The sequence below is a fragment of the Oryzias latipes genome, chromosome 22, assembly GCF_002234675.1.
Source record: "Oryzias latipes chromosome 22, ASM223467v1".
In the NCBI taxonomy this organism is placed as follows: domain Eukaryota; kingdom Metazoa; phylum Chordata; class Actinopteri; order Beloniformes; family Adrianichthyidae; genus Oryzias; species Oryzias latipes.
The window spans coordinates 21897790-21969878 of record NC_019880.2 but is presented as its reverse complement, the minus strand read 5'-3'; the positions used below and the strand labels follow the sequence as shown (position 1 = coordinate 21969878).

The 72089-nt window shown below is 41.9% G+C and overlaps 1 long non-coding RNA gene across 1 annotated transcript; it reads left to right on the top strand.

Moving 5' to 3' along the window:
• Window positions 1-61287: 61287 nt before the first annotated feature.
• On the top strand, window positions 61288-67096 carry LOC111946882. The gene is made up of 5 exons (XR_002872695.1): window positions 61288-61578; window positions 62271-62307; window positions 62756-62840; window positions 63736-63908; window positions 66250-67096. It is a non-coding gene; the product is annotated as an uncharacterized LOC111946882 (long non-coding RNA).
• The last annotated feature ends 4993 nt before the right edge of the window (window positions 67097-72089 follow it).

The window sequence follows — 72089 nt, the reverse complement described above, 5'->3', positions numbered from 1 at the left end:
ACAAAGGAAACAGTGTATACACGGGGAGGTGTAATGATGTGGGAGAAGAGTCCACAGCGCCCCTTGGTTTCCTGCAAAACACATTCCCTGTCTCTGTTTGTCTCCGCCAAAGACAGACAGTAAATCATCTGAAGGGTCTTCAGGTCTTTAACTTGACCCTGACCCCAGAAGTCAGTCAAACATGAACAACCCAGCTGGACAGAACCAGAACAAAAACTCAGTCAAAGGGGAGTCAAACTCACTACTAATAACACTGACATCTTTGTTTAACTGCCTTTATAGAAATGCTATATTTTTTTACTCAGAATTTTCTGATTGGCTTGCATACAGGACATTACACACTTTAACCCTCAAGGACCCATGGTCACACCAGTGTGATAGAAAAATATCAGAAATGGATTCTGTGGTCCAATTGGTTTGTGGTAAAAATGCACATTTATTTAAAAAAAACGGGTCTGGGTGAGCGCGAACAGTACAATGAGCTCAAAAGTTTTACAATATAGGACTCAAAAGTAGCGACCAAGTCAAGTCAGCTTGAAACCTAGAAGCCGATTCGACTTTGACTTCAGTTATATCGGTATTGGACTAAAACATTTTGAGTAAATTAATCCTTGGTGTCAAAACCAATTACTAAAGAGATGTGATAACGTACGCCCATGAACGTTGTGACATGAACCCAGCCACATACTATACTGAATGGCTTTCTCAAAATGCATAGGCACATTGGTTTGTGCTCCTGCCTCAGAGCAAAAAAATAAATAAAAACCCGGGTCAAGACCTGCAACAGAACATCTTACTCTGGGACTCTGGCTTTCTCCCACCATCGGCCTGGCAGCCCTGTGACCCTAAGAGGATGGAGTATGAGTAAAAAGTCTAAATTAAGGTTAAGTCTCAACTCAAACATTCTAAGTTCTGATTAACTTGCGATTTTTAAGTAAGATAACTTAAAAAATATTATGTAGTCAGTTTCCTCATACATACTGACTTCATGAACCTATTCAGGTTTGCAGTGTGGGTTAAAGTTCACAGAGTCACTCTTTTTTTGACAGCTCTGAAAACTGCAGACTGACACTAAAAACCTGAATAAAAGTTTCTGTCTTTCAATTTGTAACATGGTAAAAAGGTCCACTTTCTCTCTTCTTTGTTCTTGTGTGGGTTTTTTTTATGACCATTTGATTCATTTTGTATTAACCCTTGTGCTATCCTAGGCACTTTAACAGTGGGAGTAGGGTCATCTAGACCCACTAGACAGTGCTCTGAACCTTTTTTCTTCAATGATTTGTGATCTTCACTGGTGTCCATGGATCACATGAAATCTTTCCACCTTTATCCACCTTTGTCATGGTAGGGAGAACACGTCAATGTAAGGGCGGGGTCATCTAAGATAGCACAAGGGTCAAACCCTTAAAAAAGAAGTAAACAAACAAAATGAAAAAATGTGAAGAGAAAAAGCGAAAAGTGTCCAGATTATTTGTCAACAGATATAAAGTGATCATGAACCATGAGTTGAACACCAAGAATCCTCCATCTACTCCTCCATGTTCTGAACCTGCTGCTTATGAAGCGTGTTTGTGAAGTGTGGGAGGAAACTCCAGTGGACTGAGCATACACACAGAAAAGGTTCTGGATTTGAACCAGAACATTCTCACTGTAAGGTAAGAACGCTGCACCATCATGTCTGAACTCAATAAAGGCTTCATGAGGTTTCTTCTTCTGAGCAAAACGCAGACATTTTACTGCTTAGCGCCATCTAACGGTTGCAAGTTGGCAGGTCCAAAAGAAGTCTGTACTTGTAATGTTAAATTAACTGAATTTAAAATCTCATATTAAGAAGTTTGGTTTCGTTTTAGACCTATTTGACTTCAAATTTTAATTTTAATTTTAATTTAAACATATGACCAAGAGCTTGTTCAGTTAAATTACAACATTAAAACAACAAAAATGTCAAAACAAATGTCACAGTGTTGCTTACAAATAAAGTTTAAGGCGGATGCAGATATTTTACAGAGGATGAGGTTAAACTTTAACCTCAAAAGTTAAGGGGTACTAGGCGCTCTGCAGCAGTGGCCGTGCCCCTTGTGTGCTGGCTCCCTGGGCCCGGGGGCCCTCTCTCACGCAGGGGGAGGGATCCCTGAGTTCACTGGCAAGGCCAAGTGCCGGGGATCACATCACATTTGAGCCTGGGGGTGTCCGTGTTCCTGTGGTGGGGGGTTTACAACACTTCATGTGGACCCCTCCACTCTTGGGCGTCTTCTTGTCTCGCTCTCTCCTGGACCAGCTGTGGACTGGGTGGGTGGCTACCTGGAACGTGGGGTGGGTCTCCCTTGGGGGACCTTGACTCGTAGATTGGGATGCTCAGTATTCCTGGGTGGTGGTGGGCTGCCCGTCTGGGGCCCCACATTGGGCTCTCCGGGCACGGTGGGGAGGCAATTCTTTTGGTTTGCTGGAGCTTGTCCCCCTGTGCCTCCCTGCTCTCTGGCTTTGGGGGCCCTGCGGCGGTCCTGCTAGGTCTGGCCCAGGGCCGCATTTACACTGCATGGCTCAAGTGACTCAATTCCGATTTTTTCCTCTCATGCATCACAGATCGCAGGACAAAAATGCATGGATTACGATTTTCTCAGATCGGATACAGGCCTCATTCATATGTGGAAATAAATCGGATACGAATCGGATACGTGCATTTGTGTGTGCCATGTAAGCAGACAAATCGGTGCTGTCTCACCTTGGAGTAAAGAGTTTGCGTGACAGAATGAGATGTCTCACATGTGTCGGTCTGAACGCATAAGTCTGTGCAAGTGAACGGTAGTTGTATTGTCTCAATTCATCTAGGGCCTTGTTGGCATGGTCTGGTGGAGAGGGGCACAGTGTAATAGCTGGGCTCATCTCCCACTGGTCCGCCCCCCAATTTTAACTTTCACACACTGCACCCCCACACCACATAAAAAGTTAAGGGAAACTGAAGGTTAAAAAATATATAAAGGACCCCTACTTCAGTCTTGTACAGGGTGGTCCAAGAAAATATTGTTTGACATCAAACTGATTTCTGAGGCCTGAAAATAGGTTGAATACCTCTAAAGTACAGGAGGAGCTTCCATACAAACCTTTTCTTGTGCCCCTCCTTCTTCTAAAGGGCCACATCTTAATTTCTTTCTGTACTTGGAAGGTCACAGTGGTGCCGGTGGTTAAAATAACCACCCTCCCGGGGCAGGAGGCGCGGCTGCAGCAGGGCCACGGAAAGACCTACAGAAGGTCCAGCATCAGATTCCTGTGGCTGTAATTACCGCTCTGTCACAGCCTGAAATAGGCCGTGTGGATGCAGCTTAAATGGCTTTTTAATAACAGGCAGGGGTACTTTGTGTTTTCCAACAATTTGTGGCAGCAGCGGGTGTTAATTTGGTTACTGAATCTGATCTCATTAGCAGGTCCCCGTCTGCAGCGGTGATTCATACTGATCGTCAGGACTCAAATGCTGAAAGTTAATTAAGCGATAAATGAGGAAACAAATGAGTGAGCTGCAAACGTGGGAGTTGTTAAAGAAGGGAACCCCTGTAACACAAAGTCTCACTTCCATCTAAAACCAACTCAGCTGAATTAAAGTCGACGCTTTTTGTTTCTGTCTGATTTGCTTCATAATAATAACAATAATACATTTTATTTGTTAGGCACCTTTCAAGGAACCCAATGTCCCTGTGAATAAAAGTGAAAATAAAATTTAAAGCAATAAAACAATAAAATAAACAATTAAGATAGGTAGGAATAACAAGTTATGGGGGGAAATAGGCAAGTTGGAAAAGGTGAGTTTTTAGTTTTTTGGTGAATTGCTAGAGTGAGCCAATGGTTCTGAGGTCAGGAGGAAGTGAGTTCCAGAGCCGGGGGGCAGAGCAGCTGAAAGCTCTGCTCCTCCCATAGTGACAAGGCGGGCAGTGGGGACATCCAGATGAAGGGAGGAGGAGGATCTGAGGGTACAGCTGGGTGTGGCGACATGAACAAGATCTGATAGATATGAGGGAGCAAGGTTGTGGATGGATTTAAAAGTCAGGAGAAGTATTTTGTCTGTAATCCGGTGTGTGATTGGTGGTCAATGGAGCTGCTGCAGAACAGGTGTGATGTGCTGGATGGAAGGTGTTTGAGAGACAATTCTGGCAGCTGAGTTCTGAACATACTGTAGTTTTTGTAGAGTTTTTTGTGGTAAACCAAAAAGAAGGGAGTTGCAGTAATCCAGGCGGGAAGTGAAAAGACTGTGCACCAGTACGGCAGTGGAATGAGGACTGAGGGAGGGGCGAAGACGACGGATGCTGCGAAGGTGGAAATAGGCAGACCGGGTGATGCTATTGATGTGTGAAGTGAAGGAGAGGTGACACCCAGACTCTTAACCTGAGGGGAGGGGGCAATGGAGGAGTTTTCAAAGGGAATGGAGAAGTTCTGGATGCTGTTTAAAATGGATTTAGTGCCGATCAGGAGAAGTTCGGTTTTATCATTGTATAGTTTTAGGAAATTAGCAGTAAACCAGGATTTTATTCCAAAAAGGCAGTCGGTGAGGGAAGTGGAAGGAAGAGAGGAATTTGGCTTAGTGGAGATGTAGAGCTGGGTGTTGTCTGCATAACAATGGAAGTGAATCTTGTATTTACAGAGGATTTGACCAAGAGGGAGAAGGTAAATGATAAATAACAGGGGTCCCAGGACAGAGCCCTGGGGCACACCTGTATTGACAGGAGCTGTGTGGGAAGTGAATGTTTTTAATTGAATAAATTGGGTGCGACCAGAGAGGTAAGAGTGGAACCAGTTGAGAGGTATGTTTGTGACACCTATGGCGGACAGTCTGTCTAGGATGATGGTGTGAGAGATGGTATTGAAGGCTGAGCTCAAATCAAGTAGGAGGAGGATGGAGAATAGGCCGGAGTCAGCAGCAAGGAGGATGTCATTGGAGATTTTGAAGAGAGCTGTTTCTGTGCTGTGAAGGGGACGGAAGCCAGTCTGGAATTGTTCATATAGAGGATTCTGAGAGAGATGCATTCAAAGTTGTTCTGCAACAGTTTTTTCAAGGATGTTGTAGATGAACGAAGATAAGAAATGGGGCAGAAATTGTTGAGGTTGGAGGGGTCTAATCCTGTTTCTTTGAGTATAGGAGTGACAGCAGCCTTTTTGAGAGTAGAGGGAGCAATTCCAGTGACGAGCGAGGACTGAATAAGGTTGGTGATGAGAGGGGAAAGGGAGGGAAGAGTAGCTTTGACCAGAACTGTAGGAAGTGGATCAAGTTGACTGGTAGAGGATTTAGAATGTTTAATTAGCTCACCAATTTTGTTGACTGATGGTAGAGAAAATGATGAAAATGAATGATGTGGGTCCAACAGGAATGAGCCAGGATTTACTAATAGTTCCTGATGGATGTTCTCTATTTTTGAGCTGAAGATGAAGCCAAGGTGTCACAGAAGTCAGAGGTGTACAGATGGGGTGGTAGTTGGTTCGTAGGCTGTGTGATTTTGGAAAAGAGAGAAAAGAGAACCCTAGAATTCCTTTCACGGGTGTTAAAGGGGAGTAGGATGCCGACTTGGCCTTAGAGATGGAGTCCTTATAGTGGGAGAGGTTTACATGATTTACATGGTCCTGCATGGAGAGACCAGTTTTTTGTACAGTCTTTCCAGTCAACGTCCTTTAGCTTTTAGTTGTCTGAGGGAGGGGGTGAGCAGGGAGCAGTGAGTGAAAAGGAGACCATTCTGATTTTAAGTGGAGCATGGATATCCAGGATGCTGCAGAGATATTCATTATAATGTGGGACAAGTTCATCAGGTGGGTGGAGGGTGTCAGTGCAGGGAAGGGCAGTGATATGGGATGAAAAATGATCCAAGTTAATATTATTGATTTTACGGTAGGTAATATTGTGTGGGGGGGTTGATCCAGTGGATGCAATATTGACATTGAAGGTTACTAGGGAGTGGTCAGAGAGAGGAAGGGGATCCACTTTTCAGGCATTTGGCAAGACACCAGAGCAGCAGACAAGGTCCAAGATATGTCCTTTGGATTGTGATGTGTTGATGAATACCAAAACTGTCCAAACAGGATATTAAATCTTTGGTAGTTAAATCCACTCATTTCTAAGTCTGGAGATTAAAAATGTTCATATTTGACAAAAGTTATTTCTAAGCACCCAATGTTTTTTCATGTTTTAATTGAAGAGGCTACAATTTTATATCGTAGAGTCAACAAAAACAACTGATTTTAAACGTGAAGAAAAAAACGAAGCCAAAGGCTGTTTGACATAAAAGTTTATGTTTTAGATTAAAAATGCTCATTATTTAAAAAGGAAATGTTCTTTACATAATTTTGTGTCTGTTCCTTTCAAGGAGAAGCTTAGAATCACACGGTACATTTATTTAATCACAGTGGCCTAGAAAGTACGCTAAGACACGTTTTAAACCTGTGACGAGACGGAAAATCCTCAGATGGGTATTAAAAAAGGAAAATAGGAAAAAACAAACCTGAGAAAACTGCAAGAGAAAATTATGACTGAATTGCAGTTTCTGAAGTGAAGGTATGCGGACAGAGAGAAAACCCTGTTCATTTTTCTGTTTACGCAGAATGGACCTGATTTTTCCCTTAACTTTCATTATCTATTAAGCCAGAATTAGAGCAATGCCTGCTCAGCTGCAGCGGTTCTGCTTACAGTCTTTTTAAACGGGATGAGAATCAGGACTGATGCATGGAGCCAGAAGAAATAATTGAATTTTTATCTGTTTTATACTATAATGAAGCCTTTAACTTTAATCTAAAGTGAGCTCAGAGGACGTTGCAGAGCACAGACAATTACAGCTGGGTGCTGACTGGGTTAAAAAAAATAAAAGCAAGAGAAAGCTTCATTATCGTCACAGTTTCTGGGGTTATTTGTATCTACGAACATCAAAAGTTGAATATAGCAAGTCTTAAAAACAAATTATTGATCAAGGATTTTTTAAAGAAACAGCTCTGTGTTTCTTTCAGCATGGAGTCTGTCTGGAAACACAGAGCTCCCAAGATTTTTTTAGAAACTCAAATTTTTAGAAATAGCAACAAATAAACGACCCTGGGAGTATTTCAGGCAGGCAACTCGAGCAGTGCGTTTACCTGGTTACTCCTCCCTGAGGGCGGTTCAGTCTCATCAACTCACCTGTTCAGAGTCCTACTTAAGTTCCAGGTGCGGTCCAATCCCTCTTCTTCCATTTCCGCAAGCTCTGTGTTCGTTGCCCCACCCTCCTCCCCAGCTTCCACCTGTGAGCTCTGTTAGGGGTAGTTTAATACCCAAAGTTTTTAATGGAGATCTTTGTTTTATGCATCTGAATGGAGCCTTATGCCAAACTAAAAGAAATATGGAAATAAATCTTGTTTACTGCATGAGTGGTCTGACTGAAATAGTTAAAACAATTTAGCTTGAGTTTGACTCCTAATGCACAACAAGGCAAACCTTTTCACATGAAACGTTGATGGAACCAGTATGGACGCATTTTTTTCGTTGTAAAATTTTTAAACATTTATATTGTTTCTAATTGGTTGAGTACCCGGTTGCTGTGTAAACTGACCTAGCTCCATTAACCCTTGTGCTATCGTAGATGACCCCACCCTTACATAGACGTGTTTTCCCTACCATGACAAAGGTGGATAAAGGTGGAAAGATTTCATGTAATCCATGGACACCAGTTAAGATCACAAATCATTGAAGAAAAAAGGTTCAGTGCACTGTCTAGTGGGTCTAGATGACCCCACTCCCAATGTTAAAGTGCCTAGGATAGCACAAGGGTTAAAAACTTAGTTTGAATCCAGAATTGAAAGAATTTCCTCTTCTGGTAGACTTTGTACCGACAAACCTGACCGGACCCAGTCCCCAACGCTGATCGAAGACAGATAAAACCTCAGAGCATTTGGAGTGTAATGGATGCTTAACACCAGATGATCCCAAAAGATGACATGTTAACCCTTGTGCTATCCTATGGGGTCCAAAAGAACCCACCCTTACATTGACGTGTTATTCCTACCATGGCAAAGGTGGATAAAGGTGGAAAGAAGACACGGCAGGACGCGTGGCGTGCCTCTCTGCGAATACAACTATCTTCATATTACTTAAAAGGTTGATTTTCAAAAAAGAGAGCTGACCATGCCCCCGAAGAAACCCCAGGAATATGATGACCTCAAGAAGACTCTTGACATTATTCAAGAAACGCTGAAAAGTTTTATGGAACAAGTGTCGGCTAAGCTAACGCCACTCTGTGTTATGATGGAAGAGTTCTGAAGATTTCGGGCTCAAAACGAGCAGCGAGAAAACCAGGTCGAGATTCTGGAGAAAAGACTGGACGATGTGGAACAGCAAGTAAGGATGAATAATGTCATTCTCACTGGAGTACCAATCAAGCCTCGAGCTAGCACTGCTAATGCTAGCGCTAGCGTAGCTAGCAGTGCCAATACGGAGATCGGTGTGTCTTTGGAACAGCAAATACATTCATTTCTCACATCTAAAGGGATTTCCCTGGATCTCAATACCATCGAGACCTGCCACCTGCTCCCCAGGAGAAAGGAGACGGATAAACCAGCGATCCTCATCAGGTTTGTGAATCACAAACACAAGCTAGCTTTGATGAATCAAAGGAAACACCTGAAAGGTTCGGCTGCTTATCTGAACGACCATCTGACTAGAAGGAATGCTGAAATCTCAAAACATGCACGGCTTCTCAGGAAGCGTAAGCAGATTGAGAACACTTGGGTTAAAGGCTGCAGGATTTATGTCAAACCACTCGGTCCAGAGGACCGGTCCAAGGTTGTGGTTGTGAACACCATGAAAGACTTTGAAAAGTGTTTGATCACGGTCGTCTGAAACAACGTGGAGTAATAAACCAAAGAGCCAAATAATTTCAAGAAATATGACACGTGGATTCATCACTTTAACGTAACCTGAATAACAGCAGAGTTCTGACCTGCAGACAACTTGACCTCAACTTTCACCGTCGCTGATATCAGCTGAAGAAGGATATGGACCTGAATCTAATGTCTGCAGACATAACATCGAAGAGAACTATAAACTCTGTTTTGAACCCAGGAGATCAGCTGTTATCAGTAAAAGAAGAAATACCAACCTTGGACAATCGACAGTTATGGACCCTTTTTACTCTTCCCCTACAGCGTTTCTTTATTATAAAAAAAAAAAAAAATACAAAAAAAATATTTTAAAAAAGTAAAACAAATGAATAATCACTTATTGAAAATTGTTAAATTGATTGACTTTTAATGATATTACTACACTTTCTCCAAAACTTGATAAATTGATTCAAAAATCTTTCCTAATGTAGCATAATTTTGCACATGTTTTTAACTTTTGATACTTGATGAAATTTTTGCTATGAAAAATCCTGAAGTAGTGTTGTCTGCTTTAATAATATAGTATTATGTTTTATTCATATGAATGGCTTTTATAAGTAACATAAGCTGCATATATTTCAGATGACTGATCTGCATTTGCCATGTTGATTTCTAAAATAGTTATTTTTGACGTAATACTTAAGTAATTCATCTTTGTCATGTGCTTTATCGATATCTTATGATTTTTAATTCTGTCTGATAAAAACTGGGAACCGGATAGTGATAAATCATGTAATAAAATGGTTACAGTATAATCGGGGTGGGATTATATAAGTTCGCTTCCTCCCACTCCCTTTCAAGCAATATTTATTAATATGTCTAATTATCCTAAGTTTGATTAGTTACTGTATGAATGTATAACTGATGATTATATTGCTGTTGTGTATTATTTCTACTTAATTTGCTTGAAATAAACCATTTCAAATCAAATCAAATCAAAAATGTAATCCATGGACACCAGGGAAGATCACAATTCATTGAAGAAAAAAGGTTCAGAGCACTGTCTAGTGGGTCTAGATGACCCCACTCCCAACGTTAAAGTGCCTAGGATAGGGCTAACCAAAATAAGATGGAAGCAGAAGTTGGGGGGGTTTGCTAAGAAACACAACAGGGAATATGGGTTAAGAGTTTTTTGACTCGGAGCTTTGAAACGCTAAAATTCTGATGACGTGTGCTGAAGCAGGACAGAAGAATCACTAGGGTAAAAAAAAAAATGGTGAAAGCAGGTTTTTAGTCTGATCATCAGCTCCATAAATAAACACTCAGGAACAGCAAACTGTCTTAACCTTTGCCTTAATATTGGCCTTTTATTCCCCTGATGGTTTTTGAAATGCAAATGGTGACACACGATAAAGTTTTGAAACACAGCTTGTCTTTGCCATGTCATGTCTGCATTATGACTTATTTTTTTAAGAGTCGAAAGTAATATGTTTAAAACGCTCAGATATTTTTTCTCTTTGTCTTTTTGCCTGATAATTCATGGATGCATTTTTTTTAAATAATAATATTTTACATATTTGTATGACCACTAAAGCTCCATGATGAGGGTGTTAACAATATGTCATTGTGTTTTTTTACAGCCTTGTGTTTAATACATGGTACTCAATGTATGTTTGTGTATGTGTGTGAGTGTGTGTGTGTGGTGGGGCGATGACCCCTTCAGTGAGACTTTTGGGTGTTTATTTAGTTTTATTTCTATAAACTCAAACACTTTACACTTTAAAACATTTGGGTTATTTCTCCGACCCAGTTCTTGGGTTTTTCATGTTGGGATGTATTTCTGGGTTACTTTTTGGAGCAGTAAAATCTTTTGAGTTACACGTGGTTTTATTTTAACCCAGTTGATAGCTTTAGCTTGATTCTTTTTATACCTGAGTTAAAATAATGACCCAGTAAAAGTTAGTTTTCTATGCTGGAAGTTGGGTTAAAACCAACCCAACTTGGAGTTTTTTAACTATAAAATTTTAGTGTGTAGGATTTTTTTTTTTTTGCAGGATTAATTATTTGAGCAAATAAAATTGTATTTATAACTTTTGAAAATAAAGGAAGCTGTTGTTGTAATTGTTTATTTTTTGCATTGGGGGCCACTGATGCTCAGTCAGCCATGACTTTAAATCATCTCTAAATCTGCATAGATGCACTATATTGTCAATAGACTCATCAGCCTTGCCCCCCGCCCCTCCTACTCCATTCTGCCCCACACAAAGGGGCTTCGTCCTCACCTTCTCCCCTCCTACAATCCAGAGGGGATTAAGACGAAGGTCCCAACAGAAGACCAGCTTCATGAAGGGTCTATTTCACACATGAGTGTGCCTCCATCTCATGCTGCTGCACACTCTCTGAATGAGCGGGAGGAGAAAGAGTGAGAAGGGGGGGGGGGGGGGGGGGTCCAACTGATCTCTTTAAGCCGTTGGGGCTTACTTAACTTATCCAGGGCCGATGCTCTGCTGAAGGTACCGCTGAGGCCTCACTTTGCATGAGAAAACCAGGATTAATACAAATATTTATCCATGCTGAGAGAGATGTTTTCCCAGTAACATCCTCAAAAGAAATCTGCAGATTTCTTGTTTTTTTCCTTAGAAACTTTAAAGTTAATAAACTCTTTGCTGCTTGAAGCGTCGTTCGCCCCGCGTAGTAAAACTGTGAAATGATTTGTGGGGGCTTGGCGTCGAGGCTTCACACAGAGAAACATCATCATCTCTGGCCTCAAGGAGAAGTCTCTGGCAGCGTGAAGCTGACTGAACTGAAAAGTGGGGGGGGATCGGTGCCCCGCGGTGGACTCTGCTGCCTGTTTACCTGCAGACACGAAGGCTGTCAGAGCTGTCGCCACGGTTAAGCCCAAGTTACAACATCATTTGACAATTCTCTCCAAAGACTCTGTTGGACATCATCGTCTCTGCTGGGAGGTTTCTGGCAACCACAAGCAAGCCCGGTGTTTTGTGTTGCAACTGATGTCTTTGTCTGTGTGTGCATCCACTCATCCCATTCAGCTTCTCTCATCTCTTTTCATTTCAGCCATTCATCCTCTCCTGCCCGGCCGGCACCCCTCAATCAGTTCCTCATTACACCCGTCCTCCTCTGTCTAATTGCCAGTCTCAAACTCAGCAGGATCCTGCTTTTCTCATCTTGACTCAGAATACCCATCTTGTTTACAGTGACCGTCTCACTTGTGTGCATGTTTTCGTCACGTATCACCTGAATAAAGAAAAGTCGGATCTTCACAGTTGGACTGCAGCTATGTAACTTCTGCACAGTTTGAAATGACTTAAATTCTGCTGCATCTTTAAACAACGTATTAATTCTGTTATCATTCAGTTTGGACTGTTTCCGGTGGAAAAGCACATTTAAATCTTAACCTGGTCTCTATTTTTTGCTCTTTGAACACAATAAACACATTGTTGCAAACTTTTTAACATGAAACTGATAATTTTGTTCTTCAGCTCTTATTTGGATGAAATAGAGTCTAAACCTGTTAAAATGTCTGAAATGCTTCTCCTTTTTTTATTATCTGATGTATCATTCTGTCTGTCTCACGACGAAGTTTTAGGGCCATCAAAAAAAAAAAGTAAAATTACAAGTTTTGAAATCGTAAATTTACAAGAAAAAAACTCGTACATTTACAACAACAAAAAAGCGTAAAATCATGACTTTATTGTGATAATTTAACAGTTGTGACTTTTTGTCTCGTAAATTTTCAACCTAAAAGTTGTCATTTAAAAATAAATTGTTTGCTGGCTTTCTGGCCACAGCGGTCCTCTCTCCACGCAGGGAAAGGGATCCCTGTTCTCTCTGGGAAGACCATGAGCCGGAGACCAAATCACATCTGAGCCTGGGCGTGTCCGTGTCCCTGTGGTGTGGGTTCTGGTCTCTCCAAAATTCCAACTATGAGTGAGCCTGGTCGGGCCATGCTAACACTCCTTGTGGACCCCCACCATACTTAAGGCCTGTTCACACCGGGACGAATTTCGCCGGCGATTTTCGCCGACGTTTAACGCCTCGTGACTAAACAAAGGGCACCAATGAGAGTGTGCACACCGACGCGAAAAAACGCCACGCGTTAAAGCGTCAAAAAAAACAAACGCCTCGGGTTCGTTTTTTTTTTTCGACGCGTCGTGTCGAAATCTACTCGACCAATGAGAATGGCGCTTTTGCTCACGTGTCTGGAGCTTCTGAAGTTACAGTAAAACACAACTTGGGGGCGCTCAAACACAAAACTGCCTTGCTGAGCACACATACCAGCGAAGAAGATAGACGCCAAGTAGCGTCTACACTGCCGCGAAGCAATAATGACGGACATTCTAAAATATCCCCGAACCAAGCACCAGTTGGAGCTACTGGTGCTTGAAATATTCACGTTTTCTTTGTTTGATTCTGACAACCGTGTAAATACTTGCTCTCTTCTTCTGAGTGAAAAGCGACTTTAAGAAGCGTAAAGTTGCGCAGCGCCACCTTGTGTACAGGAGTATTTCTGTTTTACATTAAGCGCCATCTAATGTCAGGGAATGAAATTGCATGTTCACTCCACTCATCGTCAGCGAAAATCGCCTGGGTGTGAACACAAAAAACGTGGCGAAAAACGCTGGCGAATAACGCCTGGCGAATATTCGTCCCGGTGTGTACGGGCCTTTAGGTGTCCTCCACCTGGGCAGGGGTGGCTCGCCCCTGCCTTGCTCTCTCCAGGACCAACCATGGACTGGGTGGGTGGCTGCCTGGAGCGTAGGGCGGGTCTCCCTTGGGGGGCCCGTGCCCAGGGTGAGTGTGGGGGTATGCCCAGAACTCCTGGGTGGTAGTGAGTTGCTCTTCTGGGGCTGGGGGTGCTCTCCTGGGGCGGGGCCCCACGTTGGGCCCCACGGTGGGCGGTTGCTCTCCTGGTTGGGCTGGTGCTTGCACTCTCTGTCCCCCTGTGCCTCCCTGCTCTCTGGCTTTGGGGGCCCCTGTGGCAATTCTGCTGGCCCTGGCCTGGGTGGCAGACGTGATTACCTGGGGGGGTGGCTATTCTCTATCTGCTGCCGTGTGGGTGTTGGGGGGCCTGGTTGCCACTGCTGCTGTGGCGGGGGTCTTGGTGTGGGGGTACTCACCTTCCTTCTTTTTAGATTCCATCATCCAGCTCAGAAGAACAGAAACACTCACTCGAGCACAGGTGCTGTCTCACCTTTGCACAGGTGGTTTGCATGACTGAATGAGATGTTTCGCATGTGTTAGTCTGAATGCACAAGTATGCGTGTGTGAACATTGGTTGTATGTTGTACATGTTGACATGTTTGTATGAGAACATTCTTAGAGGTATGTTTGTAACATTTGAGTGTGTGGACAGGCCCCGCCCCTTTTAGATTTGTATTTTGTATTATTGATTATAAACAACCAGCATCTTGTTGCTTTATGCTGCTTCAGTTTCTACCCGCCCACCCTTCTTTACTCACCCTCCTACCCGCCTCCTTCTCCACTCTTTTTCTTTTCCATCCATTCCAACAAGTAATTGCTACAAATATGTATAGATGAAAAAAGTTTAGCCTAAATTACAAAAGGGGTTTATTCAAATATACACCTAGTGCGTCAAAGATGCATAACCCCTGTTGGAACAGTAAAATATGTCCAACACGAGAGGCTTTCAGCTCTCATCTGTATGCTCTGCTGTTGCACTGGACAAGTTAAAAATAAATAAATAAAAATATAAAGAAATTGTTTGTAAACTGGCCCTAAAACTCCATCGTACTGTCTTCTCTTTTTGTGCAACATTTTGTCTTTGTTTTTAGAATTTCTGCCTTCTCCCCATATCTGCCCCCAACCAGCCTGCTGTTTCTTGTCATTTACCTTCTTTCCTATTTTCTATCTCACCGTCTTCTAGCCTGCCTTCCTTTCTTCCACGGCCTCCCCTCCAGCTCTGTCTCCTTGTGTGATGGCTTGTTCTCGGGAACCGCTATGTGTAAACCTTTTTCCTGGATCCAGAAGCACCTCAAGCTCAGCCATAAATTGGGCTGTCAGACAGCAAAAACAGGACTGGAACGGCCAGTTTTCTTTTTATTCTTTTTCTGTTTTTTTCCCTCCTTTGTCATCTCGCTCTTTAGCGGAGACCACAGTCTGACCCTTCCTCCCAGCCGCAGCAGGCGCCGGGCTTTGGCTGGCCTGGTGCGGCGTGGTGACTGCCAGGACTCTGCTGAAGTTCACCAGAGGAACCAAGCGGAGCTTTTGAGCGAGGAGAAAAGCTGGTCTTGGCCGAGGGAGGGGGGTGAGTCCGGCCCACGCAGCGTGAGACTTGGTGTCATGGGAAAGATAAGGATAGGAGAGCCATGAGCTGATTCAACTCCCTCCACAGAGCTGCTCTCACAAACTCTGTTTGTTCCCAGTCGTGTGGGAATTCAGCAAAAGCTGCAATAAAACGGTAATGTGTGGTTTCCAGAGGGGTTCTGTGAGGATCTGGACCCTCAGAGTCCTTTTCTTTATTATCTTTTGCCACGTTTAGATAAGGTTCATTTAGGGAATTTAGGGAACAGAAATCAAAAATGTGTATATGCAGTAGAACAAATATCTTTCCATTATCAATTTGCGTTGTATATTTTGGGAGCAGAAACCTGAAAGAAACACCTTTGAGTTCAAATCAACAATGTAAAAAGACTACTTTGTTGGCAGTTAATGTAGCTACTTTAGGAATTTGATCATTCATCTTATATTCACCATTCCAGGTTCATAATGCAATGATTTATCAGTAATAACACAAAAAGAACCGTGTTTTACTTGATTTGTAATAGTTTTGCCAAATTTATCTTTTAAGTCTGCCTGAGCATCCCGACCCGACACTTTGGGGCACCAGTGTAACTTAACGACCAGTAGAGGGCGCTTGAGCGCCACTTGCTCTGTGAGAAGCTCACAAACACTCCAGTTCAGAGCAGCGAGTGCTACACACTGCACAGAAGCACCCCACCCAAACCCACGCATGAACCAAGAGCGCTGAAAGACGCATGCACCAACACACACCAAAGAAATCCCACGTTCGAGATGCGCCTCTCTTAGAGACAGTGAGGGGGAAATCTTCTCATCCAATAAAAAATTCATAATCCTTTCATGAGCAGCAATCACATTTTGTGTCAAAACGCTGTCATGCTGTATATAAAAAATGGCTGATGGAAATGAACATGCAATTATTCATGCAAATGAGCGCAGACGCCCCTTTTCTATAAATATTTAACAATGTTTCCCTTTTAATTTATGAGAAACATACATTTCGCTGGTTGCTTGAATTACAATGCATGCATTTAGCTGCAGGAAAATTAAGTTTACTAGAAGTTGAAATGAAAGAAAAGAAGAAATATAATATAGTTTTGAAGGCAAATACGTCTGAGGTAAGCACTTATTACACCACAGGCCAAAAAAACAAAGTTAAAGCTAAAACATCCATTTAGGATTTCAAACAGTTGACTGAGGAACTTCATTTTTACAAGTCAAAGTGAGGTTAGGTCTCAAGGTCTTTGGCTGGAGTTTAAGTTAAGTATCTATTCTTGAAATGTAAAATCAAGCATAATTTACTCACACGTACCAAAACTCAAGTGAAATCGGAAAGACTCACTCTGATGAAAATGGTGTTTTTGCTATTTTTAACATGCTTTACTGATGATGCAGGACATATATAGGAAAAATTAAGATTAAAATTGCATTTCTGAGGATTTCTTTATTCAAATCATTGTAAATTGGGAGCAGATGAAAAGATGCTGTTTGAATACAAGTTTAGTTGTGATGTAGAAAATACACTGGGCGGAGCCGCAAGCCCCCCCTCCTCTCCATTCTGATGCCTCCACCTGCAGACAAATAAAAAAAAAACATGTACGTCTTTTTTTTTCCCTGTCCGAGATGGAATCTGGATCTAAACTAAGCTCAGATGCTGATAATGTTAGGTTGGTAGTGTGCGAGGCTGTAAGACACCAGGAGAGCGCATACACAGAGAGAGAAGTGGGGCGAGGGTGCTCCACGCCAACGGTCCCGCTCAAAACTCAGAGAGGGATTTCTGATGAACGCCAGCCGCTCTGCAGAAACTGTGTCCTGGAAAATGACACAGGTTTTTTGATTGCACAATAATAAAACTCAGTGGCGGAGTGTACCTTACACCTGGCCTGTCAGTAGAGCTACGTCTGAATCCCTCAACCCCTCATCAACCTTTTTAAGATGCAGAAACCAGCTTTGCATTGCAGATTGAAAATTCCTGTTGCCACAATAAATGTCTGTAAATAAACGGAATAAACCAAACAACCAACAAATCTCGTTTTGCAAATACATTCAGCAAAAAACATTGAAAATAACCACAGACATTTGGACTATTTTTTAATAATATTTATCATTTCACTCATCAAAAAAATTGGTTTATTTGAAGACAAAGTCCATCCTCTTCTCTTTCCTCAAAAACAGGTTCATCCCCCTGTCATGTAGATTATCGTCTTCAGTTCCATCCAGAAGTCCTTTTCTGTCCCATCAAGGCCAGTGCTGAGAGCCGAGTCTTTCCAGTTGTGTTTCTGCGTAGTTTTTAGTTCGCTCTAGAGCCGAAAATGTCCGCTGGACAGATGCAGTGGACACAGGGACGGTCATCACCAAACACACAAATCTGTACGACTGCTTCATGATTCACTCAGATTTTTCTGATGAAGGAAGTCGAGGAGATCAGTGGGAGACTCTCCTGCTAAATCCTCCACGGAGAACATTACAGTCAGCTCTGTTTTACACCGGGACAGATCAAAAACCACTCTGTGGCTCTGTGTCAAACTGGACAAGGCTGCATATGTCTTCTTGAAACATCTGTCCAATCAGAAGGTCTGAGTACTGTGACATTGCCTAATCCTGCTAGAAGGCCCTGCTGACACCAACTCAAAATCTGATTGATTGAAGGAAGTGAATGTTTCACATCACAGGACCTTCAGAACGGATAGTGAAAGCCTCTTTAGCTCTTACCCTGCCTGGCAACAAAAGAGAGCTGAAATGTGATTGGTTAAATGCTCCAATGTGAAGAAACATCTGTCTGGAAGCAGCATAACCATCAAAAACACAATAAAAGGAAATGGACAGACCATTTGCAATGAATTAATGAATATGCATGGACAAAATATAATCAACACATGTTTCAGATATGTTTTAGGCCTTCAGAGAAGGCCTTGAAGGGCCTAATGGCCCACCACTGATAAAACTGCATACTCATGTTTGAAAGACAAATTTTGGATCCCTGTTGGTTGTATGTTCATCGAAAAATGGAACGGACCGGCAAGGGCGGAGCAACTGTTGAAACCTGTTGATTGGTTAAAGGTCATTGCGACAAGAAAAAGCGCCAAACCAGCTTTAGCGTATTCCTCTTCTCCGCCTGCAATCTTCTTTCAAGCAACATTACCTGAATTGTAGCTACAAAGAACCAAAAGTCAAGCGGGACTCAAAGCACCATCTTTGAGTGGAAACACTCGCCTGAATTGCCTGGACCATTCCAGACAGGACTGGACCAGACCAGACCGGACCGTGCTGCTCAGTGGAAACAAGGCTTTGTTGCATTTCTAAACCTCATCTCTGCATTTTGAAAAAACATTTTCTATAGCGTATGCTTGTTTTTGAAGCAGACATGTTTTACTGAATGTCGTGTCACACAGCCACTACGTACATTTTGCGCGTATGATTTTTGGTGGGTTGAGGACTATGCAGTGTATGCGTATTTTTCGTTGCTTTTACACAATTATTGCATAAATTTCACGCAATTGTGTGTCATTTTTGTGACATGCATACGCATTTTGTGTCTTTAACTGTCTCAACCAATCATACTTGGAGGCTTAATCACACGTCATCAGTCTGACCAATCAGAAGTGGTTAAAGTCGGAGAAGGTGGTTGGTCAAGACGTTCCCTTCCAGAGTAGACTCTATGTTCTAGGGGACCCCTCAGTTCTCAGTCTTGTATCATCTCCTCTCTCACAGTGGATCCAAACAACGGTAATGCTGGGTCGGAAACTGTTAGTGAGAGAATGGAAGGGCCCATCGACTCCATCCTTTACTCGCTGGCAAACCTCTCTGGGTCAACTTGCAGCGCTAGAGAGGTTATCATATAGACTGCTAAACAGAATGGATGACTTCAACAGTAAATGGTCTCACTATTTTGAACACATAGGTCAACGACATCTCCAGCTCTAGAAACTAGAAATGACCTAAATTCTCCATTATGTAATGTTATATCCTTTTACCCATGCATAAGGGCTAACTGTCAGATGTGGCATCTATTTGTGTTTTTTTTTTTTTTTTACTTGGGAGTTTTGAGGTTATGGGGTTTTTGTTTTGGTTTTTTATTTATTTATTTATTTTTTTTTCCACATTGAACTGCATCTCAGTGCTGTATTCTGTTTTTGTGGAAATTGTACTTTTGTCTTTAAAAACAAATAAAGTTTAAGTCATAAAAAGAAGTGGTTAAAGTCTTCACTTCCTTGTTCCGACTCGACTCATAAAGTCACTCAGTTCCAACAAAAATACCAGCTAAAGCTCGTCTTTAGCGGTGTAGCTTTCCGTGGGATCCGGTGTCAGACCGTGGAACAAGTGAACAAAACAATGAAGCTCAGAGAAGTTGGTCTGTCTGGCATCAGCGTCTATTTCTGCACTACATCTCCCAAGATGCAAAGGGTTAAAGTGACAGCGTCTCAGCGCACAATGAGTCTTCCCAGTTAAACATCTTAAACCACAACAAACACACAACCAGTTTCTAAATCTTCTTGATGAAATCAGAGGTCAACAGTTTAGTTCCCCTTCAAGGTTTGTGTTTATTAACAGCCAAACATCCCAGAGTTTGGTCCAAGTCATCTTTCTAACTGAAATACTTTTCTAATAATGTCTGGATTATTTTATATGTTACACTTAATAAAATGTAATAACAACATTTAACAAAACAGGATTAAGGTGAAGAGGCCAACAGACACAATTAAACTAAACTGAAACAATTTAATAATCTAAAACGAAATAAAACATTTTTGTTAAACTTTTCAAAGACTTCATCTTTGATTAAGACAAAAGAAAAACTAATAAAACTTCAACATTTTTACTTTTTGTGTAGCTACAGAAAAAAGAAATATAATGTTAGTCTTTTTGTGTAAAATTTATCAAACATTTTTTGATCATACTTTTCAAAAATTACAGTTGCCTTTGCACCAACACTTAAAAAATAAATCACTATTCAGAAAGAATATATTTGTTTTTTTGTGAGGTTACATAAAATCGCATGTTAATAAACTGGAGGAAAAAACAACTACCAGGGTAAAATTTCAAATAATTTAGTTGAATATTATTACTGAAAATTAATTTAACTTTTATTACATCTTTTAGAAAAAACTGCTGCAACTTCCAGCTTTTTCTGCAACAATTATCACAAAAATGCACGTGAGTTCATGGAGGGACTGTCCATCAATACAGACTATAGAGTATATTTGTTTATTTATTTTTGGATGCTGTTGTGCCGCAGGATTTTTGTCAAGGATAAAGTGTGCCTTGGCTCTAAAAAGGTTGAAAAACACTGGTTTACATTGTACGTACTTCTTCCGTGATTTTAACGTGGTTCATTTGTGATCCATCTTTGAAAATTTCACGTAAAGACGACAGCTTTTTCTCATTTTTTTCCATGTGTATGCACGTATGACCAATATGTGCAACATGTATGTAGTGGTTGTTATCACATAGGTATCAAATATCATAAAAATGGCATTTTATATCCACCTCAACAAAGAATTGAAAAGCTGATCATGGACTTCCTGGAGCTGAGAAACACTCCGACATCCAGACAGGCCTTGACAGTGAGGAGGTGTGACCATCTTTAAAAGTTATATGTAGATGGTCTGTGGACACCAATCCGTCATCAAGAAAGCCCCAAAACGTCCCCACTTACAACTTTCTGCAAGTCTGCTGGGAAACTTCTCCTGCTTGGAAATCAAGTGTTCTGACTTTTGTCAGTACACTTTGGTACAGAAAAGAAGCAGAGAAGCTTCAGCGGATCACCATGATGGCTCAGTGGATCAATGGCTCACCGCTCCCACATCTCGCTGAGATCTACCAGAGACAGCTTCGATTAAAAAACTACCCCCCACTCTCAGGGCACTGACTGTTCAGCAGCTCAGATAGGACCAGAGCCTTAAAAGCCCAAAGAACCGCTCCTTCCCCACAGAGTGTGTATTTACATTTTTCCTAGGGGCACACATTGTTGTGATGGAACATTTGAGTTACCTGGATGTACCATGTGGTACATCCAGGTAACTCAAACGTTCCATCACAACAAACGGGGACATGAAGGTAAAAGTGTCCAGTTAAATTATACTTTATGTTAGCTCCTACGGTTTGTTGAGCCTTAAGTTCCCTCTAAACATTTTGTGAGATAAAACAGTTTCAATGTTTAAAATCAAACTTTCGTGGCTGGTATAACCCTTGTGCTATCTTAGATGACCCCACCCTTACATTGACGTGTTCTCCCTACCATGACAAAGGTGGTTAAGGATAGAAAGATTTCATGTAATCCATGGACACCAGTGAAGATCACAAATCATTGAAAAAAAAAGGTTCAGAGCACTGTCTAGTGGGTCTAGATGACCCAACTCCCAATGTTAAAGTGCCTAGGATAGCACAAGGGTTAAAGTCACATCCTATCTAAATTTTCGGCATCATTGCCTCTGAAACACCTCAACATAAAATGTAAAACAATGAATTTATAATCCACATTTCACCGGCTGCCATGGTCTCATTATCAACACTTTCAAGTCATAACTTTACTTTACTCACATGTGTAATCCCTCACTGAGGGATTACACATGTGAGGGACTACACATCCATCCATCCATCCATCCATCCATCCATCCATCCATCCATCCATCCATCCATCCATCCATCCATCCATCCATCCATCCAGCCATCCAACCATTTCCTTCACCCAGAGCCTGTCCCAGCCACTGTTGGGCAAAGGCGCAGGGAATGACATACATGTCTGTACATTTTTAGATAATTCCGTCTTTTGTTGTTTTTAAGTAACTTTTATTTTTCGTTATTAGTGGTGGGGGAGTTGTGGGGGGTAATAACAGGGGCGTACCAAAGATTTTTTCCACATCAATTCTACATCCAATCACAAATACACATTTGTGGATTAATACTAGTTTGTCCTTCTCCACAAGTTTCTCTATATAAAATTTAGAGGAGTGTTTTCAGTTTTGTCAACAAGTCTTTGTTTAGTCTTCAAGCTAACTGAAAAAGGGGGGAAGGACAGCTGTGAAGTTTTATTTTTATTAGGTTCTGTTCTTTAGGGCAATGGGACTTTGAAGGTCGATCAGGAAGACGCTTCACCGTTCATCCAGGCAACAGTTCTAATTTTCAGGTAATGGTACAGTAATGCAATGTAATGCTTAACTTTAAATATCCTTGTGTCAAAAATGTCCAAAAAAGTCTACAAATGCTTAAGATTAGAATATGTTAGCGGGGGGGGGGGGGGGGGGGGGATAAGGCACTGTACATGTTTTAGAGAAACCTCCAAGACTTTAACCCAACTGCTCCATTTCCAAAGATTGGCCTCTTTTGGAGGGGCATGTCAAAGAAAATCGTATTATTTTCCCTATAAATCATCTTGTGTGTCAACTTTCACATGAATGCATGTTTTCATGACCTCTGTGCCCCCTGCAAGGTCCCGCTCTGTTTGCTGAAGAAACCACAGGAAGAGCTGGACCACAACACCAAACCAAAGCGTTGCAACACAGCAGCAAAACAAATGTGGTCTCTGTAAAAGAGCTGCAGGGAACAGACAGGGAGACAACCCATGCTCAAATCTAGAAACCATGTATGTAGATCTACAGCTACCGCAGAGTGTGAAAACACACTCCAGCCTCTCAATTCTGCAGAAATGCGCAGCAAGAAAAACAAGATCCTGATGCTGTTGTCTTTAATAACAAAGTGGAGTTGTCGTACCATCAGCCTTGCTCAGCACAGTGTCCCTCAGTACGGTCCCTGTCTTGTCAGCAGACATGTAGGAAAACACCAGTGAAGCTTCACACAAGTGCTTTATCAGGAAAACTCTATCCAAACAGCTCTGGACTAATCTGCAAAGCTTGTTCCATCCATCAGGCTGCCGTGCGCCGAGGCTCAGCTCAAGTGTCTGATAACAATGCAGCATGAAGAGGAGCTGCCAGCTGCAGGCTCCCTTTGATGGGAACTAATGGACTTTGAAATTGTCGTTCAGTGAGGACTTTCACACAAACAGGTTTCAGTTTAGGATAGGATCCGTTTCAAATGAAACATGCATCTGTTACAACACATGAAGTCAAGCCCATTAGATTTTTGTATCTGTGATCAGTGTAGCATTTTTTTTACCCTTTATTACTCAACCAAGACCAAAATCGCACAAAAACATGTTTTTTCTGCAGCTTTTTGCATTGTAATACACACAATCATGGTTTTTCATATATTTACTATATGTGCTCTGCTGTTTGGCTGAGCTGGGAGCTAAAAGGTTAAGATAATTCTACTTACCTCCAATAACTACTGTGTTAAGATGCTAAAGTCCTTCTTTTTGGTCTTGAGTCAACTCTTGTTGACACCAGATCTGTGCTTGTATGCTTTTATGTATCACGTCTCGTTTATTTTCCTTTCATAATCCTTCTGATGCCTAATGTTCTTTAGTTGTATTTTGTTGTGAATTTGTGAACTAAATCTGCTTTGAGTTCTGACTTGCTCCTGTTTTTTGAAAGGGCACAACCACAGAAACAAATGACAGGATCTATGCAGGTTTTTCTCTGTTCAGAGACCGCTAAGGCTTTAGTCACATACAGGCAACCGTACAGGCTTGGTTCACACAGGTGCTGCAGGTTTTTAGGATGTCCACATCTAGTGCATGTTCCCTCTAGGCCCATGATGCCAACTTATTGTGACGTATTTGTATAATGTGAGTAACACTCACTTATGATGTGTGGGTGATGTACTTACATGACACTCTAGTTGTTAGAAAGGTGTGCAACAGGCTCCTTACTGAGCAAATGCTGCAGGAGGGATGTGTCTTACCTTTTTTTATTTTACTTTTTTTAATGGTTTATTTCAAGCAATCAAAGCAAGAATAATGCACAAAACAATACAATCAGCAGTTCTACATTCATACAGCCTTGTCCGACTTTCAAGCTGTGATGGATAAATGCTAAATCCAAAAAAGAAATAACCAAAACTAATGTTTTCTTTTATTTATTTTTTTTACTTGACCTGAGCAAACAGATGAGAGCTGAAGGCCTTTCGTGTTGGATATATTTGGGGATATGTCTTATCTGCTTCCCCTCTTATTTGCCCCTGCATGTTAAATTTGCTACAGCATGCTCGTAGAGAAAAATATGCATGAACATTTTTGCTCTACGGGCTCACCCACCTGGGTGCCCTGTTCTTGTTTGCCCATTGTTTTGCCTGCATCCACCCATAAGGGCAGTTGTGACTCAGGCATAAGTCACAGGCTAAGTTGGTACTGTTTTAACGCCGGTATGCAAACTGCACAGATGGTGGCAGCGTTAAGGTTATTAAGGAGTATGAAAAGTAGCCCCACCCTGCTGAAAGAGGAGGAAACCACCGGTTATCTGGACAAGGTGGCCATGCTTCTTCAAGAAGCCAAAGTCCTAGATTGTTAAGGCCACAGCCCACAACCGCTACGTACAATTTGCCCATATTGCACAGATGAAAACTGGTCATACATGAATATCCGTGGAAAAAGTGAGAAGAGTTGTGGTACTTTACATGAAATGTTCACATGACGTGTCACGAATAAACCACGGGGGGGTGGGGGGGTGGGGGTTAAAATAGCTAAAAAATTCTACAATTTTTTAGCTATTTTAACATTTAATATTCAAACATTCAGCTCTTTCAGCTTTTTCCAGCTATGACTTTTTGTCCTTCAAATCATTGAATTTTTCCAGATATTCCAGGATTTCCAGGATTTTTGCCTCCATTGATATACATGGGGGATCCTTGATGAAGAAGCTCGCTGGTTCAATACCCGGCTCTGGCATAAAATATCTTTTTTGTTATTGTGCTGTTTTCACTTTATTTATGCTAAACTTTGATCAATTCTTTCTGTTTTTTTTTTCCAATTATGACCCTTTAAGTTCCATTTTTATTCAGCATTAGAGCGTTCAACCCTGCATTTTCTTCTGGAATTACAGCTCCTTCTAGTTGCATGTGAACTTCGTAAAATAGATGTAATCTGCGTAATTATTAACCAACCAAAAATTTGAAACAGCTCGATACTGAATTCAAATAAAGATCTCAATATCGAGATATCGACGAATGACGATACACGTGAATTACTGAATCACGCATGTCTCTTGCAGATCTTTTAGTTGTTATGGAGTCACCTGTTACAGCAGGTGATGAAGAAACCGTTTCTCAGTTGAAGATGAGTCTGGAATTGTTTTTACACTCAAAAAAGAATTCAAAGTACCCAAAGTGTTTTCTAAATCTACTGCAACTCTGACTCCTCCCACATGCATCCCAAGCCTTTATTGGGGGGTAATATTCAAGTTGACATCCTGATTTAAGCAGAGTAGCTTTAGACTCAACCTCAGTGAGCTGAAAACAGATTGTGCTGCATCCACATGCGGTTGGTTTTTTGGGAACAGCTGCTGCTCCTGACACTGAACTGATCCCACAATCGAAGCAAATGAGCAAATTCATGAGCTGCCTAAATGTGAGCATGCGTGCATAACATGAGCCTCGAGATGATGTTGGCTATAGATGCAAAGAATAACGAGACATTCATGCTCTCCAAACTGTTCCTGTCAAGTCGGAGGACATTCCCCTCAACCCCTTCATGTTGTGATCCAGCAGTTGAGTGAATTGGGTTTGCTGATCCGTGCTGCACTGATCCAGAGGCTCTGCAGGCTGTGAAAGGGGCTGATGTCTCATTGTGTTTGTGAGCGTTGGTCATCTAAAGCCCCACAGACCGAGAGGCTGCAGATGCAGCAGATTGAGAAGCGTTCGCCTCGTCGCCCCTGGATTAACCTCTGCATACAAATCAAAGGTCACTTTGTGAGAGCAAAGAGCAGGGACGATAATGCCAGACACAAGCCATACCAGAGGAGTAAACAGGCCACAAATCCAGCCACCACACGGCGACCCGCCCCCCCCCAACTCCCACCACCACACTGTTTCCATCACTGTGTCCCCACCGTCACTGATAGCTCTGATTGATCTGCAGCCTGCAGAGGATCAAACACTGAGGACACAGGGGAGAAAGCTTTTCTTACAATTACATTTCAAACATTGCTCGGAGGTGTGATAAAGCCATTTGTTTGTTTGTTTCACAGCAAACAGTATTTTCTTTAATTTCTCCTCTCTAAGGGGGAGACAAGGCAAAACCCTGCTGGAGTGAAGGAGACAGCTGAGAAAATAGGAAAAAATGTTTTATTTTTCTCTCAAGAGATTGAAATCTTTGAAGCAAACGTTGCACAACAACGTTGGAAGAAAAAGAAAACCTTTTTCTTTTTCTTTTAATAAGGTTGAAATATCAGGTCATAGTAGTTCCTGCTCTTGAAATGACATGGATGCACAGCAAGGGCTGCAGAGGGACGGAAAACCACCAGCTGCAGGTTTGATCCTGAAAATTTTCCAGGGTTGCATCAGAAAGAGCAAAAAATGTCATGCAGAATTTTCAACCAATTCACTTTGCATTGGTAACACCTGAAAAATATACAGCAGCAAAAATATTATCAACACCTTAAACTTTGCCCAGATTTACCCCAACCAACCCAAATGTCAGTCTGCATCACAGCAGAATACTTTAATGAAGACTGGACTTTATTAGAAAAAAAGATTTGTCAGGTTTAGCATTGATGTAAAACCCTGATACTTTCTCTGTTTACCTTTGTTTTCCATGCTTTTGTTGGACGCATTAGCTTGCTCTCCTACTGTTGAGGGTTTGGCTTAATGGCAGCAAAGAAAGCAGGTCCATCACATGTAACAAGAAACTTATAAAAGAAGATTTGCTTCAGTTTTTGCGGCTTCTCTCTTTATTTTGTTCTTGTGGATAAAAGTGTCCATCCAGTCCTATTTGTTGTTTGACTTTTAACTTGTAGTTGTAACAGAGACCTTTAGGAATGTGTTTCCTCACTGGTGAGTTGAGTCGTGGGCAAAGTGTTGTCTCAAATGTTCCCAGATGTGAATAATCTGACCGTAAAGTGACGGATGGGCGTTTAGAGATGGCCTTACAACTCTGCCAGATTGACTGCAGCAACATTTGCTCATCTGATATGTAAAGTGTTGTTTTTCTTCTACGGTTATCTTAACCTGACTCGAAGCCCTTGAAAGAGCAGCAGAGTCCCATGATCCTTCAGTTGCTGCAGCGCACAAGCTTTTACCTCCAAACATTGACTTTTCCAGATTCAGATCTTGTTTTGTTCCTTATTGTCAGATGACGTTGGCTCATGGTTTGAATATGATTTCCTTTATTAGGCCACTAAAGAAATGTATTTGTCTCCGCACAGTCAGAGAATCTATTGAGTATTTCTGAATCCCAGTTAAAGAAAACTCTGGTTAATAAATTGAAAAAGGAGATGAATTTTTTTTAACTTGACTGGAAAGAAGTAATCCATCAAATGTTTTCATTTGTAACATATTCCTCCTTTTGTCGTTTGTTATTTAATAAAAAACCTAACACTTTTCAGACTTTTGATGCATTTTTTGTGGGGAATAAAAGCCCAGAATGGTTTTCAGAAGGGAGTTTGTCAGGAAACTTTAATACCCTTTTCGTTTGTCTTTATCTGCGGGTTTCTCCGGATGTTGCCCCAGAGAAGCATGTCTCATCGAGGACAGAAATGATTTTCTTCTGCATTTTAGCAGCAATCTGTTTTTCTTACCTTTACAATGAAAACATGTTGTAAAGAGCAATCGATGATCCCTGATTTCCAAAACGTAGGTGATCTGGAGGATTTCGTACCACCTATTTCACCCTTACTTACCCGTGCATGTTTCATTAATTTAAAATAGAAATCATCATTACAAACGTTATTCGAATTACAAAAACAAGCAGTCTGGAACAAACACAAAGTGTGGTATTTAGAACATACTAACCAACTTTTTGTACAATCTAAATGATTAAAACAACAGGATTTAATACCATTTCAGACAGTATTAGGTATTTTGTTACTTACTAGTAGGCAATAGTAAGAAATTTTTTTTAATTAACTAAGAGGAACTGTGAAATTAAAACCGCATCAGCACAAAGAGGATTTTCTGTCTGTGTATGCGGACCATAAACATGCAACAGCTTGCGTCCAGAACAAAAGCATAAATACCTAATACTTTATTGACACATTTTGAAAAATGACATAAATACATATATAGATAAAAGTGGTGTACATGTTCTGCTGTCCACAGCACACTTGAAGAAAAAATACGTTTGTCTTCTGCTGGGGTGGATGATGTAATGTAAAAAAAAGTGCCCAGCCCAACCAGAAGAATAGCCCCCCTTGCTATGCTCGGGGGCCCAGCGCAGGGCGCCGCCTACGGGGAGCACCCCCATCCCCAGACGGGTAGCCCCCCACCACCCAGGAGTTCTGAGCATCCCTCCACCTCAACCCAAGGCACAACCCAAGGGAGACCGGCCCCACGCTCCAGGCAGCCAGCCACCCAGTCCAGGAGAGAGCAAGGCAGGGGCCACCCACTTTTGCTTAAGGAGGATGACGCCCAAGAGTGGTGGGGTTCCCCAAGAGCGTTGTAAACATGGCCCGACCAGGCTCACCCACAGTTGGAATTTTGGAGAAGGCTGACTCTCAAAGGTAGGGACCAGAACCCCCACCACAGGGACACGGACACCCCCAGGCTCAGATATGATGTGATCCCCGGCTCCTGGTCTTGGCAAAGAACTCAGGGATCCCTCTCACCCCGTGGAGAGAGGGCCACCGGGCCCGGGAAGCCAGCACCCAAGGGACACGGCCGCCGTTGCTGAGGGCCTGGTAACCCAACCAGGGATGGGGTAGGGGACAGACAATAAGAGGTCTATCCCTCCTAATGTAATGCATGTGTGTGTGTGGGTGGGTGTGTGGGTGTGTTGGCAGTGTTCTCCCTCCAATGGTTGCGGCATGGATTTGGGTTTAAACTACACCTTAAATATTTAGGGCCCCCTGGTGATTGGGTGCTTCGACATCACTGTGAGCAATCAAGAGATGTCCTACCCGACAATTATAACTGCACCCTTTAATACACACACCCTTCACACCACAACAATGTGCACTCCATGAACATTTTGGCTCTATGGGCTCACTGAGCGATCTACAACCCTGATATTTCACCTGGGTGTCCCCATGATATATCGCGATATTTAGTCCCGTGATTGATTCTCGATGCGTCTTCATCAAGTATCAACCTCTTATTTACGTTTGAAGACCCTGTAAAACGTTATATTAATCCTCTTTTGGTAAGACGATTCTTCGGAGGGTAAATGGGGGTGCTCGTTGTGAGATTGGCTGTCGCGGACGGACGAAGAAGAACACACATTCAAACAAAAATGGTGGATGGGTAAAACAAGGAGAATAGCGAAAGCAGCAAGTTAAAAGACGCGCCGGCAGCATTGAAGCTGCATCAACGGAGTTGTGTGAGAAAGCCGTTGCCGTGGCCGTTGTGTCCTGAAGTCGACACAGCCCGGCATGGATACCTTTTTCCAGGCGAAGCTACTGCCGTCTTCTGTGAGGGCAAAGGCAACAACAAACGGGATTGCTGTTTAAATGTACAAGGGGCTCTGTCCCTGCAGGGAGGTGGAAAATGAGGGATTTGGGTTTTAATTGAATGCATTAGAGCCACGCTTTGACATTCCCTCTCGGAAATACTGTAAAAATGATCCCTGCGCTGTACGGCCAGACCAGAGCTATGGTTGAGATGGAGACAGCAGAAAGAGTGGCATTCCTGCCCTTAGACCCCCCCTTCTCCTCAAAGGGCAGACGAGCGGCGTCTTGATGCTAAAAAGCCTGTGGTTCTCCAGAAAAACATGAACATATAAACATACATCACATGCAGCTTTTCCCCAAACGTTTTGTTCACATAAACTTTTAGATCCACTTTAAGTTCATGGATTTTATCCTTGGTCATTTATTTTGAAAGCAGTTTATGTCTTAAATAACCTAAAGTAAAGTTCCTGGCTACTTGATTTTTTTTTTTCTGGGAGAATTTTATTTTTGTTTACACCACTTTGCACTTAATTTTTAACAAAGACACTATAATTTGTTCACAGAATTAATATCGGATTTACAACTATTTTTTAAATAATGCGATGGCTAAGGCTTTGTTTTTCAAAAGTGAATACCAATGTGCCTGGCAGCTACTTGACTTATTCATTTTTGATCCTGTTTACAGTATATTTGTACTAAATAATGGCTGCTGTTCATGTTCACTATTGTTTAAACCGAATTTTACATATATTTCCAAATGAAAATTGTCATTGTTTGTCAAAAACAGAGCATTACTGATTTCAGCAATGTTACACAAAGGTCTGTTGATCATTACACCAAATAGGACACAAGTTGTTTAATATCATTGCGTTTAAAAACTAAAAAATAAATGGGGAAATATTTTCCAAAAAACAGTTTTTCAAGTTCTTCTTTCATTTCTTGTAAAATAATCGTGACAGGTATGTTTGCATCCTGAACCACAGAGTTTTCCAGCAAAGTTCTAGCATGGGAGCGTGTTAGTGAATGTTCGCTTGGGTTAATTACCTGGTGGAATTCCGACCTCGATCCAGGGGAGCTGAGGTTGAGGCGGGCCGAAGAAGGGTCTGCTTTGAGGCTGCAGGGGTGTCAAAGTTGGTGCTTGTGTTCCTGTCAAATCAACTGTAGTTTGCAGTCTCTCAGTTGTAGATTAGCCATGCAGAGAGCAGCAGCTACCTGAACCCCTGAGGTCTGTCGTGCTGAAAGGATGTAATGGGTGATTGTTCGACATATTTTAATTCCTCATTTTCAGATAATGCACCACATTGAGCCTTTGTGTCAGACGTTGACACCAATCTGAAAACCTCTCTATTTCTTTAAGTTTAAGTGGAAGCCTTTTCTTTTCACACACACACACCAATTTATGATTCCTTGCCAGTCTTCTCCCCTGACAGCCAGCCAATTATGTGTTTTTTAAACTGCTTTCAGCAAACCGATCCCAACTCTGAAAGCTTTCTCTGAAGTGCATTAAGGCGGAGTTTGTCTCGGCTGCAGAGGTGTGAGGTTAATCAAAATAAGCCTCGGCATGCCAACACTGACCCAGAGCTCCATTAATAGAAGCACCTCGAGCCCAAGGAACGCTGCTGATTGTTTTCAGGGAGATGCAGGGTGAATGCTCGTTTGCCAGAATTCCCCAGCGTCTCCCACCAAGCCGTTCTCCCAGAGAGAGGAAAATGAATTAGAGCCTGTTTTCATCCCTGCTTGCTTTCTTTAATTCAGAAACCAATTACTTCAGATTTTCCACTTCAGAAGAGAGAGTGAGCGACAAAGACAGAAAAATGGAATGAAATACAGACACAGGAAAGGGAAAAAGCTCAAATACAATTCTTTTGGGAATTTGCTTCATAGAGATGCCAGTGAGGGAAAAACACACACACACACGCACACATGCACACTGCTGCACTCTGCATGAAAACACTGTATGATGAAATATATTCCCCCAAATATTGTGCCCACAGTCCAGCAGCAGGTTAATCAAAAGTAGATTTAGGCCAGACTGAACACAGCAGTCTCCAGTAAATGCTACAGCAGCTTCTAAGTGGCTGAGCTGAGACATACATTCCACTCATACAGAGATGGTCTGATTGGAACGGAATTCATGAATACACATTGCTCAGCTACAGTATTTTTGCCATTCCATCTGCAGAATCATGTTCTGAATGACAGCAGGAGCAAATAGACGTCCTCCGAAACCTCAGCTCAGCCACTCTCTGAAGGAAACCCCCCAAAATCCAATCTCATCCCTTCTCCCTCCTCCGTCCCCCTGACTCTCTCATCTTCCCCTCCTCTTTCCAGCTATGAAAATGAGCGGAAACATTTCTATCACGCAGTCACATTTACCTGAGAGCACTTGTCAGGAAAATAGCACCTCAACCAAAGTGGCCTTTTCCCAGAAGTGGCTCCATTGTTCAGCCGTGTGCAAAAAAAAGAGCACAGGATGCACGGCAATGAGGAACAGTCATGGGGTCGTCAGGAGGTGTGAGATGAGCCCGTTTGGATTAACCAGATATTTTACGTTTGCTCTGAAGGCAAAACAGCTCTTGACAGCTTTCCTTTCTGAGCAGTTTGTAAAGCAATGTTTACCCAGAAAGACTTCCTGAACTTCTAATGTGGCAGTGAAGATGAGCAAGAAATAAGCAGAACAAAAACAAAAATAAAACATCACAGAGAAATGTGTGCATGTTTTCACTGGTTTTATTTGTTGCGTTTTGGTGCTGTCCGCATGATTTCCCAACACATTTTTGAGCGTTGAATCCCCACTCAACCACAATCTGTTTGTGTTTCTTTTTCAAAGTGAGCAATTGTTCATTTCGGGTGTGTCTCAGCAGGCTGTACGGCCTCTAACAGCTTCTTCATTTGCAAAACAGTTCACAGAAATATCTCAAATTCTTTCCAGCAATTATTTATGTTGTTTTTTTTTTGTCTCAATTATGATTCATGCTGTTTTATTATGTTTATGTGGTTGTAACCTCTATTGTTAAACACGCTGAGATTTGGGTTATTGTTTTTCTTTTTCTTTTTTTTTTGGGGGGGGGGGGTGTTGTTTCCACTCAACTTGTATCTTGCTTTTATTTAAAAAAAAGGGGCTTTTGGGCTAAAAAACAAAAAAAAAATCCATAAATTGTCAACTAGAAACATAGTAACTTTATTTTTTTTACGTAGGACCATGAAAGCAGGAAAACAGACTCCCAGAAATGCACACTGCTCAGGACTGACGAGAAACTATTAGGAATTTGACTGAGTGCATGAACTGATGCAAGGAATTCCTTCTCTAGTAGGTTGTTTTCTGTGCATTGGGAAGGGAGGACGGGTCGTCACTTCTAGGTTAAGACGGTTCTGAACATCCGTCACTGGGAAAGTGGGATCTCGCGAACCTATGATCACTGAGCGAAATGTGCACCGAGGATAAACGGGAGGAAGAGGGGGATTGACGGCAGAAACATCTCTATCGAAACGTTCATGTTGGGAAGAACGGCAGTAGACAGTCTCCACAAGAAAGGTTGAATAGGTGACGTAAAGGGGCAGGCAGACGCACAAGAACCCTCATGGGACACGTCTTGATCAGATGACTGGAGAGTCTTTTCACAACTTATTGGCAGTGATCATATGAGCTGAGCCTGCTCGAATGTGAGCAGAATTATGCTAAAGACCTGTCGTCACAGGTAGAAAAAAGAAACGGGCTTCGTCTGAATTCACTCTGACCGGCAAAAGACGCTATAGAGTGGGACAACCCAGTACCCTGGATTTTAACGCTATTGGGACACAAACTCACTAGATTTTTTTTGAAAGCCAAATATGACCCCAAAACAAAAAATGTGACAAATAGGAACATTTTACAAAGATTTATTTACTGTGAAAACTTGGACGATTTGTAAAAAAAGTGAATTTATTTTACTTTATTTCCATTGTGCAAAACGTTTCTGACATTTTTCAAGCAACAAATCCTTCAAGTGCAATGCATTGTGTTCAATATCTGTCCATCTGGTGAGCATTCATGCATACTAGTCTTTTAAAGAGACTTCTGGGAAATTTCCAGGGCGCTGGTTTGTAGATTTGGACACCTCGAAAAAATAGGAAAGGCTCTATATATAGTGAACTAACTGGGAAGTAATGAGTGAATCTGGACACAACCAGGATTTCTGAAACAATAAGCCTATTATGGTGTTTTGCTGTTGTTATTAAGCGAATGAACTGTAACCATAGTTAGGAAAACATTCATGTTACTTGGAAAAGGTTTGATGACAATTTTCTGTGGTAATCAGGACATTATATTGGCTGCACAAACAACACGTTCAGGAATGCAAAGCCCAATGCTAGGATGATGCATAAGTGGAATACCTCTGAAACCATGAGCAGCCATTCAGGACTTTATCTAAATGTGCTGGACGACCACAAACTGACCCGGAGTGATGGCAGATTGCAGCTCAGTGAAAACAGCTCCTTCAGTTTCACAGAAATGAAACCGTATTTGAATGACTTTGAGGTTCAATAATTGCAGCACTTCTGGCTAAATGATAACACGCGTCGTAGAAAGTTAATGAGTGAAAGATTTAGTGAATGTGATGGTGAAGATTTGAAACCCACTGCTGTTTGCTGAATTATGAAGACCTTGTTATCTAATAAAATACGTAGAATGTAGGAACAGCCGTGGAAAGGCACAAATTTGTGTATGCATTTAGCAAAAATCACCAACAATTGCACTGCGTGAAACACATGTAAACTGCGTAGTTCTCAATCGACCAAATATCTGCCACACCCTTCAGAGGGAAACAGGCTGATGAAGGACAGTTTCCAGGAAGAGTTTGACAATTCAAAGCAATAGAAAGACCTGGAAAGCAGATAAAATGACAGCACAGAGGCATAGTCAAAGAAATTCTATCCAAAACGAGTGAACCACAGGCCGCACATATACAGGGCAGAGTCATGACCATCAGAAAAGAGAGAGCGCAAGCTGATGAGATGGCACATTTTTACATTTGTGCAGCTTTGACACTTTGAAAGTGTAAAATAAGACCATTCTTTTCATCTCTCTGCTCAGCTTCACAGTGAATAACCAGCTGCATTAAACCCAGCAGAGAGGACTCTGGACCAGCATGTGGCTGCAGTACATCCTCCCGGCGTGAAGACGGAACAGGATTCATCGTCTAAAAATACGCAAAGCTCTCTTGTGAGCCCTTTGATGAGCTGGTGCTGCAAAAGGAAACGTCTAATGCTTATAAGTAAAGTCTAAAGTGAGGAGGAAGATTGTTTTGGACCATCATCAGAGCACAAACCACTGCAAGCAGCAGTCAGAAAGAGGGATTTGGATGAAAAGAGAGAGCATGCTCCACATGCTCTCCATATGCTTCCCAAATGCGCGCAGATGACTCTGGATTTCTGCTGTGATGCTTCAAGCAGACAAATCTCTGCTCCTAAATCTTCCATTATCACCCTTCTCTTCACAAGTCAAAGCCTCATTCAAAGGATGCCGAGTCCAGGAATGTGTGTGTCTGAAAACCTGCTTCAGCCCCGAGGAGGACAGCAGCTTGTGAATGAAGCACAGAAAAGGAAAGTTTGAACATTTCTCGCAGGCTGGTTCCATCCCTGGACCTGGATAAAGATGTTTGGTTCACACGTATCACGAAACTGCAAACTGAAGAAGCAAGAAACCCCTTTGATCCGACCAGGAGACTCATTCCTCCACCTTTTGATGTCCCTTATCTACGTTCCTACATAGTCATGACTCCACATGGGTGATCTGGAGGATTAGGGCTCCCCATTTGACCAGCATGCCTGGATCCATGTGACCCCAACATCAGCTGCAGGATTGGGCGTCTTGAAATGAGAGTGATGTTAGATGAGGTCTACGTTGGACATAAACTGACAAAGGCTCTAGTACGTCCGCAGGCAAATATAACAAAACATCATCATTTTTTAAAAGGTAACACTGTTTAGCATCAGAAAACAACATTGACTCTCACACTGGAATAAAGGGAAATTGAATATATTTCAAATTAGCGTTCAAGAACTGCTCTCGTGAAAAAAATGTAACACTGAAAAGCCAGAATTAGTCAAGAAGGGCTAGTTTTTATCTGTAGTTCTTGCTCAGATCTAAAACACCTGCTTTTGTATGTGATACACTGAGACTGACAGTCTCTGGAGGTAATAATGCTTTAATTATGAAAAACGTAAAATTCTGGGTCACCATATTCACTTTAAATCCATTTCCAAGTTATTGATTATTACTGTCAATTGTGTTAATTTATGTTTGTAATATCTAAAGGATCTTTAAATGACGTCTGTTTTTATAGAAAACCATCCTAAGGCTATTGTTTAAACCAGTTAACTTGTTTCAGTCTTTTGCTAATCAGAATCTTTGGCTGCACTGATGATTGATTTCCGTGTCCTTCCTGAAATTGCCTTCCTGTTAAAGCGTGGTGAAGCTTCATTTCTGGAGTTCCAGGTCAAGAGGGCCTGTGGCTGAAGCAGCAAGCCGCAAATTCCTGATGGATCCAATAAAGCAGCCCAGCCCTCCCTCTGTTTACTCCCAGCAACCGGAAACATTTAGCAAATACTTTTTCGGTGCTGAAGGACGCATGAAGCAGTTTGATTTGACTCTCAGCTTTCAGTTTTCTCCTAAAAGCAAAAGCAAAACTGCAAAATGTTACTTTACGAGTGTTCAAAACTGACTTCTTTAGCTTTAGTCACAGCTGTGGTGGATACGTGCTGTCTGCAGGCAACAGCTTAAAGTGAACAATAAAACAACACATAAGGGTTCGGAAGGGTGAAGTACCGTAAATTCCTGACTACAAAGCGCACCCCATTACAAGCCACACCCACCCATTTTCACGTGTTTGAATACTTTTAAACATACACAAGCCGCATCGGAGTAAAAGCCGCATGAATTAGGCAACATGTTAAACCTGACCAATCACATCCTGACTCCCAAAGCAAGTGTATTTCATGAACACACTGAGCAAGAAGTCAGCCTTGCCTTTGGCTCATGCATTTGAGTATACCCACACCTGCTAAACAGCATGCACCTCTATTCTGTTCACAATTTCCTCAGTTATGGTTTTTTTTATTTATGAATTTTTTTTTTAGTTTTTTTTGCTTATTGACAATCTAGGTATCATACATAAAATTACAAACAGTAACCATATAAACATTACATCCCTCAGTTATGATGAGGAAATTTCCATCCGCGATCTCCCATTTCCCATGAGTCTTAGGGGCTAAAGGCGGGGCCAACACCCGGCTCGCCATACTGTTGTACGTGTTTAAGAATGAGCAAGTATCAGCAGTGCATGGAGGGGTGAACGGGAACAGCTCTCCTTCCGCTTGTGACGCGGCAGCGTTATGGGAGTAACAGGGCTGGTTAAAAAAACACACCAGTAAAATAAAGCAGCGGCGACTGAAAAGTGCGCGCCTCAGCGCGATACCAGCGCCTCAGCGCGGCGCGTGCGTCAGAAGTTTCCTTCCACAACAAACACTGTTGCGCCGCGGACGCCTCTGCGCTCCCCTTCCTATCTTCTCCGACACCTCTGGCCAGGGCTACTCCAGGGAGGACCAAATCGTGTCTGTGCAGAGCAATCGGACTTACTATACTCAAATACTGTACGTTTTGTGGATGAGGGGCGGATGCGTTGTTACGTGTGGGAGCCTTCAGACTGCCATCGGCCCCGCAGAACATGTCTCCAGCTCACACGGAGGCTGTGAGCTTTTCAATGCAAAATTCCGGTCATAGCGAACTATTTGTTACGTGGTGCAGTAACGTGACAACGTGCCGCTTAGCCGGCTCAGCCTGCGCGGACCTCGAAAGCAGCGGCAAAGGAAAGCGATATATCTATGCTGATGGTCACTATGAGCTAAAAAAAAGCATCAGATCAAAGAGAAAATTCACCTCTAACCATTTGTTTTTGTCCAGATGATGAAGAGGAAGTTTATTTTGCTGAAACCAGCGCAGTGATACAGAACATTTAAGCATGTGCCCGGAACTACCTTTTTAGGGATGCGGTTATCTCTGTGCATTATCACTTTTTAATGCACACCCAGCAGCCAATCAGAATTGAGAATTCCCCCCAGGACCATGGAATGATGGCACAGATGTCTCACCTGCACATCCTGTGTGTAGGTTAGACCACCTAACCAACGACTACAGAGGGGCATTCGGACCCTATGACAGCACCACCCAAACGTGTTAAGTGCATGAAGCTTACAAAATCAGCCCTTTATGCAGTATTATAAGTCTACTGCATATCTTTGTCATACTTATATTCAGACTATCTGCAGAAATGACAAATGTAAAATATGTGACGGATTCTTGAGCCAAAGGGTGACGGTGCAACAGCCTGTCTTCAGTGCCTTTGAACTCCCTAGCACTCATTCCTGGAACTGCATGAACAGACTGCTTAGCGGCTTCATCAGTCACAGGAACTGAAAAGTCATGGGGAGCTTTTGCTTTTTGAAAAACAGTTTTTTTTTCGGACATTCAAGTCGACGTAAAGCATTGGAGGCGGTCCTGTTTAATGTATCTTCATCTGTTGTTGTGATGCTAAACTAACTAAAACTTAAAGTTAAACTGAGAGGTCTCGAGGCTGACTCCTTAACATGCACTTGTTTTTTATAATCAGTTTGTTACTTCCTGTTATTTTGCTCTTTGTAATTGTGTAACTGTATTTTAGTTGCTGCTGCCGCTTGGTCAGGACTCCCTTGAAAAAGAGGTTTTTAATCTCAACGGGACTTTCCTGGTTAAATAAAGGTTAAATAAAAAATTAAAATAAAAAATTTTGTCATGTTGAAAAATGTCTTTCATTTCTTTAGTAATTTAGAGGGCAGCCTCCTTTATATCTGTTTGATCTGGTTTATGCAGACAATAACTTTGTGCGTCATTCTCAATATTTGCTTAAATGTTTTCTTTTTTTCTTCAAACGTCACCAGTTGAACCCCCATATGGTCTGCATTAAAAAACGCTGCGCTGTAATTGCAGTGGAATATGACACATTTAGACGTGAGGTTTGACTGCAACCAAACAAGACTTAGACATGTCAAATGAAAGACATTCCTGACATACATTCCAAAGAGCGCGATCTTTTACTGTTTCCTCTGGTAATCCGTCGCAGCTGCTGCAGTGTTGGTTGTGACAAACTACTCATTTAGGTCCAAGGAAACAGACCAACAAAACAAGAGGTAGAAGACAATCAATAGTTTTACTGAATGCAGATCCAGAGGATCGTACTGCAGCTTTTGTGTCAGGAACTGCTAGTGGTGTAAGACTTGAAGTGTAAGACAGCAGGACTGATGATGAAACCACAAATTTATAATTAAAGTGGGACAAAAAACGGTAAAATGGAGCGATAGGAAAAGTGATTGGAGCACCTGACCTACAGTAGCTGAAGTGAAAAGCCGACATTTAACCTTTGTGCTATCTTAGATGACCCCACCCTTACTTTGACGTGTTCTCCCTACCATGACAAAGGTGCATAAAGGTGGAAAGATTTCATGTAATCCATGGAAACCAGTGAAGATCACAAATCATAGAAGAAAAAAGGTTCAGCGCACTGTCTAGTGGGTCTACATGACCCCACTCCCAATGTTAAATTGCCTAAGATAGCACAAGGGTTACAAACACTGAGGAGGATTGGCTTAACTCAAGACAACTGTAGGGAATTATCAAGTAAAACAATGCAAGACCGTGAAATGAGAGAAAACACAAACCTGCAAACAGAACATGAACCAGGAAAACAGCAGAGCTCAATCAAGCCAGACTAAACCAAGAGCTCTCGAGGACATTAGCTCACCCAAGGCATTCAAGGTCCCGCTCCAATGAAAATTTTGTTTTTGGTTTTTGGAACTTGTTTTTGTAGCAGTTTTCTGATGATGGAGGAAAACCTAATTTACATAGTACTGTATATGAACTGGATTGATAAGTTTAACAACAATAATTTAGAACAGTCAAACCTGTCAAACGTGGAAATAGTCTGTGGGTTTTAATGGTTAGGTCAGGACATGCAAGAACATTTAGTTAGTCCCATCTATCCATCATCCATCCATCCACCCACCCACCCACCCATCCATCCATCCATCCATCCATCCACCCATCCACCCACCCACCCATCCATCCACCCATCCACCCACCCACCCATCCATTCAATTCAATTCAATTTTTTTTTATAGCCCAAAATAGTCGTCTCGATGGGCTTCGAAGTAAAACGTGAACTCAAAAGGATCATGAATACATAGAGTTCAATAGGAAAATACTAAAATGAACCAACAAACTGACTAAGCTACACTGGCATCCCTGCCCTTAGACCCTCCTTTTGCGGTAAGGAAAAACTCCTTAAAAACCGGATTCCGGAAAAAAACGAAGAAACCTCAGGGGTGCCCACATGAAGGAGGGATCCTCCCCCAGGACGGACAGGCGATTTACCGGAACTCTTGGAGAAGAATTAACTTATCTAACCCTACAACTACATATATTAAGTCCAGCAGACGAGCTTCATCCAGCCGTGGTTGGGGGGACAGTAAGGGGCGCGAGTCGAGCCGGAGACAGGAACCACAGCCAGGTGTAGGAGCAGGAGCAAAGGCGAGGTAAACGGTCAGGAACAGGAGCACAGATGAGCCAACTGGAGTCTGGAAGCACTCCCACTCCCCAGGAGGGGAGAGGAAAAGAGGGACAATACATGAATCACACTGCACCAAACAGAGGCATGGAGAACTAAATGATAAATTATGGTCAAGAATAGAGGAGAGGAAGGGTAAAGTAGATGAGAAAAGAGGACAGAGCCCCAGTGCACCATAGTTACCCCAGCTTCAACTTCTAGCAGCCTTTTAAAACAAATAGTTACTATTAAGTTTAATTTAAACAAATTAACATTAAGTTAAATAATCTCTGAATACTAACTAGTCTGACAATAAGCCTGTCCAAAGAGGAATGTTTTTAGTCTAACTTTGAATGTAGAAACTGAGTCGGCCTCTCTTACATGAGCTGGGAGCTTATTCCATAAGACAGGGGCTTGGTGGCTAAACGCTCTACCTCCAACTGTACTTTTACTAATTCTAGGAACCACAAGCAGTCCTGCATTTTGCGAGCGAAGTGTTCTGTTTGGATGGTAAGGGACTATGAGGTCCCATCCATCCATCTATCCATCCATCCATCCATCTATCCATCCATCCATCCATCCATCCATCCATCCATCCACCCCTCTGCCCGCCCGCCCGCCCGCCCACACATCCACCCATCCATCCATGCATCCATGCATCCATCCATCCATCCATTTGGTGGCCAGATTTTCATCGTCAAATGAAACAAATTGAACAGACAAAATTCTGTGACGTTGGTTTTGTTCTTTCCTTGCATAAAATCATTGGATCAGCAGCAGATCTCTTCTGCTGAGTCTTCTCTATGGGATGTCTTTTTCAGACCCTAGCTTTAATTTTTCCTTCACTTTTTGAAATGCTACTTTTTAATTTTCTAATTAAGAGATATTGCATTTATTTTGAGTTCCCTACTGAAATTAAACAGTTGTTTTCCCAGTTCATAGGATATAAAAAGCAGTGTAAAAAGTACAGAAAATCTTGTAAAAAAGCAGATTTTAGAACCCAAATGTGAAGATAATGTGGGTTTCTGCCTGTTTACTGTTCTTTTGAGAGAACTTTTTCCTTTGGGGAATAGAAGCTCGTGTGGGGAGCAACACACACATGCAGTGCCAGGACACCGGGTGTCAACCCTTTATTCTACAAATGAGCTTGTGATTAATACGATTGGAGATCATTGAGGTAGAGTAAAGGTAGAACAGAGTCTTCATTCAAGGAAGACCAATAACACAACTACAAGTCCCACTTCTTTTGATCTATTTTCAAAGCTTTGCACTGGTTAGCTAATCATTTTTGCGATTAGCCTAACCTCTATTATAATTTACAATTTTAAGCTTAATTTTCTTTTTATATGTTCTCCATTGTGAGAAAAATGCTACACAAACATGTTAAAAATACCAAAAACACAATTTTAATCAGTCTGTAATCACGCTTTGGATAAAAGGTGTTGCTTGTAGCAGTGAAATTTTTAACAATCAAATGATGACTGTTAAAACCGGCAGTTCATAACGCCTAATATGGTCACGAACCTTCAGGAAAAAGAAATCCTGTAGATCAAAAGGAAAAGTGATAATTCGAGCTTTTGGCACACGTCTGCCTGTCTGTATCTGGGCATTGAGAAAAGACTCTGTCAGACTTGAACCTCGAGTGCAAACACAAACCTCTTTTAAAGCAGTCTGGTTTACCCACCTGAGAGTCAAACAAGTGGGTTTTTACTGATATGACAGCACAGAGAGTGCAGGCAGGTTTTCCGCCAAACACAAAAGACTTTAAGACTTCAGTTTCTTTTTCACAGGTGACAGCTCCCCAAACCAAAGATGTCACTTTGAACTCCAGCCCCTCCATGGCGAGCAGATTGATGCGAACTCTCTGGAACCTTTTTACAGACAACACTAAAGGTTCAGTTGAGGGAGAAGGTGTGTGTGTGCGGCGGGGATGGGACTCAGCGAGGAGTCTCAGAGGAAGAGCGGTATGGTTTCAATTAGGCGGCTGCAGCAGCGCTGCGGGTTGGGACCCGGTGCCAGGACGTCCCGGGAGAAACAGCGCTGACGCCTTTGAGGCCTGCCAAGCGCAGCCACAGATTATTCCAGAATGCCTCTGTCACCGTCACCGAGGGGAACGGCGGGGCCACAGAACATCTGAGAAAACAATCATTTCCACCCCACCGTCTCTATGGATACACTACCAATTCTCTGCCCAGGGAGACTTGGAAGACAAACAGGAGAGGACGCCCTCTGTCCGCTTTTATGATTGTGTGCTGCAGCATGATTCACCATGTTTGATATCTGAGAGGCTGATGCATCGTTTTCCAAATATTCTGACAAACCAGGTGAAGTCATTCCCTTCCATATGGTGGGCAATGCTTTCTTTCTCATTTTGGAACCACTACCCCCGTCCTGTCAGAGACACCCCTGGGGTGAGTGGGTGTAACGACGAGGAGGGTCCCTGTTCCGTTTAGAAGAAAGTTGAATGATTCCCAAAACAATTCTAGATTTAGATTAACAGGCTTTATCATTTCTGTATTGCAGTTCGCTTGACGCTCATGTGACCCCCTCAGGGGACGTCATGAAAGGGGAGCATACCACTGTTGTGTGTGTGGTTAGTGTATTGGGAAGTATTTGTATGGATATTTGCCTGCATTTTTAACGTACGAGTATGCTTTCATACGATGTCCTAGTAAGTGCGAGTACTGGTTCCTTTCTGACTTTTTGCAAATGCTGCACGCACAGGGTGTGCACGAGATATTTTAGTGCCTGGAGGACGCCCGTAGGATGTCCACACAAACTATACTCTGTCTAGTTGTCTAATTTATATGATCACTCACATCATTTAAATGTGACCCTGCCCCCAGTCCGCAGGGTTTTTTTTTGGGGGGGGGGGGGGGGGGGGGGTTAAAAAAGGAAAAATCTGTACGACACGCCTGCGTCTTGCCTACTTTCCCCTTTTCCCATCCAGTTAGTGCAAAATACATCTGTTGACTAGAAAGCAGAGATGTGATGACATCCTCTGTTGTAGCTTCACTACACTGGTTGCTTGTTCACGGTTCATCTCCTTGCGCTCTCGTGTGTGGGAACACTTTAGATTTGTTTGGATGAAAGGAAAAGACAGTTGGATAAGGTGAATGCTCTGTTTCCACTTTTTTTTAACTTGTCCTGTCCAACATCTGGGCAAACAGATGAGAGCTGAAGGCCTCTTGTGTTGGACATATTTTACTTTAACAACAGGGATTTTAAATCTTCAGACAAACCAAAGGTATGTCTGAATAAACCCCTTTTGTAATTGCCAAACTTTATTCATTTTAGTCATATTTGAAAATCTTTGGTGTTGGACCGGACGGAAAAGGAAAGGAGGGAAGAAGAGAGAGGGATGTTAGAGAGAGGGGGATAGGAGGGTGATTATAGAAGGGCGGGGGGGGGGGGGGGGTAACACCATGAAGCAGCATAAACATCCAGTAACAAGTTTCTGGATGGTTATACTCATCACGGTGAGGTTCAGATCTAATACAAATCTATAAGGGCAGGGCCTGTCCACACACACCCAAATGTCACAAACACACCTGTTGGCTTCAAAAACGTTCATCTGTCAACATGTACACAATACAAATACTGTTCACACAAGCATACTGATGCATTCAAACCAACTAGTGTGAAATATTTCATTCAATCACACCAAGTATTAGTGCAAAGGTGAGCTAACAAGTGAGTGTTTATGTTATATAATGGATGATGGAATGTAAGAAGGAGGGAGGTGCCCAGCCACCCCCACACCAAGACCCCCGCTACAGCGGCAGCCAGAACCCCCCAACACCCGCACGGCATCAGATAGAGAACAACCGCCCCCGGGTGATCACATCCGCCACCCAGGCCAGGGCCAGCAGGACCACCACGGGGGCCCCCAAAGCCAGAGAGCATGGGAGGCATGGGGGGACAGAGAGTGCAGCTCCAGCCCAACCAGGAGAGCAGCCCCCCGCCTTGCTGGGAGGGCCCAACGTCTGATCTTTAAATGAGCTTTAGAAGTATGAAACATGACCTGTAAAGTCTCTGTTTGGTGATAATCCTTAGTGAAGCAAAAACTCCAAAAAGGTACATTTGTTGTTTTGGGGTTTCTTTGAAAATGAGCCTCAAAGAAGAAACAAAGTATTCATAATGGTACTACTACTCTTATTGATACTGCTTATCGATTCAGTATTTTAACGATACTCTTGTCGATACTTTTTGAGGATGAAAAATAAACAAAGAAATACTCATTATGCAACTTTTTTTCTTAACAAAACATTTACTTTATACATTTTTCTAACTTGAAAAGTAAAATACATGAAAAAATAAGTTAATTTAAAGAAAAATAAACAAAAAAAAGAAAAGAAAAATAAACAGCAATATTTTTGACATATTGCTATCATAATGTAAATATAAAACAAATTAAATAAACTGTTGTAAAATAAAATACAGTTGCATAGGGCAACATGATGGAGTATGCAGGTAGATTGCAGAAAGCCGCACGTTCCTCTTTTTTCTTTTTTAAGTTCTGCATATGGTGCAGGACTTGAACTATAATAAACAGATTCATCTTTACTGATAGTTTACTTTTTCTGCGAGTCCTGTGTTCAAACTTCAAGGGCTCCTGGGGGAATTCCCATTGTGCACCCCCAAAACACTTGTGCGCTCTCACTCTCGCGCGGGCAGGCGCTTCTTCTTCCTACACATGCAGCGCACTGACACACATACTCATTCTACAACACCTATATAGTTAGTTCATTAGTTAGTAGTTAGTTGTTACTGTTATTTGTTAATAAAGAATACTGCGTTGTAGTTATGGATGGATGGTTATGAATTCTATTCATTTGCGACGCGGCCGCCTGTGGGTTTTGTGTTCGGGGGAGGGAGGGGGGATTCGGGTTACCGCGACACCGCGACTCCTGCTGCTTCATCACCGCGTTGATCAAAAATCCCACACCGTCACAGCTCTAGTTTATATCTTGTGGGGCACAAAAAAAATGCGACTTCTCCAGTACCGATAGCAGAACCGTTGAGGTCAGATCTTAAAGATACTGCGATCTTGAAGAATGTTGCCCCAGGGCTCGTTCCATACCGGGGCTCTGTACCCATCCCTACTATTCATTGAGGCTAAACTCCACCAAAGTTGTTTACTCTTAAGCATCTCTTTCAGGGTCACAGGGTTGATGGAGCCCGTCCCGACCACAATTGGGCAACGTCAGGGTAAGTTTCCCCAGTCCATCGCAGGGATGCTCCCCACAGATGCTGCACTGCCTGCATTAATGATTCTTTGCGACTGAATGTAGGAACGCTTACAGAGAAAAAGGAAAATTGAACATTTTCAAGGAGGTCCGTCGTGGTGCTTCTTTCCATTCGATCAAGGACTACGGTGTCACAGCAACGTCCAGCGGATTACAATTAAAAGCTGTCCATCTTCCGCTCCTTTTACTGGGAGGCAGCACCGGGCTGGTTACGTCCCAATGTGTAATTGGATTGTAGATACTTGGGCTGACGTGTCTGCTTACACTGTTCTTCGAGGTTTTGCAAAAGCCGGCATCATTGATGAGGAGCCGCACGGCAACGAGACGGACGCTGACAATAACGAAAGGAAACCCAGCGTGTTTGTTAGAAATTTTTAGCCCCGCTGTTCATTTGAGATACAGAAGATGAGGACTTTGATGGATTTTTGGATGCTGATTGATGACTGAAGAAATGAAAAATGAATCCCAACCAACTCAGTTTTGCTCCCGCTGCCTTTTTTAAGCACACACTAGCGTGCATGCTTTACCGGTATGTGTTAACGTGCCCGCGCCTTAAAACCTGGTGCGCCTTTTGTGTGTGTTAAATACAGCTCCCAAAACTGAACCTGAGCCCTATAATCTGGTGTCCCCTATGGTCGTGAAAATATGGTACTTGACACCAGAGGCTAAAAGTATTTCCAAGACAGTCTTGCTTGACACTTGTAGTGGGCTGAAAAAGAGTATGCGATTGCTTGAGTTGATCTGCAGCTGAGGGGCTAAAGGAAGCCTCCACTGACTCTGATGGCAGCACAGCTTTCTTTCATCACTTTTTGTTCATTGGTGGGAATAACACAGAGGTGGGACGTGATGAGAGGAGATCATTCAGTTGGGAGTTGGTCCGGCTGCTTTAAGGAGGGCAGCATTGGGTTCAGTGTCACAGACTTTCTTCAGTAACTCTCATCTGCTGTTGCTGAGAATAGAGATGAGCTTTAACACTTGATGACATCACAGAGTCGGATAAAAGCAGGAGTCCCAGCACTGTCCGGGTCTAATGAGGTAGCATGATTAACTGTTAAATTGCCTCGCTAATTATCATTCTCTGGGGATGTTTTCAGTGGAGTTTGCACTTGGCATTCCCAGATGCAGGGATCATGACGGCAAAGTGGCAGAACACGCAGACCAGCAAAGGTTATGGATGATTGCTGGGACTTTAGGGGTGTCAGTGGCAGTGTTCTGATTGGTGAATCAAGTAAAACTTAGGGAGGCCACAATTCTTGGTTCAAAACCAAACCGTGCATTACAACATTATACCGAATCAAAGGGAAAGTGCATCATTGGATCCCTACTGTATACCAGTATGCTTACATTGAAAGTGTCAAACACATGTGTTGTGCTAAATTTAAGAAGGTGTTATGAACAGTGTGAGCAGGGGGGCGTGGCTGACCTGTCTTTAAAAGCCTGAATCTGTCACTGCTCCTGCCGGATTATTACTTTCAGTAGCTCTGAGTATCTGTCCAGTTTTGGCAGTGATTCAGCTTCCTGCCTGATTTTATTTTGTTCCTGAGGAATAAACCTTTAAATCTGCCCTTGGCTTCAGACTCTGCTTTGGGATCCCCCCCCCCCCCCCCCCCCCCCCCAAAAAAAGAACAACACAAAATCCTCACGCGGCCGCGTCATAAATGAATGCAATTACAACGCAGTATTCTTAATTAACAAATAACGGTAACAACTAACTACTACCTATCTAACTAATGAACTAACCATATAGGTGTTGTAGAATGACTGTGTGTGTCAGTGCTGCGTGTGAAGGAGGAAGGAGCGCACACAAGTGTGTTGGGGGTGTGTGTTGATTCTTCTGCAGTGGAACGCTCTCGAGCTGCACGCGAACCTTCACGTGTGCTCTGTGGTACAGACGTTTTCTCAGAATATTATATTGTCCAGTAATAAACAGACTGCAGACACTTTGTCACCTTTCCGGTAGCCATGAAGCCTGACACCCATGAAGAACGCGGCGCAGGCGGCTCTGCCTTTGTTTATACAGACACGTAACTTTGCGCTGCACAAAATAGTTCCCAAACAAAGCACGTAGTGATATTCATCGAAATCTAACAGTGCACGTTCATGTTTGGTTGTAGTAGCTTTAGGGGTTGTCATCTGGACTTGGTTTTAAAGTTAGAAGACGTTTCACCTCTTATCCAAGAGGCTTTGTCAATTCTGAATTAGCTGGTCGAAGAGCTGCTATATATGCGCTCATGGTACAACAACAGTATTTCAATTCCCTATATCTCAGGCCTGTCTGAAAAACTTAAAAGGATTTTCAAACAACATAACATCCCATCTCAAACCAGTTAATACTCTGAGACAAAAACTGGTTCATCCAAAGGACAAAATTCCCAGCTACAAACAGAGTAATGTTGTGTACTCTATCCACTGCAAAGAGAACTGCAATGAACAGTAGATAGGAGAGACCAAACAACCTCTACACAAGCGGCTTTACCAACATCGCAAAGCCAACCCAAGTGGACCTGAGTCTGCAGTGCATCTCCACCTGAAGGCCAAAAACCACTCATTCGAGGACAGTGAAGTCCAAATTCTAGCCAGAGAGAAAGGATGGTTTGAGCGAGGAGTGAAAGAAGCCATCTTTGTCAAGAAGGATAAACCTTCTCTTAATGAGAATGGTGGTCTCAGGTTTATTCTTCCATTCATCTATGGCAGTGTTCTGAAACCCAAACAAACCAAACCAGTTCCACCTGGGTCGTTAACAGCTGAAAGAGATGAGCAGTTTGGGGAGGGAGTCACTGGCTCCCCAACCCTCAGCTGAGGACAAAGGACTATTAACGACCCGAAACCATGGAGGCTAATTTGACAATACCATCCAGTTTCAGGTCTGACTCCTCCTCCATGAGTGCATATATACCAGCTCTTCGACCAGCTAATTCAGAATTGAGAAAGCCTTTTCGATAAGAGGTGAAACGTCTTCTAACTTTAAAACCAAGTCCAGATGACAACCTTCTAAACCTACTACAATGGAACCAACCTGGATGAATGAGAGTCTTCATAGATACGTTCATGTTTGGTGTTCCAGAGTGAAGGAGAACAGTAATAAGACCCCCCCCCCAACACAAAATCCTCAGGCGGGTGGCCGTGTCGTGCACTCAAGAACGCACGCAGCTCGTAATGGAAATGAATACAATGGAAATTAATAATTTGAACGCTGTAAATTTGTCGTATTTCCTCGCGAGACGGAAATTTCTGTTGTAGAATGAGGATGTGTGTGTTTATGAAACCGCACAAGTGTGTGTGTGAGAAGAGGGAGCCGCGTGCGGCTCTAAGGCTACGTTCACACCGCAGGCTGAAACTACCCAATTTTTTTTGCCCCTATGCGATCTGTATCGGATCTTTTCATGACAGTCTGAACGACACAGATCCGATCTTTTCTAATGCGGCCTAGGCCACTTGGGAAAGTGGTCCCGAATCCGATGCGTATCCGATCTTTTGAAATGCGACCGCCGTCTCACCGGCCAGGCCATATACGTCATTGAGACGCTACAAACTACTACTGCTCCCAGTTCCTCATCGACCCGGGTCCCACATAGCTGTGGATTTCTTTACTGGCCTCCCACCTTCTGAAGGTAACACGACAGTCTTAACCATAGTCGACCGTTTTTCAGATGTGCACATCGGCAAAGGAGGAACACAAGAAACACTTATGAGTTATATTTATCACGCATGAGTTACGAAAGACTGAAATTTCATACGTGGGAAATGCGCAACATGTGGCTGTGGGACACGACCTGTAACACTACAGAGTTTACAGATAATCTCTTGACAATAATTTCTTCTTTTCTTTTCAGCATTTCCCTTCAGGGGTCACCACAGGAGATCAGCTTTCACTGATTCCCACAGGGGGTTTGGCAGAGACCTTTTTGCTGGATGCCTTTCCTGAAACACCCCTGTATTTGCTCCAGGCCTGGGACCGGGATAGGGAGACACAGACTTAAGTCCTCTTGTGGCCCAAGCCTGAAGTGGGATTATTGACCAGAGTTTGCTCCACCCATTTTATCAACAAGCCGGGCCAATGGGCCGGACATAGCAAAATTAGTGTCCATCCACCTGCCAATCAAAAACACACTATTAATCCACAAAAATCCTGATTGATTAAAATAAATCAGACCCACAAACATAACTCTTTTTAACACGGGACTAGACGAGCATTTGCTCCCTTAATTACCAGGCTCCAGTGGTCTTTTGAGAATTTCATCGTTTGGGGTTTAGATGATTCAATACCAGGTTGGAGCTTACGTAGATGTTAAAGCGCTTTAAATATAAAGACTGATTGATTGAGTATTGTTAAAGCCTCTGTTTGACCCGGATAGGCTGAAATTCCATATGATGAATATGATGAATGGTCATGGTCAGAGATTTGTTCCAAATACAGCTCTATCCTTTTGCTCTGCAGCCAGTGTTGGACTTATGGTACAATTGGTGGAGGGATGCAGGGTGGGCACTCAGTGATAGCCCCCCCCCCCCCCCCCCCCCCTCTATTGCTGAGGGATGGGGTAAAGGTGCAGGAGGTGAAATAGAGACAACAGCCTGAGGCGCTGTCCCATCACACCTGTTTACAAGAGGAAGCAATGATGTCACCCTCTTCACACTTCAGGACAATAATGGCTGGAAGAAAGCAGCGGGTCACAAAGGGTGGTGGGAGGAGTGGGGGAGCAGGGGGGAGGGAGGGCAGGGTTTGTTGAGGGGTCCTGAAGAAGCCCTCTGTTTTATTTACCACAGATTCTTTGTTTTGGACCCTTCGGCTCCAGCACAATAGCACTTTTGGGTTCAAGTTCTATACTGTTCTTCCTTTAAAGCAGCCCTCTCATACATCATATGGTTGGGGCTTGAGGCATGAATTTCCCATCTATTGGGCTGTCTCTGTAATTACCTTGGGGAGGGGGAGAGGGCTAAAATGGGAAAGTGAAGAGTGGCTGTTAGGCGGGGGATATTAAAAGTGCCTGAAAAAGAAATAGTCTGCATTCTTCTATCAGTCTTCACAGATGCAATGAAAGGGTGAAGAGGAGGGAGGGTGTGGAGGGGTGCTGGGTGTGAGGGACATAAAAACAGGGTGCGTTCCAGGAGAGTCTGTCCCTTGAGGGAATCTGAATAAATTAATCACAGCGATTGGCTATGAGTTTTCTTTCTTTTTTTTGCGTCTTCAGCGCTCTCGCGGGATGCCGGCGTCTAATTGGACCCCGGCTCCTTGGAGGCCTCTGGTTGGTTGTGAGGGAATGTGAGAACTTGAAGACCCCGGCCAACAAGCCTGACAGCGGCTCAAAGGGCAGCTTCTGTCCCCCCCTGTTTGAATGGGAGGTAGGGCGAGTGGCAAGGGAGGAAGACGGGGGAGGACACCATTATACAGCTACTAACAGAGCGGCAGATTTGGAGAGGGATAATTAAAACCAATGAAGGTGGTGGTGGAGGAGGGGAGTGTCTGTGGGTGTGTTATTTTATGGTCCGAGCTGCGAGAGAGGCTGACCTGACCAACAAAAGCAGAAGAAGCAGGGACCCCCCCCCCTCCCCACCTCCACCCCTCTTCTTCATTCTGTGGGTTCCCAGTAGCCAGACATCTGCCTTATTATTGCCTGCACTGCTCTGCATGTTGCCTATTGTGAGCAGCCGTTCTGTTTGTGCTCACCATCCTGAGGCGGGCCGAAATAGCTGCACAGCCACAAATTTTGTTAGCGAAGACAGTGGCGGCCCGCAGGAAGTCTTTTGTTTTGGACAAAACACCTCTCAAAACAGCTTCTGCTGGTGGGGAGGCCGACAGCAATACCTTGAAGATGAAATGTTTGCATATGTGTTCGGGAAATAATCATGATTTCCCTGCAGGTATCTCAAGAACAACATCTCCACCGCCCATCCCTGGCTGGGAGTTGTGGGGTACAGGTTTGCCACGCTGCTCCTGATGGGGGCCTTTAGGTCTCGGGGTGAAACTGCGGCACAGCTGGACTGCTGTGGATTCACGCCTTTTGTTTTCAGAGCTCATAATTATCAAATCAGTTTCCATAAATGAAAATTCCCTACAAGGAAATAGATACGGTTTACTTCAAAGCAAATAATTGTAAGATTTTCTCCAAATATGATTTTAAATACTTAACAAACAGAAGTTTTACAATCTTTGTAACTCGTTCTTCTGGGGATCTTTGATGGATTCTAGACATACTTTAGTGCAGTGGCTCTCTGAATGAATGGAGTTCATCGTTTATTTTATCCATCCATAGTAGAAGACTGGAGATTAGAGTTAGCATTTACTTCTTTTCATTGCTACATTGAAGTCACAGAGAGAGGTCCCACAGCTCATGTGGCATTAATGGCTATGACGATTCGGTGTTTTATTCATTTATTTTAACAAATTAAGTGAGAATAGGTCTTGACATTCTTTGGGAAAAGAAAAGAACTAATCCAAATTCAAAATGAAGATCAAAAGTTTCCCTCACATCAGATCACGTGCACTACAGTTTCTGTTTATACTTAAAACAACACAATAGTCAATCATATATTAGCCTAGACTATAAAAATGTATTCTAAGCAATCGGCCATATTGTTTATCCTCAACAGATGTACTTATTATTGATCTATAACAACAAAAACTGTGTAATACCAGTAAACAAGTCAAACACAAAAACAAATATCAGACATGTCTGAGCAGATCATAAATTAAAATGGTTTTTAAAAAACCATGAAAGGTTCAACCAAACCTCAAAACGGCTTTGCTAAAGATGAGATGTGTAAAAACATAATGAAGTCCAAATGAACCAGCAGAAATAAGTTAGATCCAGTGTTAGCTGTTAGCAGGGACTAATTTAATCTTGTTGTTATTGGTCCCAATGTCCATAAGAGTTAAAGCGCATTTAAAATAATTTAGCTGTTTAGCTGTGAGTGCCTGTTTATTCACAGGGATAAATAGCTTACTGTAAATCTGTTTTAATAAAAAACTGTGACAACATAATCTGACGTTTGTTATTTCACCACACTAATTACATTTGATGTTAAAGGTGTTAAAGCATTTGGTTAATTAACTTCAGCAGAAGAGTCTCCACTGCAGGCTGTGTGACACCCACCAAAGAGGCGTGAAAAAAACCTATGAAGGACTTGTGCAAACGCATAACCACCAGGACGACACCCGCCTGCCTGCACAAACCAACAAGGCTCATTTTGAAGCTGAGCTGCCCATCACATACTTTCATATGGGGAAGGTCCTTTCTCCTCTGCAGCTGAGGTGAATGTGGTCTTTGAGAGCGGAGGAAAAGCAAACATGTAACCAGCAGCTCTTGCCTGGGAAAAGAACATTCAAGCTGAGAGGGTTGTCCTCAGATCGACAGCCTGAGCAAACAACCTGAGAGGATTCATGAAAGTGGGGGGCTGCTCGGGGATGGAGGGGGATTCATGGAGCCAGTGAGGGGCCAATGTTTCATACAGCAAGACCTCTATCGTCCTTATAGGCGGCCCCATTGAAGTGAAAGGTGCAGCGGTTTTCAGTTTCGTGACGGCACACGACCAAAAGGAATCGCTTTCATTTTTACATAAAAATGTGCAGCTTGTTGCAGAAAGTTGGTTTACTCTGAAGGAATCTCAGAGTCCCAGCTGCTTCCAGGTCCAGAGCAATCAACAGGTAAATTCTTCAGACTGGACACATTTGGTTTTCTTCAACTTTAACCAGATTTCGTTTCCCCGGATAATCTGAAACAAATTTTTCAGTCTGAATACACCCAAGCGGGCCCTAGTCCCGGACCAAGAAAAAAAAAAGTGTTGAGTCGGACGTTGATGCAAGCGTTTAAAAATGATTGGCAAAATATAAAATTTGAATGAGCCCTGAGAAGGACTGCAAAGCGCAGGACTTCCATAATTTCGGTCTCTAAAACTGCTTTGCTCATTCCGCGTATTTCCTGACCAATGAGTGAAGATATTTTTATTCATGTGGTTTTGTTTACTAGCTTTCGTTCGAATTGGGAAAAGCAGCTTGACTGCAGTCTGAATACCGTTCTCACGCAAGCTTGAGAGCTCGATACGGACCGAATTGAGCGGACTGGGTCTGAAACAAACTGTTTTCCCAGTCTGACTACACCTTCGTCATTACTGTTGTGTAAGCCCAACAAATGAAGCTTAACATGCTATTTAGGAAATGAAGAACAGTTAAAATGAGTGCTGTCATGCAATTAATATTTTTGTGTAAATAAGGAATCTAATTTATCTATTTATAATCAAACCTAATAATTTCAGTGAAAAGTCTCATTTTGAAGTATTTTCATTTAGATTTGTGACATTTTGGCACAGTTAAAGATAAATACAATAAAAACGTTACTTTTTGAAGTTTTCCTATAATAACGGACTTCCAATCTTTACTTTTACACCAACAAGTGGGATTTCTTTCAAACTCAAACAATTAGGGATAAAATAAAGACATGTCAGGTCCAGAACACATCTTTAATTTCACACATGAAAACAGTAGAAAAACTTTTCTAAGTAATCAAAAAAATAATGACCACAAACATTTTATTATATATACACTATACTACAAAAAGTATTGGCTAATCCGTCCAAATGATCAGAATCAGGTGCCCTAATCCCTTGGCCTAGCCACAGGTGTATCAAATCAAGCAGTAAGGCATGTAGACTGTTTGTCATGCTTTGCCTGTCAATCACTCTTTTCCATCTGTCAATCTGATGGATGAGTCTGGGTTAGGAGGTTGCCAGGAGATCAGTAAAAATTTGGGACTGTGTTGTGCTGAATGTGCAATTTGGTGGAGGAGGGCTTTTTTTTCAGGACTTGGCCTCTTAGTTCCAGTGAAAGAAACTCTGAATGCTTCAGGATACCAAAACATTTTGGACAATTCACAACAGTTTGGAGAGGGCCCCTTCCTCTTCCAACATGACTGTGCACCAGTGACCAAAGCAAGGTCCTTAAAGACATGAATGTCAGAGTCTGGTGTGGATGAACTGGACTGACCTGCACAGAGTCCTGACCTGAACCCCATAGAACACCTTTGGGATGAATTAGAGCAGAGACTGAGAGCCAGGCCTTCTCCACCAACATCAGTGTGTGACCTCATCAATGACCTTTTGGAAAAATGGTCGGAAATTCCTAGAAACACACTCCTCAACCTTGTGGACAGCCTTCCAAGAATAGTTGAAGCTGTAAGAGCTGCAGAAGGTGGATCCACATCATATTGATCTCTAGGGGTTAGGGATGGGATGGCACTTCAGTTCACATGTGAGTCAAGGCAGGTGAGCCAATACTTTTGGTAAGATAGTGGATGTTGACATACCTTATTCCTCAGTTTACCGTCCGATCAACCCTGCATGTACCTCATTAATTTGTGGTAACGAACAGCTCCTCAGGCTTTAACCCTCATAAAATAGAAAATAGAAGTGGTATTGGGGCTTTATGGCATTGTTTTGGGTTTGTTCTAATAAGAACCACAGAGTCGCAAACTGATGACTTTAGCAACAGGTGTACAGGGACACCGAGAGCAATGTAACAGGCGTTAAAATAAAACAGCTAAACCTTTGTTTTATATTTGAGAGAACTATAATTTAAAAATGAGAAATAATGCAAATATGAAAGAAAAAAATGAAGTGAAAATTTGTGGGATTAATGCGCTACATTGACACCCCTAGTTAAAATATCTTTGCAAAGCACTTGTTTATACAACAGTTTCATCCAATTTTTAAAAAAAATCCATCCTATTGCTTTGTTTACATTTAGAGTGAGCCAAACAAACAGGTGAGTGTTTTGGATTTATTTTAAATTTTGATTAAAAGAATGTGTTTTTAAGGTAAAGGAAATTATAATAGAGCAGTGTTTTTCAACCGGTGTGCCATGGGCACACTAGTGTTCCATGGGAAATTCTTCATTTTCACTGATCTAAAAACATTCTAGAATATCAGCTCTGTGTTCATCCAAACAGGCCCTGATAAAAAGCTAAGTAGTTATGATATGAAATATCATAAAATACTTTTTCTTTGTGTTTATTTGATTCTATTTGAGCCTTTTTTAATAAGAATGACATTACCGCCAATAGCTGTTTTTGAAAAATCTTGCTCCTTAAACTCTCTCCACCAATCACTCTAGTAGGTTAGAGCATCAGACGTGGTTAACGTCCTCACTTACTGGTGTACCTCACCTCAAAAAAGGTTGAAAAATACTGTAAAGGAGTATGTATTTAAATCAAAAAAAGGTAGTTTAACAAATGATTGAACTGGTCATTAAGAGGAGCACATCGGTTTCTGCTAACTCAAAAGGTCTTGTCATGGTGCCTCTGTCAGACTCCTCCCCCTCTCCTCTCCGCTTGGTTTCCTGATTCATCCCAGCTGCGACCACTTACCTCATCGCCTCACGTGCCTTCATAAGGAGCTCCAGGATCATCATTCTTTGCCAGTACGTTGCCCCTGCTGGTGCATATTGGTCCTCACGTCAAGTTCACGTTTTGCCTCCTTGTCTCAAGCCAGCAAGTTAATGAACGTTGTTTTACCTGTCTCCAGGAAACCTCAGCCCGAACCTGCTGTACTCTGGAAACCTCATCTGGTCTGTTCCCTCCGACCTCACCATGAGCCTCTGCCGAGCTACCATCCTCACCAGACGGACCCACGCTGCCGACTCCGGACTCTACGAGTATATCCACCAGTGACGCCACGGGCCGCAGTCTCTCCATCTCTGGACCTCCAGGAACTGTGCCCTACCTGTCTTGCCATCTCATTAAATCCCCTTTCTTCTCGCCAAGTTATCTGAACTCTGTGTCTCATTAAGGGTTCCAGCATCTGGGTCTCTGTCGTTCTGTAGCAATGACAGGTCTGGGGTAATTGAATCGCTTGTTTCAAAGAAAACTACTTACAAAGAAAACTAGTTACATAGAGAGAAGAGAAATCTGATTAATGTCCTCATGTTCCTTAGAATCAGCTGAAATTGACAGAAGGATACTTTTCTTTAAATGCTGTGACAAAGTCTGAAAACGTTCGCATCCTTTTCCAGATTAATTATGCTCAGAAAAATAAAAAGAAAACATTGAGATAGCTCTTTTTAAAAATTAGTTAATTTAAAATGCACAGTTAAAAAACAAACCACTTAACTGCCTTTACAACATGTGTTGAGTAGTGCTAAAATGACAGGTCCACAGAGTAATAACTTAACAAGAGCTGATGGAAACAATCCCTAAAGTCCCACTTTTTCTATTGTCAAATCGTTCCCAGTGGTCTTTTAATTATGATTATACAGTTTTTACTGAGATCAAAAAGCCTGTATCGTTTTCAAGAAACATTTTCTTCAGAGCAGGGATTTGTTTTGGGCTGCACTGTTGGCGAGGAAGTTAGCCTAGGTAATTTCCCAGCATGCCTTTGTTTACATTCTCTCCTGCTAACGACAAGCTCCCCACAAGCCCAAGCTAACGTTAGCATAGCAAAAAAAAAAACGGCAGCCATATCAAGCCTATCAAACTGTACAGTTTTGAGTCAGATGCCAGTTTAGACAAGGAAATAAAGACGTACATGGTAAATGGCGTGTACTTGCATGGCGTTTTCAACCTTCCTCGAAGGCCCAAAGCGTTTTGCAGTCCCATTCACCCAATCACACACACATTCACACAGTTGTGGCGGCTCTGCTGCCGAACACTGGCGCCAACCTTCCACCAGAGGCAAGGTGGGGCTCAGTGTCTCGCTCAAGGACACCTTGGCGGGAATCAAACCTGCAATCTTCCAAGCAGAGGTAGACTGCCTTGCCACTGCCCTACAGCCGCCCCATGGATCTATTTGTCTGGAGTGGAGAATTTAGAATTTGAGTGGAGAAAGTGAACGTGGACTAATGACGCAGTAGCTGCGCAGTAGCTGCGTCATTAGTCCGAGCTTTTTTCGTCTACTCCTGATCGCATGCGATTTGAATAAAGAAATACTCCGAAAACATATGCATACATATACATATCCTCCATCATGAGAAAAATGCTACAAGAACACATTAAAAAAACCCAAAACACAATTTCCATAAAGAGTATGTATCTTACAGCACTGTATCAAGTCAAATGTATAAATTCAAAAATAGCAAAAGAAGCATAAAGATTTATTGCCTCAGATGTAATTAAATTAGGACTATTTATGTGCACGATAAAAAAAACAAGTTTTGCTTGATAAAGAGCCTAACCGAGGAGTCAGAGGTTTTGCATGCTTGTTTCTCCTGCTTTGACTCGATTTCACACATATGGGATTAGCAAGTAGATTTAGTATTGTGCTGTGTAAGCACGATCACCTCTACCCAAAGCTCGGTGCTCACTTCACCCTCAACCCCCATGGTGGGCACTTAGCATAAGGGGAGGTTTTGGCTCGGAGTCTTGACAATGGGATGGCTCACGTCCGACCACTAGGTAAAAAAATGTGCAAAGATTCAACCGCTCTTGGAGTCAGTTTACACTCTATCAGGCTCAATTGATGTTTCAAATCTCTGGTAAATCCAGTCCTAAAGAGGTAGCTGGGTTGCTTTCTCTCACAGCTGCGGGTCTGGGATGATGGTCTGCTCAAACGTGGGGCAAACAGATGGTGGGTAAGAGTCCAGGAGAGATGTCTTTGAGCGGGCGCCAAGAGCTGCCAACAAAAAGCTCTCCAAACCGAGGTCCTGGGAGGAAACAATGGGCCAAACATAGAGTGAGGTAGGCTCATTCACTCAGCAGCTGGCTGGGAACCAACAAACCAGCGCTGCAGTGACAGCGAGAGGGGGACCTCCCCATGACCAGGAGGAGGGGGATAAGCTGAGAGGCAAACGATAAGAATCACCAATGAGTGAAAGGTTTTGTTGTAACATCTGGTAGGTACCTTACTCCTTTGATCGTGTGAGGGAATTCACCTGTGTGAGGTGAATGCAAAAGCCACGCACGAATGGATTGGAATTTACTTTTTCTAGTCTCATCAGAAAATCGGATCGGTACCAGGATCAGCTTTTAATGTCTTTGGAATTCTGAGTCTGTGGTGGTCAATATCGACCCAGCCAATTATATGCAGGATATAGAGTGCATAGTGCTTATTCCTGCAGTAATTCATGCAGATTTAGGTAATTATTTCCTGTGGGCATTAAAAACTGCTTACAGTATGGATTACAAATGAAGATTTAAATTCTTCAGTGCCTGTGTTTGCAATTCACAAGCCTAACTGTAAAACATATCGACAGGCAGCAGCTAAAGGAGCCAGAATGTGTGCTAGACCGGACAGAGATTTGGGCTGTGCAGTAAGATGTGTAAGGACTGCCAGTCTTCCTGTCTCATTATGTGATGGCATTTGAACCGTCTGTCTGTCCCTGTTCCTCCCGTGGACAGAAAAGTCTGACTGAGTCATTTTAACATTGATAGCAGAGACCAACACAAAAAAAAATGTCAGCAAATTATGTCATAAATTTGATTTCTGAGTTTAGTTGGACTTCAGCATCACGATTCAAGTCAAACTATTGATTTTCAGCATTAAATAAATTCATGAAGGCCTGGGTTCAGCATGATGGGAATAAAAATATAACTTTTCTGTTCTTGAAGTCTGCACACAATGTAGTTTTTCAAAGTTCAGTCTTCTTAGAGTTAAGAACATTGAATCCAACTTGCGTGTGAATGGGCGACTTAGCGAGAGGTGTTTATATTTCTGGGCCTTGACAATGAAAAAAGGTCTTAATGATGACATTAATGACCTGGTCTGATCTGAACCTGAACCTGGGGTCCTCAAAGCGATCTCCAAAAAAGAACCTTTTTACTGGGCATGAAAGCAAAATGATTAACATTCAGTGTCTGTCCAATCAATTCAATCAATTCAATTCAATTGAATTTTATTTGTTTAGCCCAAATTCCCAACAACAGTCGTCTCGATGGGCTTCGTTTCGGTAATTGAAAAAGTCAAACATAAAATCAAAAGGATCATGAATACATAGAATTCAATAGGAAAATACTTAATGAACTAAAAATGAACTAACTAAACAGACTAAACTAAACTGCATTGTAAAAAAAGTCCGTAAAATTTACAGTACATTTTTGTAAAATACCAACACAATTTTACTGTAATTGAGAAAAAAACAAAATGGTGTATTTTTTACATGCATATGTAGTATTTAAAATAAGTAGATATCCTTGTTATTTTTACAATCAAAACATGTTAAATATGTAGATATTTCCTTGTAAAATATACGGGTCACAATAAAATAAACACAGTTGATTTGTCATTTAAAAAACAATATAATCTCCTGCCACCAACAGCATAAATATGTGAAAAATGCATTTGTCCTTTGTTAAGAAAACACATTGCTGTGTGTAAATGTTTTTCATTGCTGATGTATTTTTTGTTTTCGTGAGACCACACTTTTATAAGTATATTAGTAATTAGTTGTTAATTTATTTATTTTTTTCATTGTCTTTATAGACTAAAAATTTACCTATAACTCTGCACTTGGAAAAATGGAACCGGTGGAACAGGTCAGATAAAGGGCAAAAAGATCTTTATTGGTGAGAAAGGGCTGCCCTTCATCACCGGTTCTGTTCATAGTCTTTATGGACAGAATTTCCAGGCGTAGCCAGGGCTAGAAGGCGATCTAGTTCAGGGACCACAGGATTTCTTCTCTGCTCTTTGCAGATGATGTTGTCCTGTTGGGTTCATCAAGACAGGACCTTCAAGATGCATTGGAGTGGTTTGCAGCAGAGTGTGAAGCAGCTGGGATGAGGTTCTCAGACATAGTGGTGGTAAGCCTAAGACCACTTTACAGCTAAATCTGGGGCCATGGTTCTTGATCGGCGAAAGTTTGTCCTCTCTGGATGGGTGGAGTACTCCTGCCCCAGGTGGAGTAGTTTAAATATCTTGAGGTCTTGTTCACGAGTAAGGGAGGATTGGAGCGGGAGATCGAAAGGCAGACTGGAGTGGCATCCGCCGTTAGGCAGGCAGTATACTGATCTGTTGTTGTGAAGACTGAGCTAAGCCAAAAAGCAAAGCTCTTAATTTAACAGTCAATCTTCATTCCTACACTCATCTACATGATCCATGAGCTCTGGGACACGACCGAAAGAACAAGGTCCTGAATACAAGCAGCTGAAATGAGCTTCCTCGGCAGGGTGGCCGGGCGCTTCCTTAGAGATGGGGGGAGAAGGTTCGTCACCCAGAGATCTCGGAGTAGAGTCGCTGCTCCTCCACATCAAGAGGAGCCAGTTGAGGTGGCTCAGGCATCTGGTCTGGATACCTTCTAGACATCTTCCTATGGAGGTTTTCCAGGCATGGGCAGAGGCCCCAGGGAAGACCCAGAACAATCTGGAGAGACTATGTCTCTCAATTGGAATGGGATGCCATGTGGTCCCCCTCTACGAGCTGGAGGAAGTGGCTGGGGAGAGGGAAGTCTGAGCATCTTTGCTTAGACAGCTGCCTCTGCAACCCGGTCCCTGGTTGAGCAGAAGAAGATTGATGGATGGATGGGTGGGTGGATCAGAATTGGCCAAAAAAGTGCAAAATTCGAGTTAATCTTTAGTCATAAAGATGTGGATGTTAACTAGTTCTCATTAAACATGTTTACCTAAAATAAACACGTCCTGTCTGAATAACATGATTTTGCATTTTTATATAAAATTGGAAATTAATAAAAAGGACAAAAACAAACAAGCAAACAAAAATTCTATGTTGAAAAGAACTGTTTCTTTAATGTAGTGAAACATTAATTTGTCATTTTTGCTTATTTAAGTCCAAAAAGGTTTTTTTTTTTTTTTTTTTTTTTTTTTTTTTTACAAATGGCAATTATTAATAGTTTCTTTATCTGTGCTCTAAATAACATTTGGCATTTTTCATTAAATGTAGAAATGAATGAAGAGAGTAAAAACAAACAATCAAACATACAAAAACAATTGTAATTTTCTAAAACAGTTTTTTTTATTTTAGTCAAATATTAATTTTTCACTTTTGCTTATTTTAATACAATATTTTTTTTGTTTTTTACACATGGGATCGATTAGTCGTTACCTTAACACAGGAATTACAATGCAACATTCCCTCCAGAAAACTGGGTTAGTCTTTAATTTCAAATTTTAGGCGCCTCACCTCCCCCTATCGCTGTGCAGCTTAGTCTGCTTCTGTTTGCTGATTGGACCAACAAGAGCGCACAGTCTGCCCTCCTCCTGCTGGAACTTTCCATACGTGACTGACAGCCACAACAGAAGAGACCTGCGTGCGGTAAGCTTTTCTATTCCTTCCAAACTCTGTTAAACGCTAATATTTTGATATTTTGCCGAGATTAATCTCATGTGTTTGTATTTTTAATGTTGTGGACTGACGCTACTTTCGCTAATAGATACCATGCTAACAGGTTTGTCATCGTTTACGTGCATTTCTGCTGCAGACCGTCGATGTGTTAGCTTAACATGCAGCCATGCTGTAATGTGGCGCTAATGTTTGTTTCATCCTCACAGACAGAAGCTTCATAGAAAACTCCACAGATATGTGGGATTTATGACACGTTATTCTTTTTAGCTGTGGGAAAAAATGTAATGATATTCTGTAGTATTTATGAGTTGTTGTTGTTTTGTGATAAAGGTGAAGTTCATTCATATGCATGTTATTAGTGCTGAGAAAAGTTATATTTTATATTGGGCTCTGAGTGTGTTGTCAAATCACTGAGATTTTATGGAAAAGTCTAAAATCTACATATTTTTATTTGACTGACTAAATTAAGATGTTTTTACTTGTTTTATTTTTTTACGTCTTAAAGCTTTTAGTTTTAAGGGGTTGTTAGCCAGGACACACCAAGAATTTATAGAAAATTCAGGAAGTTTGCACAGGGGAATGTTCTGACAATATGTCAATGTCTTTGTACATTTCTGCATAGTTTTTAATTAATTTTTTTCTCTCTTGTTTCTGTTTTTCAGGTGCAGCTATTGGGCCTTTCCTGAAGGACTATAGTTGGTAAATATGATTACATGTCAGTTTTGCAGTTGAACATTAGTAACATTACAGGGATTTGCATTGTATTGTAATGTTCACAGAAATTAACCTAATAGTGTTTTTTTTAAGTGTCATGGCCCAAACTGCAAGCGAACATTTACTACTTATGCTGCCTTTAGGGCCCATTGTTATCAGGTTTACAGTTTTTCCACACTAAAACTAATGCTTCTTGTGTTGGCATAGATTTAAAATGTGTTTTTGACCTGTGTGTCAATTTAAGAGCTTGTAATTTTAAAGACCTGGTAAGGGAGGGTTGCTTTGTATCATGTCCAGTGAGTGGTTTTAAAAACACATTTAATGTGATGTATTTACTACTTATATGTGCAGGAAAAATAGAATATTCACATAGGAAAATATGTATGTAGTGTTCAATAAAACAGTACTAAGCCTTCTGATGTCACCTATGCAGTGATCTGCTGCTGCCCGACTTGGATGAAAAGGAAGATGCAATGTTTTGCCATGTGGATGACGTGTGCCTTCCAGAAGAAGTACCGGTAAATACAGAGGACGTGAATTTGACTCTTAGTTGTTTTAGTATGCAGTAAGTAATCCATTTTATTTTTTTATACTGGCAGGTGCAAATAATTGATGATGGTAAAACAGATCTGTGACTCAATGATACTGTTTGCACGAAATTTAGCCTTTCACTAATTTCTCCTCAACCCTTTGTTTAAACTATAAGCCAAAACTAATATTAGTTTAGCAAAAACTGGTGAACAACATTGGAGCAATGCACCCGTACAGTTTTGATCCAAATGACAGCTGAGAGGAGAAAAATGAAGACCAACATGGATCTTTTTTGTCTGCAAGTGGATAATTCAGAATTTGAATGGAAGACTTTCACCCACTCATCGCTTTTTCAAAAACTGGGTTGTTATCTGCTCCTCATCCAACACAATTTGAATAAATAAATACTCAGAAGCCCAATTTTAATCTTAAACTATTTTATATATATTCTTCATCATGAGAAAAAGGCTACAAGAACCTGTTAAAAACACCCAAAAAGGGGGGGGTCTTGGAAGACCCACTGCATTGGAAAATCATGTTCTTGCTGCTTTGTGGTGCAGTTTAAAAACGTTTGTGTTTGTGACACAGCAACTGCGATGGGCGAGCTAAAGTCTCCCTGCTCTGATAAAATTGCATCTGGCTCAAAACTGTACAAATGGATTGCTCCAATATTGTTTCCACTTTTTTTTTTGCTATGTTAATGTTAGCTTGGGGTTTTGAGGAGCTGTAAGCTAGCGAGAGAGAGTCTAAACAAAAGTATTTGCTAACCCACCCAGAATCAGGTGTCCGGATCACTTGGTCTGGCCACAGGTGCATTAAATCAAGCCTTGGGTTTTTAAAATTACATAAACCTAACCTGTTTTTCTACTCTCTCATTTTTAGGGCATTCGTGCCTTTCTACAAGAAAGTTCATGCTAAGTCTGGATCGAAACCTTGTGCAGGCCAGCAATGCTTCCCACATTTCTCTGCTATGCATGATCCTCGCAAACTACTAGAGCTTCAACATCCACTATCCATCCACCGGAGCTGGCATCAACTTTGGAGTTTTTACAGAGGTTTGTCTTTTAACTTCAAGTTCTAATCTTACAGATTTTGATGGCTCTAGAACAGGGGTGCTCACAATTTGTCAGCATGCAAGCTATGTTTCACGCTACAAGCTCCAAAAGATCTATATATATAATTTGAAATGATCATTTCTGTGCTTAGAAGATAACATGATAAAAAGTTTCCAGCATTTTACAACTTGTTGATTCGTATCGTGATCCGCTCGGCTTCTGTGTGCGTTCTGTTCTAGTTTTTTGTCCTTTTTTGAGTGACTGACCTCAGGCCTGTCGAGACGAAATAACGGCTTCATCTACGGTTAGGAGTCTGACACTGAACCTTCACACCTCTCTGAAGACGAGGAAGAAAAACTCCACATCTCGCGCTCACTTTTTTACTTTTAAACTTTGAGACAAGCATATGCTATTGGTAGGATCAACCAGGCGTCCCCCAGGAGCTAGCCTGTATGGGAAGGCAGTGGGGGGGTCACTGTCACTTACTCAGGCTCTGTAATGGATGGGGGGGCTGGTGGTGAGAATTGGTGGCGACAGAGTGCTTGCCGTGCAGCCCAGCCAGGGCCCCGGTCCTTGGGTAGGGCTTGAGAAGCACATGCTTCTGGACGACGCTGCTGCCTAAGCGGCCTCGGATCCCTTGGGCGGGAACTGCGGACTTCCCAGCAGTCGCCATGACAGGACGGCTTGATCAAACGGGGCATCTCTGTCTCGCTTCTAATTAAGGATAAATAAACACTCCTGCGGTTCGTACTGAGCCTCTTACAGGACCTGTCACACAGCTGGGCCAATAGAGGCTCTCTCTCATGTCAGCCACAATTTGCTAGTCAATCACACATCTGGCACTCAGTGTAGTTGAACACGCATGTGCAGTGACATGTATCAGAGGATGTTTGACTGGCCATTGTTCACGTCAATCAAGTGACATCATGGTGAGGAGGATTATTCCCTGACGGCAATGTTTTAAAATGTAATATTTGTATTTTTTTGAGTATTTCGTTTTGATGTCCCACGGTTAATTGGATAACACGATTGACGTAATGAGCACCCCTCCTCTAGAATACTGGAACTGTTCACCCGCAAACTTAATATTTATTTAAAGTGAGCCCTTTCATCGAGTGTGTATTAGTAATGACTTGCACATTACTTTCTAACTCTGACTAGGGTTGGGCGATGTCCCCTAATTTGGCCGTTGACGATGTTTGCTGTCAACCATCGGGATGGACGATGACATCGTCGGGGGGGTATTTTTACATTTTTTGTTCTTATATAACTGCTATTCGTTATTTTGCTTTTTTCATTTTATTTCCCAACTAATGGTTAATCCGCGATGATCCAGTATAAACTGAGGGAAGTGACTTTAACAAAAAAAGTAACAAACAAAATAGAAAAGAAGTAGTCCGCTCCCGCACTTAACTAGCGAAGTGGACCGGCGGAGGGCGGATTTACAGCTTTATGTTTGATGGAAAGGGGGGGGGGGTACATGAGCGGTATGTGTGGGAGATTTAAGACTGCGATCCGTCCCGCAGCTCTAGGGGTACAAGCTATCAAACTCAGAACCGGGTCTAAACGTGTGTCTGAGCACAGCTCGGATCGTCAGCAGACACACAGCGGTTTGAGCTTCAAAGCAGAAATGTCGCTCAGTCCTTAGAAAACATTCAATCAATCACGTGGATTTGTGTTTCCAGTCGTGTCCCGACTAAATAAAGGCTGATGTTATTCTTACATGTTTACGTGCAGCCAGCAAGCAGCACCACCCAAAGCTAATGTTGTTAGCCCGTGTTAGCATACTGCTAATCCTGGCTCCGTTCAGAAAAAGCACTGACCACACGGATTAAAATTCAAATGATGAGCGAACAGGTGTTTCATAATAACCGTAACATTATTAAAAGCAGGTTTAGAAGATCATCTCGTATTTTACCGAGCTGACATGTCAATATATATAGCTGCTCGCCGCTGTTATCGTTTTGTATTGAATTGTTACCTTCAATAAAGTTTGGAAAAAAAGCCGCTCGGCGGAAGTTGTATCCTCTTCCGGTTTTCAAACTGCGCATGTGCGAATGATTTATTCCGACCGAAATTGTGACCTTAGTGAACGTTTTTATATTCTGAAAACATTTTTCTGGGCCCATGTACACGGTTGGATTCTAATCCGACCATTGATCCCATCAAGATATTTTGTACATGTAACCGCGGCTTATGATGTCGACGCGCAACGTGGCGGGGGCGTGGCATCACGATGGTGGTCTCTCCATCGGGATGTCAGTCACCCATCACGATGGACGATGATATCGTCCATCGGCACAACCCTAACTCTGACCCTTTATTTTCTCTCTTTCTGAAGATGCTTTTTCTCCATCAACCAAGAGAGAGACAGACCAGAGTGGACAAGAAGGGCAAATCTCATCTCATCTTGAACCCAAGAGTCTTAACCTTGATTCAGGAACGGTCAGATTTTGAGTGGAGAGGCATGTAAACACTGTTAGCAACATTGCAAGCATAGTTTTAAGGTTTCTTTGCTCTTTGTTAATCTCTTGCAAACAAGTGATTACATAGTTTTCTGTTTTATGTGCAATGTTTTTTAAAAATGTCTTATTATCTACAAATGATAAACATTTGCTGTGTTTAGAGGCGAAAGGTTGAGTAAAATAAATGAATGTAAAGACGTCTTTGTATTGAAGTGATTCTTCGGTTTGAATTTTGCTACACAGCAGATATTTTGAAACTGGGTTACATTTTCAGTACATTTTGTTTCTTTTTAGGTCTTAGCAAAGCAAATGAGCAAATGTTATAGACCTCAACAAAAAACTAAAACGTGCAAATATTTTTTATCAGGATTGTTGAGCAATGCTTTGAATTCATCAGTAAGATTAGGAAACACCTAAGTTCAAATTTCTAAATTACATTTTATATTCTCTATTTGTAAAAAGTATCTTGGTTTCAAAACAGTAATTAAACACAAGAGTATGTTGCTGTGATTGCATTTCTAAGAACAACATGAAAAAAAAAGAAAAATGTTGTTATTTTTACGAAAATAAATTGGCAGCAGTGGTTGCCAGAGTAAAAATGTAGAAAATACGGTAAAAATGTAAACAACTTTACAGAACATTGTATAAATTTAACGTCATAATCTTATAAATACAACAACATATCCTAGACTGTGAAACATCAGGTTGCTGTAGATAAGACATCATTTTATGTGAAATAAATGTTAATTGCTGTTATTTTTACCCAGCCAGAGAGGAGGTACACGGTCAGGTACAGGAGCACAGATAAGCCAACTGGAATCTGGAAGCACTCCCACTCCCCAGGAGGGTAGAGGGAAAGAGGGACAGGACATGAATCGCACTGCACCAAACAGACGGAACTAAATGATAAATAATAATCAAGAATAGAGAAGAGAAGGAGGGGAGAAGTAGATGAGAAAGGAGGACAGAACCCCAGTGCACCATAGTTACCCCATCTTCAACTTCTAGCAGCCTACTAACAACTTTATTGTTGGTATTAAGTTTAATTGAAACACATTAACATTAAGTTAAATAATCTGATTACTAGCTAGTCTGACAATAAGTCTGTCCAAAGAGGAATGTTTTCAGTCTAACTTTGAATGTAGAATCTGAGTCGGCCTCTCTTCCATGAGCTGGGAGCTTATTCCATAAAACAGGGGCTTGGTGGCTAAACGCTCTACCTCCAACTGTACTGTTACTAATTAAATCAGACAAAATGTCCCAAAATGAAATGGACAAAAACAAATTTGTTCAATTAACTTTAAGACGTTAAGGCTTGATGCTTGACTTTGGCTTACAAAAAGTGATTTGTATGAAGTTCTTTTAAAATATGATCAGAAGACGTGGATAAATACAGATGTAGAATTGGTGAGTCCTCAACTACAACAAGATGCAAAGGAGTTTCAGACCTTTGAATCAGCAGACCAAACCAAAGCACGGTTGACTGAAGGCATTTTCTGTCCTTTCTGTACAGAAAGAGATCTGTTTCCTCGCCAACATAGGCAGCATTTACAGGTACTTTCAAAAAGAGCCTAAGGGACGAAAGAAAAACTAGCGGGAGACATGCAGGATAAATTTAACTTAGTGCGTGTGGCCTGTGGCTGAACATGGCTCCTTCTTCCAAACAGAACGCACAGCTTTGACCCCACAAGTGTCAGCGACTCGTGTCGGGTCTCAAAGTTGCAGCATTATCATCCAGTTTGGCTTTTACAAGACAGCCTTGTAGTCAGACGTTTGAAACGGATTGAACTGGATAAATAAACGTCATAATAAATAGCAGTTTGTTACCCGTGAGATCCTGGCTGAATGGGTGTTAGTGTGTCGAGTCTGCACACTAACAGGGCTCCCTTGTGCTGGCGACACCCCCCGACTCTCAGCTGCCCTCACCCCGTTGTGACCCTGGGAGTCTGACACAGACGGAAAGTACCTGCTTGCAATCAAGCTGTGTGGAAGTTCAGGAGGAGAGGGATTCAGGAGCCGCTGACGGCACAAACCCAAACTTCAGAGCGGCTCAAAGGCTCTCCGGCATGCTGCAAACAACTCTTAAATCTGCATTTTCCTCCTTGCAAAAAAACTACTTTGCTCCAGAAAGGAAAACTTAAAGAGTTTCAAATGAATTCTTATTAAGAAAAAAGGTCCTGGAGAGAACTGTGGCTCTTCAAATAATTTTGAATCTTTGGAGATTTGCTGAATGATCAATTTATTATTTTTGCTGTTTATTATTGCAATAAATGTGATTATTTTGGTGTTAATTCACTTCCTGACATAACAGGAGAGGGAGTTTTTTTTTGATAATTAATACTTTTTGAGGAAAAGAAAACACATGTTTTCAGAACCCAACAAGAAGAATCAACTTGGAGTTCGATATGGAAAGAAAATCTTTATTTAAGCTTTTCTTAGAATTTTGGAATATTTCCGTTATTTGAAATAATTCAAAAGCTTCAGTAGAATTACAAAAAATGATGATAAAATTTGCAATATTTCACATCATTTACCCATTTTTACAGCGGTCAAGATTGGTTCAATCACTGTTGCAAACAAATGTAAAACTTGCATTAAGAGGTTCAGAATCGTGACCATCTTTATTCCTTCTCTCAAATACGTGTCCTCAGCTTTATGGACCAACTTTTACGTCTCGTGTAAGTCCACTGAGTCTTAATCAACCTGAAACCCTACGGTCAAAAATAACAATGGACTGGTATTAAGAAAAATATTATTCAAGTTCTGGTAAAGAGCAGCTCCACGGCTCTCATTCGGCATCAGTTTGCTGTTTTCATTGGAAAAAAGTTTGTTAGTTTTAGAGTTTGCTGTTGTTTTTCAGTTAAACATGGCCAGAGAGGCCTTGCTGTTATATTTAAAGGTTGCAAAGAGAAATGTTGCATTCTGTGTGTTACTCTGATAAATGCAGAAAAAAACCCAACATTAAACCGTATTCTTTATTTTCTGCTTTTATTTCATGACATGCCAAAAGCATATTGCATTTGGCCCAAGGACCAAGATCACATTTAGATTTTGGCCCGTAAACATTTTAACCCAAAATCTTTACCTTTAAATCTTTTATGTGAAGCTCTGTGACCTCCTGTGGGTCTGACAGGTACCCGGAATCTATGGGAGTCTGTTTTTTGCGGCTTACCTTCACTGACCTGTTAGAATTCAGCAGCTACATGAAGGACGGCGGGAAATTCTGACTTCAACTTCCAAACATTGATGCATAAAAGAATCACGATGAGACTTTTCTGTAGCTTCGTGTTAGGCTGAACTGACATCTTTAAATACGGAAGTAGGAAAACCTTTTTTCTTCAATGATTTGTGATCTTCACTGGTGTCCATGGATTACATGAAATCTTTCTATCCTTAACCACCTTTGTCATGGTAGGGAGAATGTCAATGTAAGGGTGGGGTCATCTAAGATAGCACGAGGGTGCTATTCATTCTATGCTATTTATTCATTTTTTTGGTTCCAGATCTCCATTAAAGAGAGGGGGGGGGGGGGTACGTTTAGCATCCAGGGATTGCAATTTTTGTGGTTTTGTACAAAATTTTGTTTTGTAACATTTTCAAACAATTTATTGCCAGTTTACAAATCTGATTGCTTTTTAGTCATGTTCAACATTTTGACACAAGACTTCTTCACATATTAAAGGGCCTATATCATACTTAATCCTTTCAGAGTAAACTATATCCATATATATGATCATGTATGACCTTTGGTTCACTAAAGAACGATTTTTTATGATCGGGATGCTCACTTTCCCGATCTCCAAGGCTCCGCATTTCACTTCTGTGGGTGCCGCCCATTTCATGACATCATCCTAGAGTATGACTCTGCAGCGTGTCTGAGTTTCTCCCATGAACAAAAAACATCATCCAAAGATGGATGGGCATACCATTCATTCGAAGGAAACCGTTTAGCCCAGGGGTGCTCACACTTTTTTGGCATATGAGCTACTTTTAAGTCGACAATGTCTTGAAGATCTACCTGTGTGCGTATATACAGTATATATATACAGTATATATATACTGTATATGTATATACATATATATTATATATTATTAGTAAATAGTATTTTACTATTTACTAACATTTTCCACTAGTAAATGTTTGTTAGTAAATGTTTGTTGTTAAATGTTTGTTTATTAGTTACATGTTTTTGTACATGGTTGTTTATTTACTGATAATTAAAAACTACATAGTAGAATTACACAAATATACTTTTGTATTGACAGATGAGGCGTTTTATTACAAATACAGAAGGCGCGACTATCATGTCATGCTCTGTTGTAAACCAATCACGGGGACCATGGCATTTTAAAGGCGCTGATGCGTACGAAGCGCATGCCACGGAAAACACAGTTTCCGTAATGAGCTTGTATTTATCGGGCGGGAACAGCAGAGCTGATAGCAGGAGGACACACGCGGGGCGGCTACAATAAACACTCCGGTTGTCCGGAGTGATCTTCTGCCGGGGACTTGACGCGCCGCGGGACAGAAAGCGACCTTTTTTTTTTTTTCTTTCTTTTTTTTTTTTTTTCTGATGACTGACAGAATTTGCGCTCAGTGAGTTTAAACACGCATGTGCAGTGACGTATGTTTCAAAGGATGTCCGATTGGCATTCTTGTTCCATATTCTCAATGAGGATTTTGATTGACTGGTGGATTTTTTAGAAGTAAATTTTTTTTGTTATTTATCTTTGCTGACCTGCGATCTACCCTCATGTCTTTGAAGATCGACCAGTCAATCGTGATCGACGTAATGAGCAGCCCTGATTTAGCCAATCACCGCTAGCTCCACAGAGAAAGTGTGTCTGTGTGTTAAGGCCCGTACACACCGGCACAAATATTCGCCGGCGTTTTTCCCCAGCGTTTTTCGCCACGTTTTTTGTGTTCACACCCAGGCGATTTTCGCTGACGATGAGCCGAGCGAACATGCAATTTCCTTCCCTGACATTAGGTGGCGCTTAATGTAAAACAGAAATACTCCTGTACACAAGGTGGCGCTGCGCGCAACTTTACGCTTCTTAAACTCGCTTTTCACTCAGAAGAAGAGAGCAAGTATTTACGCGCTTGTCAGAATCAAAAAAAGAAAACATGAATATTTCTAGCACCAGTAGCTCTAGCTCCAGTTCCAGGGATGAAGAAATTATTGTTCTGTTGAATGATGAAAGACGACGGAAAAGACATCGATTTTGGGTACATCCCATAGTTACGAGAAGAGAAGAACATGGGGAGTTTTATCGACTGGTATAAGAGCTGAAAATGTATCATGAGCGTTTTCGGGGATATTTTGGAATGTCTGTCAGTGAGTGCATCTTCCTCGTCTTATTTCTTCGCGGCAGTGTAGACGCTACTTGGCGTATATCTTCTTCGCCGTGACGTATGTGTGCTCAGCAAGACAGTTTGATGTTTGAGCGCCCCCAAGTTGTGTTTTACTGTAACTTCAGAAGCTCCAGACACATGTGCACAAGCGCCATTCTCATTGGTCGTATAGTTTTTGACGCGGTGCTTCAAACCAAAAAAACGAACCCAAGGCGTTTTTAAAAAAATGACGCTTTTACGCGTGGCGTTTTTCGCGTCTGTGTGCACACTCACATTGGTGCCCTTTGTTTAGTCACGAGGCGTCAAACCTCGGCGAATATCGCGCGCGAAATTCGTCCCGGTGTGTACCGGCCTTTAGTC